Source organism: Lynx canadensis, chromosome B2 (genome assembly GCF_007474595.2).
Source record: "Lynx canadensis isolate LIC74 chromosome B2, mLynCan4.pri.v2, whole genome shotgun sequence".
NCBI lineage: Eukaryota > Metazoa > Chordata > Mammalia > Carnivora > Felidae > Lynx > Lynx canadensis.
Window position 1 is genome coordinate 77,472,104 of NC_044307.1, and position 72,089 is coordinate 77,544,192.

The window sequence follows — 72,089 nt, forward strand, 5'->3', positions numbered from 1 at the left end:
AAATTTTCTGAATGGATAACTGCAGAAGTAGTATCCATGGGCTCTTCAGTACCATTTCCATTAACATGTTCTGTAGCCATGTTTCCAGAGATCTGTTCAAACGCAATAAGCAAAATTAAACTAGGATCTTCAAAAAGGGTAGAGGAAATATAAGAGCCCCAATCTTTACTTTCTCTACCAATTTCTACACCAGCCAGCCTGCGCCTCCCTTTAAAGAAGCCTTACAGTCACTATCGCCTGACAAGCCAGATTTGGAGCGCGGGGCAGAGGAGGACAGATTCACTATGTTTTTCCTTAGCACCACCCCTGACTCACCTGCTAACACTCCCTAGGAAAAACCATATTACAAATGGAGCCCAATCAGCACGAGGACAAGCCAGCGTGCCACATGCAGCTGTGGCAGTACAGAGAATGAGGTGTGTGGAGAAAGCAAAGCTGGGCTTTTCTCTCTCAAAGGTAAACCCCCAAAGTGCGCGCTTTTCCCGCCTGCCGCTTATAGATCTGTAACAACAGCCAGCGAAGAACAAAGCGCTCACACAAGCTACCTTCCTACCACCCAATTTCTCCACCCTTCACCCCCGCACCCAAAGCCCGCCCCCAACTCCGCACCCAAAGCGGCAGCCTCACCGCTGCGGCCACCAGGAGCCCATTAGAAACACGTGCTCTGCGCCTTCAAATGTCCTACAACTTCCTCCAACGGAAACCCACCGAGTCCCAGGCCAAGACGACCATCACCGACTCCCAACGTCAACCTGAAGCCAAGATCGGAGCCCCCAGAAAGCAGCAGCAGCACAACCTCGCCCCTCCACACCGAGGCCGCGGCGGCGCCAGGCCACAGGCTCTCCCCGCCCCCCCCAGCGCCGCCGTCTCCGCCGTGACACATGGCTCTCTCCGCCCCGGGCGCCGGCGACCCCCGGCCGCCCGCCCGCACCGCCGAGACCTGAGCCGCGGCGCATGGTGCAAGCCCCCACCCCTCTCCCGTCCGTGCAGTGACTGCGGCGCCGGAGCCAGCTGTCCCACCCCCAGGCAGAGGCCAGTAACCCGGCGGAGTGAGGGCGTTCCGCGAACTGCCTAACGCCCGCCGGACCGCGAGCACCACCCAAGCTCGCCGCGCGGCTGCGGGACGGGACCAGCTCCTCTCCGCCCACTCCCGCGCCGCGGTGACGGCCACGACAGCACCAACTCCGCCGCCGCTCACGGTCCGCGCGGGCCATGGGGCCGCCTCCTCCCTGGAGCGCCGCAGACAAAGCCCGAACAGCGGCAGCACATGGAGAATAGAAGGAAGTGGCGGCGCGGGCTGCGGCCTACTCTCAAGCAGCCCCAGTCAACGTGCTCCTCTCCCCCTTGGAATCCATTTTCCAGAAAAGCCGGGTTCTCCCCACACCTCCCTCGCCCAGCTCACTCCACAATGTCACGGTGCTCCCCTCCCAGACCCGGGTCCTGGCGGTCGTTACCTCCCCGTTGGGCTGCGGCGGAAGAATCCTGTCCGAGGAGATCGGGTTGCGGGAAACGCGTGCTCGCTGCTCCCTGTGTCCGGCGCGAGTGGAGCTGTTGTAAAATGGCGGCCGAAGCTCACGCCGCTGGCAGCAAACCCGATCCAGTTCCACTCGCCTCCGAGCGCGCTCCCGGTGCGCGCGCGCGCGCCCGCGTGACCCCCCCCCCCTTTCCCTCCCCTCCCTCGCGCGTCCGCTTCTCTCACTCCCTCTGCCCCTGCCCTCCTCCAGCTCCTCCTTCTCCCCCTACCACCACCGCCACCGCCACCGCCACCACCAGCAGCCTCCGTCCGCCTCCTTCTCTCGGTCTTTCTTCTTCCCCTCCCTGCTCCTTTGCCCCACCACTCCCAGTCCCGTCCGCGGCCGCTCAGGCACGAGTGACCGCCTTTCCCCTCCTCGCTCGAACGCTCGCTCACACCCTCCCTCGCTCGCTCTCTCGACTCCGTCCCCCAGTCCCAGCCGAGTCGGCTCCTCTCTTTCTCTCTCCCGCGCTGACGTGACGACGTAGCCTACGCCTCGGGACGCGCGCCCGCGGGCTCCGCCCCCACGCCCCGCCACCTCCCTTGCTCCTCACCTCCCGGGGGAGGGGGACGCAAGACCCCGCCCTTCCGCTCCGGCGGCGACGCAGGGGCCGAGAGTGAATGAAAGGTCCGCCCCTTCCCTTCCCGACACTCCCCCTCCCGCTCTCCTCCAGGCGGGGCGGGCCGGCTCAGCGTGTCCCACTCGTTCTCCTTTGTCAGGAGACAGGCATCTCCCCACCCCGCCCCACCCCACCCCCACCGCAGCACCACGCGCACGCCACCCCCACCGAGCTCCTGCCCGTCCCAACCCCCGCCCCGTCCCGGGCCCGCGAGGCACGGGGCGAGGGGCGCGGAACGCTACCGCAGCTGCTTGAGGACACCCACCGATCCGTGCGCGCCCGGCCCCCGCCCCCGGCGCCGCGGCCGCGTAGCCGTTCGCGGCGGTGTCCACGCCGCCGCCGCCCGGCGCTCTTCTCGCTCGGGAAGCTGCAGGCGCACGTGTCCCCCGGGGCGGGGCGAGGCAGACAATGGGGCGGCGGGGGGAGGGGAGTGGCGCCGAGACCCGCAGACCTCTGGTTAACCTAGCCGGTGGGACTCGAGCACGGGAGTCGCTGCGGGGAGAGCGGTTCTCCCTGGCCGGACAATGGGACCTCCCGGGGCCCCGCGCCCGCGCAGCTTCACTTTCGCGAAAACCTTGGGCGGAGGGAGGGGTTCCCGTGGCTCGGACGAGGAAACCTTGGCTGCTTTTAGGAGGAACGGGGCTCGTTCCAGCGGACCCAGAAGCGACTCCGGCCGTGGGATGATACGAAGGCCAGATTTGGAAGCGAAACCGCCCGGTGGTGAAGAGTTGTGCAATAGTCTGTTTCAGTCCCTGGCCTTTTAAGCAGTTAAGGGCTTCCTCATAGCACAGTTTGAGCAACTTGAAGTAGCACAAAGCTGTGTGGTTAGGGCAACTGTGAGGAACATATCTGTGTTTCTTTTTAAAAATCTTAGCAACTAAATGTTACGTGAAGTGACATTTCCTTTGTAGCCGTTTACTAGTACAAGAAAGACAAGACAAAGACGTTAGAATTTCAGTCGCGGTATGGATACTAACTTTATCCAATTCAACTGTAATCTAATAGTGTCCTTTTTATTGAAAAGCTTTTTAAGAGCTCACTGGTTCCCGAAATAAGCTCTATGCTGTGACAACAAATCAGTGGTTCGAGGAAAAGTTAGATGAATACTCTTCAAAGTAATTAAGCACATAAAATGCTAGATTATTTTCCATAGGTAGCTGGAAATAGGAAATATTTGACCAAAGTACTATCTAGCCTATCTGTTCAGCAAGGATCTGACATCTCCGCTACCTAAAAATCCCTTACTATTAAACATATCTGCTATGGTATGCAGCTAATTCAGCAACAAGGATTTTAGCTCCTAATCCAAAGGTAGATAATCTTATAAATGAAAAACAACCCACATATTTACTACAAAAATAAAAAATGAGTAATCTTAGGAATTAAAGAATGAAAATAATGCATCTGAACCATCCAACGCTTTTTTTAGACCTTCCTGGTGATGGACATTCCTTAAAAAAAAAAAAAAAAAGCCTTTACCTAGGCAATGTGCTCTACCAAATAACCAAGACTCCCAAATTAAACTCTCTAGCTCTTCTCTGACCTCTGATTCCTTTGTCTAACAATCCCTGGACCTTTATGTGGGTTTTCAGGCCCTCCAAAACAACATTTCAAAACTGAGCACATGTTCTCCCCCCAGCCACCCACCCAATCTTCTATCTCCAGAGTTCCCATCTTCATGAACATCGATCATTTGCATCCAGCAGCATTAGCTGGAAACTAAAGAGAAATCCAAGACACCACTTTCTCCCTCTCAAAGCCTTGTCAGTTAACCAAAATCTTGTCAGTTTTGTGTTCTAATGTATCTCCACTTCTCTATATATTGCAGCCAGAGGACAAGTCACCATCAACTACCACCTGGACTAATGATCTATAGCTTCGTGATCCGTTCATCCACCTTGCAGCTCTCCTAATCCATTCGAAGCCCAAGTGTCTTCCCCCACCCTCACTTCTCTTTTCATTGCAAATAAGACCCTGTGGAGCATCTGCTTAAAACCCTTCATTAGTTTCCCATTACACTTAGAACAAAAGCAAAAATCTTTAACTAGATCAACAAAGCCCTCCATGATCTGTTCAACCTGTCTCCTCAGCCACATTTCAGCCACTCTTCCAGCTTTGGCTGGCCTTCTTTCGATTCTGACACTTTTCAGGTTTGTACACACTGAGGACCTACACAGAGAAGTGACTGATCCCCTAACCAGGCCTGAGAAAAAAGCAATCAGCCATGCTCTCCATTTGACACCTTTTTCAGTGAAGCAATAGTGTAATTTTCTTCCTGATCTACAGAACTTACTCCAGGCTTGACTACAAGAATTACTACTACTGAAACATAGGAATCCCTAATAATACTAAATAACACAATAAAACAAAGCAAAACAAAAAAAAAAACCTACTAGATTGATTTGGTATAATAGATACATGGGGCTAGATTAAAATGTATATGAAAGATCTGCCACAAGAAAGTGCTCAATAAGTATGTCTTCCTACTTGCTGAATCTTCTCTAGTACTTAGCACAGAATGTTTACTAAATATTTGCTGAATAAAACCAAAGAACAATAAAAGCTGAGACCCAAACAACCTTGATTCCAATATCAGATCTGCTACTCATGGAGAGTGAGGTTGAATAAATCATTTTACTTCTCAGAATTTCTATTTCCCCATCTATTAAAGAAGTTCATTGAGGGGCACCTGGGTAGCATCAGTTAAGCATCTGACTCTTGATTTAGGCTCAGACCATGATCTCATAAGTTTGTGAGATCCAGCCCCATGTCAGGCTCTGAACTGACAGCACAGAGCCTGCTTGGGATTCTCTGTCTCCCTGTCTCTCTGATCCTCTCCATCTCATGCATGCTTCCTCTCTCTCTCTCTCTCTCTCTCAAAATAAATAAAACATTTAAAAAAATTAAAAGAAGTTCATTGAAACAGATACTTTTTAAGATCTCTTCTAGCTCAAACATTTTATAATGTATAAAAAAAAAAATCTCCAGGACACCTGGGTGGCTCAGTCAGTTGAGTGTCTGACTTAGGCTCAGTTCATGATCTCACAGTTGGTTCATGAGTTCGAGCCCCACATTGGGCTCTGTGCTGACAGTTCACAGCCTGGAAACTGCTTCAGATTCTGTGTCTCAGTCTCTGCCCCACCCCACTCATGCTCTGTCTCTCTCAAAAATAAACATTAAAAAAAATTTTTTTTTAAATTCTCAAACTCTTTCTCTGACTTCTCACTGCTTTAAAAATATTCACATGTCCTATCTGCCATTTAGGATCTTCCCCATTTGAATCCCAACTTCCCTTTATAGCAAAATAGCCTGCTACTCCCCTTATATGGACCCCTTTTCCAAACAAAATAAACAGCAAAGACAACAAAGATTGATAATATCTGATTGGAATATCATCCCTAGTGTAGATGTGGAGAACTCAACACACTCACTGTTAGTGAGAAGACAAATTGATATAACTTATAGAAAGTAATTTGCCTATAATGCTTATTGCACTATTGTTTTTAATCCTGTACATAAGTGTGTGTGTGTGTGTGTGTGTGTGTGTGTATTATTATATATATAACCTAAACATCCAGTAATAGGGGACTGACAGAATAAATTGTAGTGCATTCACATAGTGCATTATTCTGGAGCCACTGAAAATAATGAAATAGCTATGGATGTCCAAACATGTAAAGATATTCAGGTTACATTCTTAAATTAAAAAAAAAAAAAGTCAGGGTGCCTGGGTGGCTCAGTCAGTGAAGCATCTGACTTCCACTCTCCTAGTGATCTCCCCAGTTCGTGAGTTTGAGCGCCACATCAGGCTCTGCACTGATGGTGTGAGCCTGCTTGGGATTCTCTCTCTCCTCTCTCTGCCCCTTCCCCACTTGCATACTCTCTCTCTCTCTTTCAAAATAAATAAACTTAAAAAAAAGTCACCTATAGAATAATGTAGAGTGTGACATTTATTCATTCAATTGAGCACCTTCTGTGTACTAAGCTCCATTGTATGCACGAGGCTTATAATGATGTATGTCAAGATATAGTCATAGGTGATCCCTGACTCATGAAGCTTGCAGGTCTGTATGTATGTGTATAACCAGGTAAGCATGGCTATAAAGATTTTTGTTTCTATAGGAAATAATTACAATTAGAGATAAGGATGGGGTGGAGGGAGACCATCACTTTTTACTTCATACACTTTGGTTATACTTTTTATGATAAATATGTATTTTTATTTATTTTTAATTTTTTTAATGTTTACTTTTTGAGAGAGAGAGAGACAGACAGAGCATGAGCAGGCGAGGGGCAGGGAAAGAGAGGCAGACACAGAATCCAAAGCAGGCTCCAGGCTCTGAGCTGTCAGCACAGAGACTGACACAGGGTTCGAACTCGTGAATTGTGAAATTATGACCTGAGCTGAAGTTGGACGCTTAACTGACTGAGCCACCCAGATGCCCCAAATATGTGCTTTTAAAGAGTTAATCATTGTGCTTGCTTCAGCAGCACATATATTAAACTGGAAAGATACAGGGAAGATTAGCACGGCCCCAGCACAAGGATGACCTGCAAATGTGTGAAGCTCCCATATTTAAAAAAATTTTTTTAATTAAAAAAATTAAAAATTAAAAATTAATTATTTATGTGCCTCATGAGTGTCTTTTTATCCATGAAGTAGTGAAAGGGTTAATTTCACTACAGTTAATGAAATGCAGGCATATAGGCATGCCTGTTTGAATTTTTTGTCATCCAAAATTCTTCCACTTAGTGCCACACTGTTTAGAAAAAAATCATATTTTCTTTTTTCTACATTTTCTAAACTTCTTTCAATTGCCATATATTACTGTGCTAATGGAGAGGGGATCCCAGAATTAACATAGGAAAAATCCACAATACACCATCATTCTTTCCACAGAACCATAAAAACCTAGAACCAAAAGAGACTGGAAGTCATTCAATTCCATCTTCCTAGTAATCAAGAAATTTTTTGGAAAAAAAAGTGGAGCTTTTTTTCCTTAAAATAGATTTTTTCCTTAAAAAGTGGATTTTTCCTTAAAAAAGAATTTTTGCCTTAAAAAAAAGAAAGTATTTTGCAACATCCATGACATCTTATCTTTATGGTAATTAAAGAGTTGATGTGATAAAATTAATTCCTGCTTTGCAAAGACACTGCTAAAAGAATGAAAAGAAAATCTACAGACTGGGAGAAAATCTTTGCAAAGCATGTTATTTGTTAAAGGACTAATATCCAAAGTATGCAAAGAACTCTGGAGTGCCTGGCTGGCTCAGTCAGTGGAGCATGTGACTCTTGATCTCAGGGCTGTGAGTTAGAGCCCCAGACTAGGTGTAGAGATTACTTTAAAAAAATTAAAAATCTTAAAAACATATGTGAAAAGAATATTTAAAACTCAACAATAAGAAAGCAAAGAACTCTATTAAAAGATGAACAAAAGTTCTGAATAAATACCTCACCAAAGAAGCTATACAGATGGCAATTAAACATATGAAAAGATGCTCAACACCACATATCATTAGGGAGTTGCAAATTAAAATAGGGAAATACTACCACACACCTATTAGAGCCAAAATCCAAAATACCGACACTAAATGCTGGCAAGGATGTAGAGCAATAGGAACTTTCAATCATTGCTAGTGAGAATGCAAAATGGTATAGCCACTTTGGAAGACAGTTTGGCAGTTTCTTACAAAATTAAACATACTCTTGCTATATGATTCAGCAGTTGCATTCCTTGGTATTTACTCAAATGAATTGAAAACTTAAGTCCACACCAAAACCAAAAATGTACTGGGTGTTGACAGCAACTTTATTTATAATTGGCAATCTTGAAAGGAACTGAGATGCCCTTCAATAGGTGAATGGATAAACATACTTTGGTATTCATATAATGGAATATTATTCTGTGCTATAAAGAAATAAGCTATGAAGCCATGAAAAGACACAGAGGAATCTTAAATACATTTTGTTAAGTGAAAGAAATCAATCTGAAAGGGCTGCAAACTGTATGATTTCAACTGTATGACATTCCAGAAAATGCAAAGCTATAGAAAAAGGTCAATGGTTGTCAGGAGTTGAGAGGGAGGGAAGGATAGATAAATGGGTAGAACACAGGGAATTTTTAGGGCAGTGAAATGACACTATTATGATACTATAATGGTGAATACATGTCATTATACATTTGTCAAAACTCATAGAATGAACTACCTAAAGAATGAACACTAATGTAAACTGTGGACTTTAGTTAATAATAATGTATCAATATTCACTTGTCAGTTGTAACAAACATACCAACTAACACACAATGTTAATAATAGGGGACACTAGGGTAGAGGAGGCCTGGGGAAAGGAGTATATGGAAACTATATTTTCTGCTCAGTTTTCTTAAACCTAAAAATGCTCTTTAAAAAAATCTATTAATTTAAAAAATGATAATGTATTTAAAAATTTTTTTTCCGTGTTTATTTATTTTTGAGAGAGATACAGAGTGTTAGCAGGGGAAGGGCAGAGAGAGAGGAAGACATAGAATCTGAAGCAGGCTCCAGGCTCTGAGCTGTCAGCACAGAGCCCGACAAGGGGCTCAGACTTACAAGCTGTGAGATGATGATCTGAGTCGAACTTGGCCACTTACCTGACTGAGCCACCTAGGCTCCCCCCAAATGCTAATGTTTTAAATATATTTGAAATGGTAGACATTCCTTCCATTGCTTTTTAAAAATCTTAAAAAAAATCTTTTTAGGAAGAGAGAGAGTGAGAATAGGGGAGAAGGGGTGAAAGAGAGAGAGAGAGAGAGAGAGAGAGAGAGAGAGAGAGAGAGAATCCTAAAAAGGCTCCATGCTTAGCGCCCAACACAGGGCTCAATCTCACAACCTGGGATCATGACCTGAGCTGAAACAAAGAGTTGGACACTCAACTAACTGAATCACCAAGGTGCCCCTCTTTCTATTGCTTTTAGTTTCCTTTTCTTTTTTTCTTGTTTTTAAATTTGAAGTCCAATCTCAGGGGCACTTGGCTGGCTCAGTTGGAAGAACATGCAACACTTGATCTCAGGGGTGTGGGTTCGAGCCCCACATTGGGTATAGATATTACATAAACAAACAAACAAACAAACTTTAAAGAAAAAAAGAGCCCAGTGTCATTTTGGCTGTTTGCATTTAACTTGTACAATGAAAGGTGACTGATTAAACTATAAGAAGTCACAAACTTTATACAGGTAACTACAAAAAGAACAAGGATTATGTAAACATAAACCATAATGGTTTTATCAAAATATTCCCATTCTATTCTGAATGGACTCCCAGAATACAAGCAATCTTTGGTGGCTCAGATTTTCATGATGAATCATGGCACAAAAGAGGAAAATATAGTAATAATCTTATACTGAACATGTCCATCATGGTATGTCTGAAAGCTCTTTCCAAGGGTAACTTTGCCCAAAGTCCCTGCTAAGGGAGCAATCTAGGCTGTCAGAGTTTTACTCTGTATTACCACTCATCCTTGCCTTGCCACAGTTTATTAAACCAGCATCAGGCACCAGACCATTTCTAGAGAAAAACCAAAGATAGAGTCAGAATCTTGAGGAGGAAGTTAGAGCTGAACTATAGGAGATCATGTCAAACTAAAATTATAAGGAAACAGAAACCATAAATAAGCAGAAGGTAGGAGGAATCCACTTACTACATTCATCATTCCACGAACACATTTTGAGCACCAATTATGTGCCAGGCACTAAATTAAGCACTAGGAGAATAAAGCAGAAATATACCTCTTGCCTTCATGGAAATCACAGCTAAGTGAGAAAAATACAGAATAAATAAGGAAACAAAATATTTATAAAATATGATAAATGCAAAGAAGAAATTAACATAATATAGTGTTACAGAATGACAGGAAGGAGGACCTACTTAGGCTGGTCAAGGAAGGCCTTTCAGAGGAAGTGACGTATAAACCAAGATCTGAAAGAGTAAACCAAGGGAAGTGAGGAATAAAAGGGAGCTGGAAGAATATTTCAATGAATAGCATGTGCGAAAACTCTGAGAGAAGAAAGAGCTTGGTCTTTCCTGAAAGGAAGCCAGTGTGGCCAAGCATATTTGGTAAAGAAGATAATGGCTCAAGATGAATTTTGAGAAGTTGATAGGAGCAGAGCTAAATTATGCAGGACTATGTAAGTGCAATGGGACACCATTAAATTTTTTCACATGTTTAGGAACAAAATAGATATTGGGGGATGATGATAGAGGTGGAACCAGCTAAGGATGAAGTTACTTGGACAAAGGTATTGCAGAAGAAGTAGAAAGAGGTGGGACATATTCAACAGTGTATTTTGAACCTAGTTTGCCAAGGACCAAGTAGTGGACTGAAAGTAGGGAGTTAAGGGGAAAATTGATGGATGTTGATGCCATTTCCTGAGTTGAGGAATTCTGAGAGAATAAGATTTCAGGAGAGTATCAGTTAAGAATCAACCAGGGAAGCAGAAGCACTATGAGTATTATGGAGTAAAGAGTTTATTATAGGAATAAGAATTAATATGATGGGAGAAGAATAGGAAGCAATGGTTCAAAAGGGAAAGTTGGAGGATGAGGGCTGAGTCACTAACCAGCCCTCCTGAAGCCTGGGTGAATAAGGGAGACATTGAAGGGGAATATAGGAAGCTGGGCACATCCAGTTGCTGGAGTGGGGTCATGAAGGAGAACTAGTGGAAAGCTATAGGGAAGGATGTTCTGTGGCCTGTGGCAGGCCTGGAGTCACTGTTGGTTAGTAGGATTAACAGTTGGGAAAAAGAGTTGGATGCAGACCAGGGGAGGCAGAGACTAAACTGAAACCAAACAGAACCTTTGCATCTGTTTTTCACTACATTTAACAAAATTCACACATTGCATTTTATTGCTTTTTTATTTCTTTCAACTAAATTTTTTTAAGTAATCTACCCCAAGATCAAGAGTCACATGTTCTACTGACTGAGCCAGCCAAGTGCCCCTCTTTTGTTTCTTTTCACCTAGAACAAAACTGTCCAATACCATAGCTACTAGCCGCATGTGACTATTCAACTTAATTAACATTGAATAAAATCCAAAGTTCAGTTCCTGAGTCACACTAGCCTCCTATCAAGTGCTCAATAGCTACCTGTGGCTGGTGACTATGATATTGGGTAGCACTGATACAGAGCATTTCCATCACTGCAGAAAGTTCTATCAGACAGCACTAATCTATGAGCAATCACTCGCATTTTCAATTATCTTGTTATAAGAGTATTTATTTTCTTTTAATGTTTATTTATTTTTGAGAGAGAGAGAGAAAGCAAGTGGGGGAAGGGCAGAGAGAGAATGGGACAGAGGATCTGAAGCAAGGTCTGCGCTGACAGCAAAGAGCCTGATGTGGAGCTTGATCTCATGAACTGTGAGATCATGACCTGAGCTGAAATCAAGAGTTGGATACTTAACCAACTGAGCCACCCAGGTGCCCTTGCCTTTGTTTGTTTGTTTGCTTTTTAAATGTTTATTTATTTTTGAGAGAGACAGAGACAGAGAGAGTGCGGGAGGGGCAGAGTGAGAGGGAGACAGAAGATCTAAAGTGGGCTCTGTGCTGACACACAGTCTGTGCCACCCAGGTGCCCCTGTTTTGGTTTTTAAGATGGCAGAAGCATATTTACATACCTGTGGATAGAATTCAGTAGAAAGAAAAAGATGGGGGATACAGGAGAGAGAAGAGTTAACAAAGGAGTAAGGTTTTTGAGAAAACAAGAGTGAAAACAGTAGATATAAATAGTAGAAAGGGAGGGATTAGGCCAATGGGAAGCAGGAGGAAAAGAGACCAAAAATTCAGAGATGGACAAAAGATACTCTGAGAAAGAAAGACCATACACAGCAAGAGAGAAGACACAGAGTTGTCAGTCCCTTGAGCCTCCTGGGTCCTGTTGTCTCCCCAGGTCCAATTCTTGTGAGTGCTGACTGGACAATCAGTCTATCACTGAGTCTCAGATTCTTCAGTTCCACCCCGTGCCCCCAATGTTCATTCCCCTCCCATGTATCCTTCATGTAACAATCTATTTGGCTAAACTGAGTTCCTTGATCAAGCACAAAAGGGCCCTATTTGAATACTATCTAAGATTTAACACTTTATATGAATCCGTTGCATTACTTTGTCTATTTCTTCATCATAGCTGGTAAAATATGACATAATTTACTAGTTGTTTTTCTCCTTGTCTATGCATAGTGATTAGTGAAGTGGTAGAAAGGCCAGCAAGAAAAGTGTGAGGAAATATGGAATGCCTGGGTGGGTCAGTCCGTTGAGCATCTGACTGAATTTCAGCTCAGATCATGATCTCATGGTTTGTGAGTTGGAGCCCTGAGTCCAGCTCTGCGCTAATAGTGTGGGGCCTGCGTGGGATTCTCTCTCTCCCTCTCTCTCAAAATAAATAAATAAACATTAAAATAAAAAAGAAGCATGAGGAAATAAAAGTCCTAGGTAACTGGGTCACAGAATCTTCCAATAAGAGAAAGATCATCATATAGTTTATCAGACTACTAACTTGTATATCTTCAGTTTTGTTTGCATTTTAAATATATTTATTATTTTTTTCTTATAAAAAATAATATATGCTCTTAATGAGAATTCAAGCATTAAATAAATACATAAAATAGAACTAAAAATGTCCTAGAACCTCATTTTCAGGGACAATTACTGTATAAAAATACAATTTTCTGATTTTTATCTCTCCAGATACTAATATTATATTCATATATTTGACAATAATTGTCTCATACCATATATGTGTGTGTGTGTGTATATATATATATAAAACTGATATAAAGTGCTTTTTTCACTTAATATGTGTATTTTACCTACTTTTCACATCATCACTAATTATTGCAATATTATACTCTTACAATAATAAATATACTATTATACTTCAGCTGACTGATAGGATTTCCATATATAAAGCATATGGTTTTTTCCTACAGGAACCTCTAAAATGCTTGTCCTATAAACAAATATTAAAAACATATCCAAATGACCCTTGTACACATTACTGATGTACCAAATCTGATTAAAAATCATAGTAATATACATGACCACATGGTCATTAGTTTCACACAAGTTCAGAGCTGCCTTGAATTTTTTTGAAGTCAGCATTTGACAATTTAGTCTTCCACAGGCTAAAGGTCAAATGTAATAGTGTAACAGAAGATTTTAGCCTCATTCCAAAGCCAAAGCCAAATTTCAGTGTAATATTCATAGCAAAATGTGTAGGCTGCAGCCAAAGCTTCACTTATAGGCAAATTTATGATGTTATGTATTTCCACTGTGGGAAAATACAGAACGATAATAAATGAACTAAGCATAACATTCCAATCAGAAATAGAGAACTATGGGGGCACCTAGGTGGCTCAGTTGGTTAAGCATCTCACTCTTGATTTTGGCTTAGGTCACAATCTTACAGTTCATGAGATTGAGCCCCACGTCCAGCTCCATTCTGGCAGCACAGAGCCTGCTTCGTTGGGATTCTTTCTCTCTCTCTCTCTCTCTCTCTCTGCCCTTCCCCTGCTTGCTCTCTCTTGCTGGTGTGCTCTCTCTCAAAATAAATAAAATAAAATAAGAAATAAAGAACTATAAAATAACATAAGGTAAAATTTAAAAAGGAAAAATGAGGGTGATGGGCACTGAGGAGGGCACCTATTGGGATGAGCACTGGGTGTTGTATGGAAACCAATTTGACAATAAATTTCATATTAAAAAAAATAAATACATAAATAAAAATTAAAAAAATAAAAAGCAAAAATGAGGAAAAACAGAAAAAATTCATTGAAAAATAGGAGAAGAATGTAATTCATTTATATACCCCAAAACTATTTTTCCTTCTAAAGAACCAGTAATACAGACTAAAGTCAGGCAGCTTAATTGAGGAAAGAGGGTAAAAACACAATTCAGAAAATTAAGAATGATAATACAATTACATTTACAAGATTTGGTTTTTAATCATGAATACTTTATGTACTACTCCATAATGCTGCGCTGTAAGTCTGGAAATTTGATAAAATTGAACATTTCCTAGGAAAATGTGTTATCAAATAAGTGAAGTAGAAGACAGAAAAGAATTAAAAACTAAGGGAAGGGTGCCTGGGTGGCTCAGTCAGTTGATTTCTGCTCAGGTCATGATTGCACAGTGGACAGATTGAGTCCTGCATCAGGCTCCATGGTGGGCATGGAGCCTGCATGGGATTCTCTCTTTCTCCCCTCCCTGCCTTTCAAGTGTGCATTCGCTCTCTTTCTCAAAACAAATAAACATTAAAAAAAATACAACAGGAGAAATTAAAAAGATAAAGAATTAATTCCTCAAAGGGTTTTGGGCTTAGATAGTTTGAAGAGTGGATTCTTTCATGAAAAATACAATTATATGTTATAGAAATGGTTACATAGAATGGAAAAAGAAAGTCTCTTAGTTCATTTTATAAAATCAGCATAAACTTTGATTTAAAACCTGACAAAGCACACACACACAAATTCAGAACAATTTCCACCATTAAAGAAATGTAAAAATCCTAAATAAAACAAGTACTTGCAAGTTAAATTCTCCAATTGGTTAGAAACATGGTCAAGTTTATCCTCAAACACCTGATCTAATACATCACATCAAGAGGTCAAATAGATCATTGCGACAGATGCCTAAAATGCATATGAAGGGGCACCTGGGTGGCTCAGTTGGTTGAGCATCCAACTTTGGCTCTGGTCGTGATCTCACGGTTTGTAAGTTTGAGCCCTGCATTGGGCTCCATTGCTTCGGATCCTGTCCCCCTTTCTCTGCCCCCCCTCTCAAAATAAATTAACATTTAAAAAAGGCATATGATAAAAATAAAACCTACTTTCGAGTTTTGTTTTGTTTTGTTTGAGCGAGAAAGAGAGAGAGCATGAGCAGGGGAGGAGAAGAGAGAGAGGGGGACAGAATCCCAAGCAGGCTCCACAAAGTCAGTGTGCAGAGCCCCATGTGGGGCTGGAATTGTCCAAACTGTGAGATCATGACCTCAGCTGAAATCAAGAGTTGGACGCTTAACTTACTGAGCCACCCAGGTGCCCCTGAGTCTTTTTAAAAAGTAATCTCTATACCCAGGGTGGGGTTCAGAGTCACAACCCCAAGATCAATAGTTGCACACTCTACCAACTGAGCCAGCCAGGAGCCCCCTATATTTGAGTTTTATTTTTTATTTTTAAATTCTTTTTTTTAAATTTGCTTTAATGTTTATTTTTGAGAGAGAGAGAGAAAGAGAGAGAGAGAGAGAGAGGGACAGAGCATGAGTGGGGAGGGGGGCAGAGAGAGAGGGAGACACAGAAACTGAAGCAGGCTCCAGGCTCTGAGCTGTAAGCACAGAGCCTGATGCAGAGTTCGAACTCACAAGTTGTGAGATCATGACCTGAGCCGAAGTCAGACACTTAACCGAGCCACCCAGATGCTCCTTAAATTCTTTTTAAAGTTTGTTTATTTGAGAGAGAGAGAGAGAGAGAGGGAGGGAGAGAGATGGACCGTGCACAGGGGAGGGACAGACAAGGGAGACAGAGAATCCCAACGGGACTCCACTCTGACAGCATAGAGCCTGATGTGGGGCTCGAACTTATGAACTAGGAGATCATGATCTGAGCCAGTCAGATGCTTAACAAAGTGGGCGCGTTTTGAGTTTTAATAATAATAAACCAGAAAGTGAATAAAAATTCCTTAAGATAATAAAAAATACTTTCATGAAATATAAGAAATATCACAGTTAACACTGAAATACTAGTGTGTCTGTTAAAGTACAGAATACAAAGGGGATCCTGCCCTTACCAGTATTTAACAAGTTTAGGAGGGTTGCCTTGGTGGCTCAGTCGGTTGAGCGTGACTCTTGATCTCAGCTCAGGTCATGATCTCAAGGTTGGTGGGTTTGAGCCCCACATCGGACTTTGTGCTGACAGCCTGCTTGCAGTTCTCTCTCTCCTCTCTCTCTGTCCCTCTCCCTGCTTGTGTGTGCACTTTCAATTTCTCTCTCAAAATAAATAAAGAAAAATTAAAGAAAAAAACAAGTTCTGGAAATTCTAGCAATAAAGTGAGATGTGAAACAAACAAGAAGCATAACTGTAGAAAAGAGAAAATACATACGTTATTATTTACATATAAGGTTGTGTACATCTATAACTAAAAGATCAATACAGCAACCAGATAAGAAAGCCATCACCAATTCTATTAGATTTCCTATATGCCAGCAATACCTGGTAATAAAAATATGGTGGGAAAGACTTCAGATTCACAATAATAAAACTTTACACATGTGTGTGTATTCACACACACATACACAAACATATATAAAATGCATATAAAAAAATAAAACATATAAAAACATATAAACATCCCTTTAAAAACATATAAACATCCCTTTAAAAACATATAAAAATCCCTTTAAAGGGATTGTGAAGATCATATATCAGGAAAATTATAAAACTTATATTCAGTGCTCTAAAAATAAGACTTGTATGAATGGAGAGATATAGAGATATATATTCTAAATGAGGTCGACTGTTGTAAAAATTATCAATAGTTCCTAAATAGATTTGGGACAATAAGCCTCTGGAAATGAAGTTAATATATGTCGAGGATTTTAAAAGGAGTATGTTATTTAATCCAGTAATAATTTTGCTTCTAGGGCTTTATCTGAAGAAAATAATCACAGACCTTGAAAAAGATTTAAGTACAATGAGATGCATATATAATAGTGTAATATATTTTACTTAGAAAATAGAAAATATGTGGGGCACCTGGCTGGCTTAGTCAGTAGAGCATCTGATTTTTTTTTCAAAAAAATTTTTTTTAAATGTTTATTTATTTTTGAGAGAGAGACAGATTATGAACGGGAAAGGGGCAGAGAGAGAAAGAGACAGGAATTGGAAACAGGCTCCAGGCTCTGAGCTGTCAGTACAGAGCCCAATGCGGGGCTCGAACTCACAAACCTCGAGATCATGACCTGAGCCGAAGCCAGACGCTTAACCACCTGAGCCACCCAGGCGCCCCTCAAAATTTTTTATTAAAAATTTTTTTTAATGTTTATTTTATTTTATTTTATTTCATTTTTATTTTTTTTAACATTTATTCATTTTTGAGACAGAGAGAGACAGAGCATGAACGGGGGAGGGGCAGAGAGAGAGGGAGACACAGAATCTGAAACAGGCTCCAGGCTCTGAGCTGTCAGCACAGAGCCCGACGCGGGGCTCGAACTCACAGACCGCGAGATCATGACCTGAGCCGAAGTCGGATGTCCAACCGACTGAGCCACCCAGGCGCCCCTGTTTATTTTATTTTTGAGAGAGAGAGACAGAGCGTGAGCAGGAGAGGGGCAGACACAGAATCTGAAGCAGGCTCCGGTCTGTCAGCACTGGGCCCAACGTGGGGCTCGAACCCATGAACTGTGAGATCATGACCCAAGCCGAAGTTGGACGCTTAACTGACTGAGCCATGCAGGCACCCCCCAAATTTTTTTTTATGTTTACTTATTTACTTTGAGAGAGAGAGAGAGAGCGAGCGCACAAGCTGGGGAAGGGCAGAGAGAAGGAGAGATAGAATCCCAAGCAGGCTCCATGCCATTTGTGCAGAGCTCAATGCAGGGCTCAAACTCACAAACCATGAGATCATGACATGAGCTGAGATCAAGAGTCGGATGCTTAACCAACTCGGCCACCCAGGTGCCCTAGAGCATTTGACTCTTGATCTAGAGGTTGTGAGTATGAGTCTCATGTTGGGTGTAGATATTACTTAAAGGAAAAAAAAAAAAAAAAAAAAAAAAGAAAGGAAAAAAAAGGAAAAGAAAAGAAAAGAAAAGAAAAGAAAAGAAAAGAAAAGAAAAGAAAAGAAAAGAAAGGGAAAGGAAAGGAAACAGGAAATGTGTTTTTAATTCAATGCAACATTATTTATTGAGCACTTCCTATATGCCAGATTCTGTGCTCAACAATAGAGGATCAGATAAATAAAATAGTCATTGTCGCTTCCCTCACAAGACCAAAGTCAGCTAAGCAGTTATACAATATGGTGATGAATTCAATGCTAGGAGAAAGGATTATACTGGAGCCCTTAGAAGAGTGACTCACCTGAACTTAGGGGTCAGAGAAGGATTCCCAAAAAAGTGATGTCTATACTAGATCTTCAAGACTGAGTAGGTGTTATCTAAGTGAAGAGATAAAGAAAGAAGATTACAGGCTGAAAGAAGGCATATGCAAGCACTCAAGGGTAAGGGAAACATGGTGCCTTCTAGAAATTGAGAAAAGTTCATTGCAGTTAGAATGCAAAGTGCTGGGGCACCTGGGGGGCTCAGTCGGTTAAGCGTCTCACTCTTGATTTCAGCTCAAGTCATGATCTCACTGTTCATGAGATCGAGCCCCACATGAGATTGGCAGCCCCAATTGCTGTTTAGATTTTCTCTCTCTGTCTCTCTCTCTGCCCATCCCCTGTTCCAGCTATAAATAAACTAAAAAAAAAAAAAAAAGCAAAGTGCTTAGATAGGCAGAAGGCAGGTCTGGGAAAGGAAAATTAATATTGTAAGATGTGATAGTGAAGAGATAATCCACAACCTGATTATGAAGTCCTTTACCATCTAGAACTGAGGCTTTCACACTTTTTTGACTATGACTTAAAGAAAAAGATAGAGGGGTGCCTGGGTGGCTCATGTGGTTAAGCGTCCGACTTCAGCTCATGATCTCACCATTCGTGGGTTCAAGCCCAGCGTCATGTTCTATGCTGACAGCTCAGAGCCTGGAACCTGCTTCAGATTCTGTGTCTCCCTCTCTCTCTGTCCCTCCCCCACTGAAACTCTGTCTCTCTCTCTCTCTCAAAAATGAATAAACACTAACAAATTAAAAAAAAATAAAATTGTCAGTACTGGAATATTATAAAGAGAAAAAAATTTTTAAAAAGAAAAAGATATAATTCACAATGCCACCAGTTTACAAATTTCATAGATATGTATACATGAATCATATTTCATGATAATATTTTTACTATGTGCAAACACTCCTATATTTTCTATTTCATGCTCAATTTTACTTTTAAAAAATGCTGTTTGCATCCCATGAACTTACACTAAGCCTTTGTGTGAATTAGAAATAAGCATTCACTCTGGGCAGTTGCAACTTGGAGACTCCAGGCCTGGCCTTGGAGAGTGAAAAGGGCAGTGGAGGGTGGATGAAACTGGGTGCAAGCTGGATTTCAGTTTCCTCATGGTGGATGAAACTCCACAGACTTGCCCCTAACATTTGCAGAGCTTAGGGCAAGAGTACAATTAGAGGCCCACATCTTAAAGTTGTAGATCACTCTAATTTACTATTGTGTTGTTCTATTCTAAATGTGTTCTGTTCTTCTAACCTGCCACTTATAACTTCATAATGACCTAAAAGACCAAGTTCAAATTCAAAATTCTTAGAATCAGAGTTCAATGTTGGCATATGACTTCAATCCTGGTCCTCTTCTCTTCCTACTTCCAAGTCCATCCTATACCAAAAAGGGCCTCATTCGTATACATGTGGACTTCTTGATCCACTTGTCTTAGTTCTATTTACTATTCCCCTATCCCCCAGCAAACAGTTAGAAATAATTTCAGAATTGTTTGGACAGGGAATTCTATAGTTCTGGGTATCTGAGCCAAAATGGGATTTTTATATGAAAGTGGCATTGCCTGAGGAGCCCAAGAGTAGGGTTCTCTAAAGCCTTGCTACTCAAAATGTGGTCCATGCACCAGCAGCATGAGTATCACATGAAAGCTTGCAAAAATCCAGAATATTGGTTGGCACCTGGCTGACTCAGTCAGTAGAGTATGTAACTCTTATCTAGGGGTTGTGAGTTTGAGCCCCACATTGAGTGTACAGATTACTTAAATAAAATCTTTGGGGTGCCTGGTGGCTCAGTCTGTTAAGCATCCAACTTAAGCTCAGGCCATGATCTCACGGTTTGTGAGTTAGAGCCCTTTATCAGGGTCTCTGCTGTCAGAGCAGAGCCTGCTTCAGATCCTCAGTCTCTCCCTCTCTCTCTGTCCCTCCCTCACCTGCCCCCCCCCAAGTAAAAATATAAAACTTAAAATAAAAATAAAATAATTTTTTTAAAAAAAAATGCAGAATCTTGGGCCTTATCCTAGACCAACAAAATCAGAATCTGCGGTTTAACAAGACCTCCCATTGATTTGCATGCACTTTAAATTTAACACTACTACAAAGCAAGCAGGCCAGGGTAGGGGCCTCTCCCAGGTCTAAGGTCAGTATCATACCACATGTCAGGGTGTGGTATGCAGGGCAAAGCAGGGCAGGTAGGGTGCAAGCTGGATTTCAGATCCTTTTCTCTTCCTTGAGCATCCTTGTGTAGAGTGCAACTGTAGGGTAAGGTTTTGACAAATTTCGGAAAGGCTTTAAACAAGAAAATGACTTAATAATGTTTATAATTTAGTTCATTAGTTCATACTTGCTGTAGGATGGATTGGTGAAGAGCAACCTGAGCTGGCTACATAATTTGCTGGGTCTAGGACAAAATATATATGTAGGGCTTCTTGTTGAAAAAAGCAGGAGAAATGTGTTATAGGTACTAAAATATAAACCTTTTTTCATTCTTCTGCAGTCTTTTTCTTCATTTGTCATGGTACTTTCTATTTGTTATTTAACATTCTAACTAGAGAAAAATTAAAAATTTAAATTATTAGCATAAATTTTACCATTCATCTTTATATTGTGCAAAGTCAGTTTTAGATGCAAATATAAGAACAGTCAACTCATGAAGAATCATTGAAATTTTATAATTTGTATTTCATAACTGATACATGCATATGTATTTTGTTCTTTCAGAACAGTGGAAACACTGTACAAACAAGCTCAACTTTTTCTTTAACTTTTTGGTAGGTGCATTTTCTACCAATACTCTTTTGCATGCTGTTGTGTCAGGAGGGCCTTGAAGGAAAAGTAAGTATGGGTTTTCCCTCCTTCCTTTCTTTTTCTTTCTTTCTTTCTTTCTTTCTTTCTTTCTTTCTTTCTTTCTTTCTTCTTTTAAATATTTATTTATTTATTTATTTTGAGAGAGAGAGAAAAGGAGTGTGAACAGCGGGAGGGGCAGAGAGAGGGAGAGAGAGAGAATCCCAAGCATTTCTTAGAATACCATTACCTTCTTTTTAACCTCAAAACAAGTTGATTCCCCAGTGGAAACCATGGCTTTCTTCTACTGACATACACTTAACACTCTTGCCTTGTACTCATTTGAGCCTCACTGAATTCCCACACATCGTGGGTCTACTGGAATTCTGTGCTCATGAGGCACTGTGGCCACAATATAGAAAGAGAGTGACAAGAAAAGGCAGACATGTATATTGCCTTTTTCTCCTCTGCTCGCACACATGCTGTATTGTCCCATTGGACTTCACTTATAAAATATAAATTCAAAGATAAAAATATTAAGAATTTCAAGATGGCAGGGCACCTGGGTGGTTCAGTTGGTTGTGTCCAACTTCGGCTTAGGTCATGATCTCACAGTTTGTGAGTTCAAGCCCCCCATCGGGGTTTCTGCTGACAGCATAAAGCCCACATTGGATCCTCTGTTCCTCTCTCTCTCTGCCCCTCCCCCTCTTTCTTTCTTTCTTTCTTTCTTTCTTTCTTTCTTTCTTTCTCTCAAAAATAAATAAACATTAAAAAAAAGAATTTCAAGATGGCAACTTCAGAACATAAAACCAAGTGAAGGGCTCTTTTGAGTGAAGGTTCTGCATGACTGCACAAGTCACCTGCCCCTGACACTGGCCCTAAGAGCAACGACAGAGGAAGGAGACAAATAAAGAGGATGGTGTAATAATTGAGATGAGAGAGGATTGTGGCTGATCCTAAGGAGTAGCCTTGAAAATGAGGGAAAGCAGAGTTTCAAGAAATATTTGGACACCAGACCAGTAGCATGTGTAGATTGCTTGGTGGTAGAGGGATAAAGGAAAGGGAAGTGAGGAATAAGTTCATGGTATGGTTTTGGCAATGGGAAGAATGGAAATGTTGTTTTCTGGGAATGTTAGAGAAAGAACTGGAATGGAGGGATGGGAAGGAGGTTAAAAATGTTAGTCTGAGGTACATGTATCATATGTTAGTGATGTTTATAGACAGGATATTCAGATCTGAATCTCTGGAGAGAGATATGAACCAGAGTTATTGACTTGGAACTATAGTTATTGATTTGCTTAGGAAGAGTGTGCAAAGTAAGAAAAGAAAAGGACCCAGCATACTATCTTGAGGGACATCAACATGTATATATATGGAAGAAACATCTTCAAAAGAATCTGAGAAGGACGAGCCCTGCATTGGGCTCTGTGCCAACAGCTCAAAGCGTGGATCCTGCTTCCCATTCTCTGTCTCCCTCTCTCTCTGCCCCTCCCCCACTTGTGCTCTCTCTTTCTCTCAAAAATAAGTAAACATTAAAAAAAAATTAAAAAAAAGAATCTGAGAAGGAACAGTCACAAAATGTGGAGAAAATATAGGAAAGAATAGCTTTTCAGACACCAAATGAAAAGAGAATTTCAGGAAGATAGAATGGTCAACATGGTCAGATACTGCTGACAAATCAAGCAAGGAGGGATTTAAGGTTCCCTGGCTTTAATGACAAGTTCATCTGGGGACCTTGGCAAAGGGAATTTCAGTGGAATGGGGAGGAGAAAGGTGAGAATACAAAGGGTGAAGTGTGAGTAGAAGATCAATATATAAAGCAAGTATAGATGACTATTTCAAGAAATTTGGCTGTAAACAAGGAGCAAGGAATAACTGGTCAGTTAGAAAGGAACGCGAAGGCCAGGGATATTTTAATTTCTGCATAAAAAGATACTGGACACTTAAAGTTGGGAGGAGCCAGGAGAGAGGGAGAAGTCAAAGATAGAGGAGAAAGAAGGGATTATTTTGATATGCAGGTTTTTAATGTTTATTTCTTTCTGAGACAGAGAGACAGAGCATGAGTGGTGGAGGGGCAGAGAGAGAGGGAGACACAGAATCGGAAGCAGGCTCCAGGATCTGAGCTGTCAGCACAGAGCCCAACGCGGGGCTTGAACTCACAGATGGTGAGATCATGACCTGAGCCGAAGTCGGATGTTCAACCGACTGAGCCACCCAGGTGCCCTAATATACAGGTTGTTAAGAAGGTAGGTAAGCTCCACAAACAGGCCAGGGATTGTTGCTTTGTTCACTGTTCTGTGCCTACGGCAGTATATTTGTTTCCTCGGACTGATGTAACAAAGTACTGCAAGCTGGGTGGCTCAAAACAATAGAAATTTAATGTCTTACAGCTCTGGAGGCTTGAAGTGTGAAATCAAGATATTTTCAGGGTTATGCTCCCTCTGGAACTTTCCTTGCCTCTTCCTAGCTTCTGGTAGTATGCAGATAATCTTTGGCTTTCCTTGGCTTGCAGCTGCAGAACTTAAATCACTGCCTTCATTGCAACATGACATTCACTCTGTGTCTCTGCTTTCACATGATCATCTTCTTATGAGGACACCAGTCATATTGGATCAGGGGGTCTACCCTACTCCAGTATCACCCCATCTTAACTAATTACATCTACAATGACCCTATTTCCAAGTGAGGTCACATTCTGAGGTACTGGGGTTTAGGTCTTCAATGTGTCTCTTTTTTGGGGGGGCAGGGATATAACTTATAACAAATATAGGAAGTGTTGATTCAATATTTATTGCAAGAATGAATGTGATTTGTAGAACTGGAGGCAGAATTTGCCTTAGACCAGAGGGGGACACCATTCCATTATAATGAGATGGAAGGAAAAATTGGCTACATACAGTGCCTGGCATAAGGAAATCGTGTCAGCTGAAGTCTTTAAAATTCTCCATGAAGAGAGGGCTGAAATCTCTGAGGTGAAGGGACAGTTGAGGTAGGGGAGTGAGGAGTTGGGAGGTTTGGAGGAAAAAGTAAGTCTGAAATGGGGGAGAAAACTAACAAGGGAAAGGGTGACTGCCTAGAATCACTGAGGGGCTGGTTGAGAGTAAAGACCATGAATATATAATGGCATAAATCTGCCTGGCTGTATCATTTTTTTAAAAAAATGTTTATTTATTTATTTTGAGAGAGAACATGCGTGAACAGTGGAGTGGGGCAGAGAGAGGGAGAGAGAGAATTTCAAGCAGGCTCTGCACTGTCCTCAGAGTCCTTTGGGACCCCATGAACCGTGAGATCTTGACCTGAGCCAAAATCAAGAGTGAGATGCTTAGTCGACTGAGCCACCCAGGTGCCCTGGGAGAGTCCCCAGCCCTGCTATGCGATTTTTGCAGCAGGGCAAATGGCTGGGGCAAGTCAGCCATTTGGGGCATCAAATACTGTATATTTGATATACTGTAGTTCCCCCTTATCCACAGTTTCACTTTCTGTGGGTTCATTTACAATGCCTACATCATTCACTTCACTTCATCTCACATCATCATGAGAGGGGTGAGTAGAGTACAATAAGATATTTTAAGAAAGAACATGTTCACAGAAATTTTATTATAGTATTTGTTATAATTATTCTATTTCATTATTAGTTATTGTTATTTTTATTTTAAATTTTTAAAAAAGATTTTAGTTTTACTAATCTCTATACCCAATGTGGGGTTCAAACTCACAACCCCAAGATCAAGAGTTGCACGCTTTACTGACTGAACCAGCCAGGCGCCCCTTAGTTATTGTTGTTAATCTCTTAATGCGCCTGGTTCATAAATTAAACCTTATCATAGGTATGTATGTATGAGAAAAGAACATAGCATATATAGGGTTTGGTACTATCCACGGTTTTAGACATCCACTGGGGGTCTTGGAAAGTATCCTCTGCAGATACAGGGAGACTATTGTACAATGAAGAGGTTCTTAATTATTTGTGCCGTGGACTACTTGCCACTCTGGTGAAGCCTATGGACCCCTTTTGAAAAAAATACTTTTAAGGGCATACAACAAACTACATAGGATTACATATAAAGTCTTACATTAAAATACAGTTATAAAGCTATTTAAACAAATTAAATGTATGCTATAGTAATGTAGGTGTGCCATGGCCTGAATGTTAGTGTTCCCCCAGAACCCAAATGTCATAATCGTCACACCAATATGATGGTGTTAGGAGGTTGAACCTTTGGGAGATGATTAGGTCATAAGGGTGGAGCCCCCTCTTATTATTTTTTTTTTATATATATGAAATTTATTGACAAATTGGTTTCCATACAACACCCAGTGCTCATCCCAAAAGGTGCCCTCCTCAATACCCATCACCCACCCTCCCCTCCCTCCCACCCCCCATCAACCCCCAGTTTGTTCTCAGTTTTTAACAGTCTCTTATGCTTTGGCTCTCTCCCACTCTAACGTCCTTTTTTTTTTTTCCTTCCCCTCCCCCATGGGTTCCTGTTAAGTTTCTCAGGATCCACATAAGAGTGAAACCATATGGTATCTGTCTTTCTCTGTATGGCTTATTTCACTTAGCATCACACTCTCCAGTTCCATCCACGTTGCTACAAAAGGCCATATTTCATTTTTTCTCATTGCCACGTAGTATTCCATTGTGTATATAAACCACAATTTCTTTATCCATTCATCAGTTGATGGACATTTAGGCTCTTTCCATAATTTGGCTATTGTTGAGAGTGCTGCTATGAACATTGGGGTACAAGTGCCCCTATGCATCAGTACTCCTGTATCCCTTGGGTAAATTCCTAGCAGTGCTATTGCTGGGTCATAGGGTAGGTCTATTTTTAATTTTCTGAGGAACCTCCACACTGCTTTCCAGAGCGGCTGCACCAATTTGCATTCCCACCAACAGTGGAAGAGGGTTCCCGTTTCTCCACATCCTCTCCAGCATCTATAGTCTCCTGATTTGTTCATTTTGGCCACTCTGACTGGCGTGAGGTGATACCTGAGTGTGGTTTTGATTTGTATTTCCCTGATAAGGAGCGACGCTGAACATCTTTTCATGTGCCTGTTGGCCATCTGGATGTCTTCTTTAGAGAAGTGTCTATTCATGTTTTCTGCCCATTTCTTCACTGGGTTATTTGTTTTTCGGGTGTGGAGTTTGGTGAGCTCTTTATAGATTTTAGATACTAGCCCTTTGTCCGATATGTCATTTGCAAATATCTTTTCCCATTCCGTTGGTTGCCTTTTAGTTTTGTTGGTTGTTTCCTTTGCTGTGCAGAAGCTTTTTATCTTCATAAGGTCCCAGTAATTCACTTTTGCTTTTAATTCCCTTGCCTTTGGGGATGTGTCGAGTAAGAGATTGCTACGGCTGAGGTCAGAGAGGTCTTTTCCTGCTTTCTCCTCTAAGGTTCTGATGGTTTCCTGTCTCACATTTAGGTCCTTTATCCATTTTGAGTTTATTTTTGTAAATGGTGTGAGAAAGTGGTCTAGTTTCAACGTTCTGCATGTTGCTGTCCAGTTCTCCCAGCACCATTGTTAAGAGGCTGTCTTTTTTCCATTGGATGTTCTTTCCTGCTTTGTCAAAGATGAGTTGGCCATACGTTTGTGGGTCTAGTTCTGGGGTTTCTATTCTATTCCATTGGTCTGTGTGTCTGTTTTTGTGCCATGGAATTATTATTTTCATTTTACTCTTAATACCTTCCTTCTTTTTACATTTTTATATATTTTATAATTTTTTCTTTTTATAATTTTTTAATAGGTAAAAAAGAAAAACAAAAATATAACTTTTAGGAAATTAGATACATTTAAATACTCCAGAACCTGTGCCTAAAGTTGAAAATGTATATTTTACTTACTCTGGAAGTTCGTGTTCTGTACATCATTCTTTTTTTTTTCTTCTTTTTTTAGAGAGAGCAAGTGGCATGAGAGCACATACAGGGGAGAAGGGGGAGAGAGGACAGAGGGGGGGGAGAGAGAGAGAGAGAGAGAGAGAGAGAGAGAAAGAACCCCAAGGAGGGTCCTTGCTCAGTGCAGAGCCCAATGTGGTGCTTGATCTCACGACCCTGGGATCATGACCTGAGCCAAAATCCAGAGTCAGATGCTCAACCAACTGAGCCACCCAGGCGCCTCCATTCTTCATTCAAGTTAAAAATTGATAAATAATTTAAATTTCTAGCAAATGGCAAACAGAAAACTGCATAGGAGACAGTTTATTTTTTTTAATTTTTAGATATTTATTTATTTTAATTTTTGAAAGAGAGAATCTTAAGCAGGTTCCATGCTCAGTGCAGAGCCCAATGTGGGGCTCAGTCCCATGACTCCAGGATCATGAACTGAGCTGAAATCAAGTGTCAGATGCTCAACTGACTGAGCCACCCAGGTGCCCCAGGAGATGGTTTCTTATATTTGGATTTCACTGGATCTAAATTTAAGAGGTTGTATTTATTCTATATTAAGAAGAATGTTCAAAGAAATTTGGGGTACTATAATATGAATCATCTATGAAACATTTATCTAGAATAAACATTACCATGGTATTGAGCATATTTCCCTTCCTGAGATATGGCTGTTTATTGAGGTAGACAATGATACTATAGTCAGGACTGTTATCACTAGTTGACAGAAGAGTTTAAAGTGTATGAAACAAACTCATCTCCCCAAGATGCAACTGAAGCTGAAGTGATAAATCTCATGCTATTTTATTCATGTTAATAACTAGTTTTCTAGAGTTTTGTTAGACTCATTCAAGGAACTCTTTTTGGGGAGACTGGTGAGACATCTTGCAGATGTGTGACATTATTGCAAAGAATGGAGAGTGCTAATATCTTAGGGTAAATATATCACTTTTAATGGAAAAAAATATTTAAAGCATATTTCCTGTGGAAAGTGGCTCTTTAAGTATCAGTATATCATTGACATGCCTCAAAACATCCAATCAACTACTTATATTCAGTTTGCTTCTCTTTTTCTTGATGTTAGCAGCCATTGACGATCATCGCTTAGATACATTAACTCATTAGATGTTTGCAAAGTGGTGACATTCTAACTATGTCAATCTTTTTCATTTATTAACTAGAATACATCAATAAAGAGAAACTTTCTTACCTTCTATTTGACTATCTGTTACTAGAGTTGGTGTTGGAAAGTCCCTTTATTTGCCAGTTCTGAAATTGATAAATTGGTTTACCAACATCCTCTAACAGCATCAAAATAAGTTTTGTTTTGTTTTGGTATCATTATGAATTCATAGATTTGAACATATTTTATGTGTTTCTATCTATTGTAGTTATTATCCTTTGTAATAGTCTACATTACATCTTCGGATGGTAGAAGATACTCCAGGTTGGCTCCTTAGTTCTTTTAATACAATCTTAGCAGTCTTTGACAGCTTTCTTGCTCTCTGCTATAGCAAAGGTGTACCAGGTTCATCTTATACATTTCTTGCCTCAGATCTGCAATCAGTCATTTCTCCAATGCGCCTTGTTTCCTTTTAATGGTAAATGATAGAGACTACAATCTGGGCCCTAGGGGGTAGAGTTCACATGTTTTGATGCTATGAATCACCCTTTGAGTTTCTGTTTCCTTTTTTTTTTTTCTTCTTTATTTTAGAGAGAGAGAGCGTGGGGGGGGGGAGGGGAAGGGGCGGAGGGAGAGAGAGAATCTCAAGCAGGCTGCAGGCTCCACGCTCATCACAGGGCTTGATCCCACAACCCTGGATCATGACCTGAGCTGAAATCAAGAGTCAGATGTTTAATTGACTAAGCCACCCAGGCACCCCTCTGTTTTCTTTTGCAGTCGTTCCCAATTTACTCAGAGTAAAATCTTTTTTTTTTTTTTTTAATTTTTAACGTTTATTTATTATTGAGAGACAGAGCATGAGCATGGGAGGGGCAGAGAGAGGAGGAGATACAGAATCCGAAGCAGGCTCCAGGCTCTGAGCTGTCAGCACAGAGCCTGATGCGGGGCTCGAACTCACAAACTGCGAGACCGTGACCTGAGTCAAAGTCAGACACTTAACCGACTGAGCCACCCAGGCGCCCCTAGAGTAAAATCTTTTCAATGATCCATAAGACTCTACATGAGAGGCAGGTCCATTGATTTCAAAACTAGCCTAACATTTCTGGGTATATGATCAGACTCTGAGCAATGTTATTGCATTCATTTTTGAAAAAGAAATGTAATATAAGCTGAAAGTCTTCATCAGTGATGAAACTAAAAGATGAGAATTGAGATGTACCAAAGAATATAGCTTACTATTGCCTCAGAGAAGTTTAGTGAGCTTAATGTCTATGTTCTAATGTAATTAAATTGATCAACTATTGGCAACATTTTTGTAAAAATGGTTTATTAAAGTGACTTGGGGGTGCCTGGATGGCTCAGTTGGTGGAGCATGTCTCTTGATCTCAGGGTCTTAAGTTTGAGCCCGATGATGGGTATAGAGTTTACTTCAAAAGTAAATAAAATCTTTAAAAAAATATGGATTTCAAGGGCGCCTGGGTGGCTCAGTTGTTTAAGTATCTGACTTCAGTTCAGGTCATGATCATGTGGTTTGTGGGTTCGAGCTCCGCATCAGGCTCTGTGCTGACAGCTCACAGCCTGGAGCCTGCTTCGGATTCTGTATCTCCCCCTCTCTGCCTCTCACACTCTTACTCTTTCTTTCTTTCTCAAAACTAAATTAACATTAAATTAAAAAAAAACAATATGGATTTCAGGCTACTATTAATATAGCAGGGTTAAGCTTAATCTGAGATTCAGATTTGTCTGGACTCATGAGGCTGAACCTTCCAGATTCTTAGGATGAATTGCAGGGTGAGAGTCTGCTAAGAAGAGATTAGAGATGTGGCAGAGAAAGATAGGGAAGTTCTAAACCCAAGCCTGACTACAGGCACCAGGTCTTAGTGCCATGGAAAAACATCTAGGATACGTTTTTATTTTTTATTTTGTTTTTTAAAGTAGGCTCTACTCCCAATGTGGGGCTTAAACTCATGACCTCGTGACCAAGAGTTGCATGCTCTACAGACTGAGCCAGCCAGGTGCCCCTCATGGAAAAACATCTATGAAAAAAAGCTGAAGGGACTGTTTTTTGAGGGGCTTTGTGAGACAGAAGGAACAAGAAGAACTGCACAGATTTCTCTTTTATGAGGCATAGCAGTAGGAGAAGGATATGAGAATACAACACCTCTCTGGACCATGATAGTGTCAGCAAGAAAGGAGACTTTGATGCTTAGTGGGAGGCACTGGATGTATGGCGGTACCCAATAAAGGGGCCATAGTAATAGGCAGAATATCAGGAAGAGCATTGGGAGACTTATTTGTGAATACATGTAAGATACTCTAATGGGCCTCTCTGAAGGAATTTTATATGGGCTAGAGGTCCTGTGTTAACAGATGGGCAGTGAGCCAGTACAACATAATGTGATTTTACCCGCTCTCACGGATTAATGAATTTTGAGGAAATTTATATTACCACTGGAAAAAACTGGGACATTACACTTATTGGACTGAATACTGGACTGAAAAAGGGATAGAAGATATTGGTTGTCATTTTGGACATTAAGTAGCTGGGTTACCTTGGGCAAATCAAAAATCTGAACTTAGACTTAGAAGGGTCTTCAAAGTTGATTAGGGCCAGCCTCCTTCCTCCAACTCACACTGACAAGAGACTATGATATGGAGGCTGCACATTCTCATATTGGGAACTCATTTTTAGGCTCGTTTGTGGATGGTCTCTTTTTATTTATTTCATTGATCTCCTTTATGCCTTCTAGAGAAACATTTAACTACTCCTTTGGGGAAGGAATTTAGTGGGGTAAGAACACCATCTCTGGACTTAGACTGCCAGATTTTAAATTCCAATTCCTTCACTTCCTATGCGACCTTCATTAGGTTACCTTTCTAAGTTTCAATTTCCTCATCTGTAAAATGTGCATACTAATAGTACCTACTGATGCCTGGATGGCTCAGTTGGTTAAGCGTCCGACCCTTCATTTCAGCTCAGGTCACAATCTCACAGTTTGTGAGTCTGAGCCCCATATTGGGCTCTGTGCTGATGGCATGGAGCCTGCTTAGGATTCTTTCTCTTCTCTCTCTGCCCCAACTCTGCTCATGTTCTTGTGTGCTCTCCCTCAAAATAAGTAAATAAACTTAAAAAAATTAATAGTACCTATCACATCGGATTATTATTATTACTATTACCCCATCTGATACACTTTCAAATATCTAAAACTAGTCATCGTGTTTTTCATTTTTTTGATGTTTAATTATTTGGGGGGGGGGTGCAGAGCTCAAGCAGTGGAGAGGCAGAGAGAGATGGACACAGAATCTGAAGCAGGCTTCAGGCTCTGAGCTGTCTGCACAGAGCCTGATGCAGGGCTCAAACCCACAATCCATGAGATCATGATCTGAGCCAAAGTCAGATTCTTAACTGACTGAGCCACCCAGGCACCCCTAAAATAGTCATTATGTTTTCCCCTGACTTTCATTTCTTCAGGTTAAATATTTCCAAGATCTTAAAAGATCACCCAAAATGACATGGTTTCTAGAACCTTTGTCTTCTTTTTTTTGATACTTCCTAGTTTGTCACTGTTTTCTTAAATGTGGCACCAAAACTAAAAAACAATACAAAATACATTAGATGATGAAATCATTCCTTCCACTGACCTGGAACTTAACCAGCTTATATTTTAAATATCTCAATCTTAGTTTATCACATATAAAATAAATGAATACTAAATAATGCCTACCTTATCTACCTTCCAGGGTTTCTCTGGGGGAGAACCCAAGATAATATATGTCAAAGTATTGTGAAAAATAAAAAGAGCTATGAAAGTGTCAGTAACTATTTTATATTAAGCATCTTTCATTAAACAGGGAACATATCATGATAGGTGTGACCTATCAGTTATAAAAAATGTTAAGTTAAAACTTATTGTAATCTTTTTTTTTTTAAGTTTATTTCATTTATTTTGAGAGCGGGAGGGGAAGGGAGAGAGAGCGTGAGCAGGGAGGTGCAGAAAGAGGGAGAGAAAATCCTAAGCAGGCTCTGCTCTGTCAGCACAGAGACCTACATGGGGTTTGATTCCACAAACTATGAATCATTGCCTGAGCCAAAACCAAGAGTCAGATGCTTAGCCAACTGAGCCACCTAGGTACCCCAAAACTTACTGCAATCTTAATGTTTCTATAGAAAAAGGAAATTTTAGACTGAAATATTTAGTAAGCCTGAATAATTTGTTATATGAGGTGATTATGAAAGAAGTAATTTCATTTATATTAAAAAGTTTTTCCTGTGACGCATAAGACCTGAGACAACATTCACTTTCTATCCAAGATAGTTTCATTTCAATTTCTGGTTTCTTTACTGATTTATTTTTATTTTTATTTTTTAAGTAAGCTCTATGCCAAACATGGGGCTTGAACTCATGACCCCAGGATCAAGGGTCACATGCTCTACTGACTGAGCCAGCCAGGTGTCCCTCTTCCCTAGTATTTTTTATTGAGAAATTACCTATTTCTCAAATAATTGAACTTGATGATGAAACAAGTGGAGAGGAAGCTTTGTGACTAGCAGCTGTGTTTGCTAATATTCAATAAGAAAGTACATTGTAGATTTAGTTCCAGTGTAATAAATAGAAACCTAAAGGGAAAATGTATAAAGCCAGAGAGATTACATTGCATGGGCTTTTTTTCATAGTTATTACTCATAATTCTTTAGCTAAATATAAACTCCCAAAATTATAGCAGTGGCCATTTATCCTCTGCTTCTTAGTCTGTTAGAGCTGCCATAACAAAATATCACAGACTGGGTGGCTTAAACAATAGAAATGAATTTTCTCTCACAGTTCTGGAGGCTGGAAGTTCAACATTCTGAGGCCTCTTGTCTTGGCTTGTGGGTGGTCACCATCACACTGTGTGCTCATGTGACCTCTTCTTTGTGGGTGTGCTAGGGGAGAGGGAGAGAGTGAGTTCTCTGGTGTCTTTTTTTATAAGGACACTCCTCCTCCCAGATCAGAGCCTTACCCTTATGAGCTTATTTAAACTCAGTTAACTTCTTTTGAGCTCTGTCTACAAATAAAGCCACACTAGGGTTAGGGCTTCAACATATGGATTTGGGGGAACACAAGTATTTGTCCAAAACACCTTCCAACTTTTATTTCTTTTACCCCTTTTGGAGAGGTTAAATCACATCATTGTTGCCCACCTTAGATACACAAATTGAATTCCATTTAGACAATTTCTTATGGGAGTCATTACATTGTTCTAGGCAAAATTTGAGATTAAACGGCACAGTTTATTTTTGTAAAGGATTCACATTCTAGGGCCAGAGAGAGAGAAACCAACTATCAGAATACAACACACTATGGGTCATTTTGTGGTATAACTGGAGAGGGCCTTATTTTACCTAGTTTTCAACAGTAAGTTTTCATGGTACATATGATCTTTGTCTCACTTGGGACCCTCACTTGTTTTGTGTTTTTCCCTAATCAGACTGGATCTCAAGGTTAATAATTTTAATAACACTTTTACCAAATCAATTCTCTTGGCTTGTTATTGTTCTGTTCTTCCTGGCCACTTTATTCCTAATTTTGGATGAATCCACTGATCTGCTTCCTGCTCCCAGGCAGATAAGTCCCATAGGAGAACAGTGAATAATTATGCTGATTAACTATTAAAATCGGTAGTTTTTAGCCTCAGCAGGCACTTTGGCTCTGGAAGACAAACCTCTAACTTGTCTGTAGCTAACTCCACTTCTCTAAGTCTGCAGTGTCTGATGAAAACCCTTATCATACTTCCTAAATTCCTTATCTTATTCTTTCCTGAAGACTACTTTGCCCGATAATTTACAAAGTCTTTCTCAGATATTAACTCCTTCAATTTCTATGCTAAGGCTCTGCATTAAATCAAGGCTATCTCCAGCCCTATAGCCCAATTATTTGCTTAGTTTTCACCCTTGCTCTTATTCCAAAACTCCTTGATTTTCCATCTAGTTCCTTTTCTTGATATAGCAGTTGGACTTGACAATAGATTTCTGCTTCTCAATTTTTGTCCCAGGCACAAAATAATCTCCAGGATTTTAACTAAACCCAGAATCCCCTACTCTTAGAATGTTCCAGGACTCAACTCTTGGACCACTTCTTTTATCTATATTCACTCCTTTGGTGATCTCATGTAATCTTATGGCTTTAAACACACCATCCACATGTGGATGATTCCCAATTTTATTTCTCCAGCTCAGATCTCTTAACTCTGTACTTCTCTAAAACTTATGTTTTCACGGGTGTGTATCAAAGGAAAAACTCATCAAACTGTACATTTAAAAATGTACAATTATACTTTATATAGTTAGGAGGCAAGGATATGTCAAAAGTTTACTGACCTAAGTAACACATTATATGTGTAAATGTTATTTTCCTCAAATGCTAATTTCTGAGTATTCTTAAATGCTTTTTACATTATTAATACTATTTTGAAAAGAATTAGAATCAACTGAATGGGCATAATTAAGTTCCCAAAAAGGTTCGATTATAGTGTACTCAGGGGTTCTGTGACATTAACTCATTTTGTTGTAACTCAGCCACATGGCATGACAGGACTCTAGCAGTGGACTAGTAATAAGGGGAAGAGGCCAGGTCTTGTAAGAATGAGACCAAGGAGTTCGAATGTCATTTTGAAAAGATACCCTCTCCTCCACCCCAAGATGGTCCATAAACCTTCCAGCACCTCATGGCAAACTTGTGCTTTGATCTGATCTTCATACATATCCAAATAAGTAGAATCAGTGAGGTGCACCAAGGCCAGAGGCAGTGGCAATATTCAGTCAGGCAATTATAATTACTATACTATGCTGTGAGTGCTACTTGGATCCAGAACCAAGCTTTTGGGAGGAAAGATAAGAGAGTCCCCACCTAAAGGGAGGAAGGACCAGCAAAAGATAAGCAGACTATCCTAGAAGGCTGGAATTCAAATAAATATTCTAACTGGGAAATTGGGTGTTAAAAACCTGAGCACAACCAAGATTCCACACAGGATGGGTAAACAGTTAAGGATTTATGAAGTGTATTATCAATTCAGAAAGCACTTGATTGGGAAGTGCAGTTGATACTAGATTTCTGGCAACAGAATTTTAGAAAGCACCAAATGGTAGGTTTGAGCCTACTATATTTGAAGAGAACCTGGAAACGTGATGGAAAGCATAAAGCATTCCTATTGGTTAAAGCCACTAAAGCCAGACACATGTAGGTTTTGCTTTCAACTTCTGGTATCAGTCTTAACGAAGCAGATCCCAGTCTATTATAGCCGTAGTCTTTTATTCCTCAGGTCTTGAAGGCTTTGTCTCCATTAAGTTCTCTATTAAATTGCACATATGCTCAGAGGGTTAAGTCCCTTAGCCAGGACTTGAAAGGAATACCTGGTATGTTAACATTCATAAAACAGAAGGCTAGTAGAATGACAGTCCACACCACGTTGTATGAATGAAAAATACCATTTAGGTATATTACAGGTTTGAAACAATTAGTAATTTTAATGCCACCTGACGTCAATTATAACATGTTGAGCTTTCAAGCTTAATTCCACTAAAGCGTACCTTTTTGGACCTGACTTACTTGTTCAAGTGTACACTCTGTATAGAGTCAAAGGGACTAAATGTGATTTTCTGCTATGTGCCTTCCCCCTGAAAATGTTTTAGGGAATTCAAATAACCATAGGTTTTTACTGTCACCCCAAAACATTTCAGCCTATCTTCTACCTTGTTTGTCCTACATCTAACCACACAATTGATACCTAAATTTCAAATTCATCATTCTGAGGTCCTGGAGCATATAATCTTTGCTCCAAGTGTTTATGCCAAAAATGTTATCTTTCTCACATCTCATCTGAGATGGTTTTGACTCAAATCCACTTCTTCAATCTCAAGACATTTTTTCTCTCACTTTCTTTATAGCCTGCCTTTGGTTTTCTTGGCATTTCATGTCGCTATTAACAAAATGAGGACATAGGAAGTGTTTTACTTCTAACCTCCTTAGCAGAGCCCAGTAACACTGCAATCCATAAAATGCACATTATAATAAACTAAAGACATGTGGCATATTACCAGATCAATTGAGAGGGTAAGGAGCAACAATAGAAATTGCAGGAAGAGGTCAGAGTGCTCCAAAGCAAATTTTATCTATTTCACAACTTGTTTTGAAGTGAGGTGCCAGCTTTGTCAAAAAGGGTAGTTTCTTGAAAAGGTTGTACAGACCCCAACCACTTTTCTTTTGTTAATATAGCAAAATCCCATTACACATGTAATCTATTATACCAAGTGGCTTTTCCCTTTGCTGGATTTTAGCAAGCCTTAAGGCCTTTGCATTAAGGGGACCACACCTTGGTGTCTCAGTTTAGGGAACTCTTGCTTCCTATGAATAATCCATGTAAAGCATGGTTATTTCCTGCAGACTTACAGTTCATTCTATATGTTCTCTTGACTGTATGGCCACTGTGGAATTCCTTGCACCTACCATATAAGTGTGTGGAGACCCAGATTATTTGAAGTCTGACAGCATTAATACCTATTTTAATATGGCTTCAATATACATTTTCCAAGGTGCATTTTGTACACCATTGCAATACATGAGCAAATCTACTATGTACCTACCCACTAAATGGCATGGTTGTCACTGAGCCTCTTAAACTACATGGGTCCAACGTATTTTCACTAAGAAAACATTTTAGGAAAAAAGGTAGTTCATAATCATAAGCTGACAAGAATATTCTTTTGACTAACACTGAAGTATAGGCTTAGCAACAATTTATTCATGTAGCTATTTAGGGAAAATGATCATGCATGGGGCCAAACCATCTTGGTTAGATCAGATGCTATTACTGTCTACACTAAATCCATTCTATGCAATGTTTGGTTTTATCAGTGAACTTCCCCCATGACCCGTTGTCATGCTGTGCTCTCTTCATTTTCAGCATTCCACATTTTCCCATCTTTTTTTTTTAAAGTAGGTTTCATGCCCAGCATGGAGGAGCTGAGATGTTTTACCGAGCCACCAAGGTGTCCCTCACATTTTCCATCTTAAGCATCCTTTCAAACTGTAATTCATTAGGACCAAACATTCCAGAATTCAATAATTAGAACCAGTAACGCCTGGTATTTTCCCCTCCCCCAGTAATAGACTCAGTCTTTCCGTTTTGCTCACCACTAATCCGGTAATATTCAGTACGCTACAAAACCCAACATGATCTGTACCGTGTGATACTGCCAAAATGAGTCATCTCTCCATAAAAATCTAAGGACTTTTCCACAATATTCAGTGTAAATTTTCACTCAGCTTTAATTACAATTGTAGATTTTAAATTCAAACAGGTGGCCAAAGGTGAAACATTCACAATAAGCTGATTACAAGTCTGGTTAACTGAAATCAAAGACTTCTCCATTAAAAATATGTACCTTCCTTTGCATTCCTGTATTTAAAATAGAAATAGATCTACAAAGTAATCTACTTAACAGGTTAGGATTCTCTAGGGCAGTATGACATAAAAAGTAATGGCTTAAATCTTACAAATACATTAATCTGAATCTGATGCAGTTTCATAACCTGTTTACAGAAATAAAAAAATATTGTCTTGATTTGTAGGTTTTCTTCCCATGTCAGTTAAATGAAGAGCTTTTCCTTATCGATTTTTCACAAGTAAATCTGGTGGTATTAACCCTAGAAAAGGAAAAACATTTGAGATTTACAAGACTACCAACATCAAAAGAGCCAAAGAATTTTTAAAAATATCATTGTCCTTATAATGGTCTATCTCAGAAGCCAGATCCGTATAAGTTTTCTCAACAGATATTCAGGTTCGGGATAAGATCATCATGGATTAAGACCAAGGACAAAGTACTGATGAACTGTTAAGGGAAAAAATTTCTACTCACAGAAACGGGTTACATCTTAGGAAGGTCACAGCAAACTGGCCTCTTTCAATGGAAAGACAGCGACCCCTCACTGTTGGCAGAGAAAAAAAAAAAAAAAAACCCACAACACATTTTGGGTTAGCAGTTCTCCCCCTACAAGATTTATAACCTAACAGAACCCTCTCAGTTATAAAATCCAGACTATAAAAACTTCAGTCTTATCTCAGAAGCCGAATCCGTATGTTTTTCTTCAGGTGGTCAGCTTCGGGATAGATTTCATCATTGATAAGACCATAAACCACTAAATTATGTTACAGTGAAATCTACTGTAAGCCAAAGCAACTTTAAGAGGTAAGCACTTCATTAGAAACACTACAGTTGATCTTGTAAGTCACACAACTTACTTTAAAAATTACGTTGCTAGCCAGTGACATTTGTAGGTCTGTTAGTATTCATCAACTCCCAGGATGCTGTTCAAGGACAAAAAAAATTTTCATTTTAATCTACATATGGACTAATCGCACTGAATCAAAGTAGCCCAACAGTCAAATTATTAGCCCAACACATACCTGGGTAAAAGGGTCAGGTTCCAACCAAGTAATTTCCCAGCAAATATTCCCTCACGTATTTTCTAGTTTTCCTTTGTATCTAGTGGGAAGCAAATTTCAAATGATGCACCATCTTTTCCTGTAAATCAACAGGTTTATTTCTTCAGTTTAAAAACTAAGCTCAACAGTACTTACGTGAACATCTCCAGGTAACAGCTCCGTTATGCCACTGAGAGCCATTGTTCCTGAAGGGGACCAAAATATTTAAAACTAAGCATTCTTACAGAATGACAGTTGAAGGTTTTCAGTACTAAAATCTTCCCAATCACTAATCTGGTTTGCACACAGCGCCACCTGGGCACAATACAACTCAATCTCAGGCAACGTCAGGGCTGCCCATTTTCAAATGACCTTTTGATCCGCGACGAGAAAACGACACTCTCCTTATCAAAGGCCTCTTGCTCAACGTAAAACTCCCTGCCCCAAATACCGGGAATATGGTTTTCCCGCCGCCGCTCAGGCTTGGCCAGCCGGATGTCGGCGTTTAGCAAGCAGGCCGCGCACAGCGCTCGTGGCCATCAGCACCAGCCTCCACACGCCTAAGCTCGAAGCCTGCCGCCACCACTACCACTCAGGACACGTGGCGGCCCGGCTGCGTGTTTTCCACGTGCAAGTTTTCTACACACAGCATCCTAAACTCAAATCTCTAATCTTCTCACAATACTGCAGCGAACCTCAGTCTATTCCAATACGGCCCGCTCGGGTCCTCGCCCACAGCGCCCACTCACCGAAAACGACACAACGCCTCCCAAATCCAGACGTAAAAGACCGAGCTGCGCTGCCAGCAGTTCCCTTTATAGCCTCCCTGAGTCAGACTGAGGCCGCCCCACCCTCTCGCGTCTATTGGACTCGGGAGATGACGGGGGCGTGGCCGTTTCCTGAGGGGAGAGAGCGGGAGCGCGCGCGGCGGCTCTTTTCTTTCGGGGGCTGCTTCCGGGGCGTGGTGCGCGCGTCGCCCTCCCGCTGCACGCCCGCCCAGTCCCCGGTGCGCGCCCGCTGCGCTCGAAGATCCGTCGCTTCCGAGTATAGCTCTACGTGGCGTGGGAGTGGCGCCAGAATTCAAACTAACAGCCGCAGTTGGAGGCGAGTCTACCGCCTGCCCCGGGCCAAATGCGCCCTGAACAGATTGGCCGGCTTGGGGCCGGGAGTGGGCTTGGGTTTTGTAGCGCAGGACGGCCTCAGCATTTGAGCATCTCGAAAAGTCGGGCTGACTTGGCGCGGCGGGAGTTGACGCCCAGCGGGCGCCGCAGGAGCTGGCGGGCACTGGTCTCCGCACTCACAGAAAGATAAATTGGCGTGCAGAAGTGCTTAGGTGAAAAAAGTATGTGAAAGCACCGCCTTTCTCCTGCGGTCCGTGGCGAGAATACCGCGCCTCTGCGGGACAGCCGGCCCGCCGCGCCGCGCGCGGCCCAGTTGCGCCCCAGTGCGGGCGTCCGCGCCCTACCCGCCCCACCCCATCCCTGTTCTTCATTGTGCCAGGCGCTGCTGTTGCGTTACGTGGTCTGCGCTTAGAGTTCTCCCCGACGCAGCCAACCCGAGAGGTAAATACCCCGTTTGGTGGAGGAGAAAATTGAGTCCTAAAGCAGATAAGTAATTTGTCTAAATTGACACAACTGAAAAGCTTTGCTATTTTTAATTTGTTTGGCCGAGTTCGTTATAATGAATGCAAGAGAAAATTTAGTTTGAGAAATATCCCAGAATACTATATACAAACGACTCTTAAAAAATTCAGTAGCCAAGATTGTATTAATTAATATGTGTAAGTGAATACATGTGTATGCACACACAATCACACATGACATTTGAACATTCTAGCATTTGAAAACTCAGGCCTTCATGGCACTCATTACTAATTATTATTTATGTCTGGGTTTGTTTATTGTCTTCCCCATGTCTAAGGAACACATGATTTTGTGTCCACTTTTTATTATTCGGCCTTAGAACAGTGTTCTGTCCAGCATAAAGTAGGTTGTCTGTAACTATTGGTTGAATGAATAAATGAATATATGTGGTGGCCTTTTAGAAAATTAAAATGAAGACCAAATTGCAGCTTAAAGGATAATAGTGTAAATCAAATTTCTGTAACAGGAACCTAAGTGATGAAATATTTACTTGGCTAGGTATTACATAGATATTTTAACAGTATTTTGTAATGTAAATGTAAATTTACATGTTGGTCATAGTAAAAAAAAACTAAAACAGTACAAAAGGATATAAAAAGCAAAAAGATCCTTTCCATATCACTGGGAATCTCCTGTTAGCAGTAACCACTATTAACAGTTTTTGAAACTTTTGAATTGTATATGCATATACAAATATTTCTATGCAAATACAAATACATATTTTTTAATATTTTATATGTACAGGTAAGATCTGCATACTTTTCTGCAACTTTCTTGCCCCCTCATAAATCTAAACATTTTTTCATACCAGTACTTATAAATGAACTTATTCTTGTTTATAGCCTGCATAGTATTCAGTTGGATATATCATAATTTATTTCCTCAGTTTCCGGTTTTTCACTATTTCAAATTGTGCTGAAGCGAATTACAGATATGTTATAGGGATCTTGTTGGAAGATCTGCAAGATCAATTTCTAAAGGTGAGTCAAAGGTTATGTGCACTTAAGTTTGTGATAGATACTGCTTAATTGTTTGTACCATCCTTCCACTACCACAAAATAGTCATGTTGTGATGATATATTGAAGAGTGTTTTGCTAATTGAAAAACATGCATATTACTTTATGGGATGGCAGTTATTACACAATCAAAATTGAAAACTATTTCTCCGTGTTATCTTTGAATCACTGCTGTGTTGAAGACCATCAAAAGCAGTACAAAACAATAATTCCCTACCATGACTTATCAATTGAATTACTTGGAGAGCTAAAAAAATATCAGATTTTTGGGCCCTAATGTGCAACAACCAAAGCAGAATCTCTAAAAATGGGACCAGGGAACTTTTTTTTTTTAATGAGAGAGACAACTGACAAGTGGGGGAGAGGGAGAGAAGAGGGAGAATCTTAAGCAGTCTCCATGCGGAGCATGAGCTTGATGTGGGGCTCAGTGCAGGGTCTCCATCCCGTCCCTGGAATCATGACCTGAGCCAAAATCAAGAGTTGGATGTTCAACCGACTGAGCCACCCAAGCACCCCAACCCAGGAAACATTTTTAAACAACCATATGAGCCAATGCTGTTCAACAGGAATATAACATGAACCACAAATGAGAATTGCATATGTAACTTTGAATATTATAGTAGCCACATTTTAAAAAATAAAAAGATTTGGATATAATTAATTCTAATGCATTTTATTTAACCCAATATAACTAAAATATTTTCATCTCAACATCTGATCAACACAAGTTATTGAGATATTTTCCATTCCTTTTATGTACTCAGTCCTTGCAATCCAGTGTGTATTTTACAGCCACAGCATATCTCGGTTTGACTGTCCACATTTCAAGTGCCCCTTTGCCATATGGTTAGTGGGTACTTTATTGGATGGCACAGGTCAATGGTGATTCATATACATATAGAAGTTTGAGAATCACTGTTTTAGGGTAAGTGTGGTACAGCATACCTGAAACATATTCCAGTCTTTAAAGAAAAAAAATTTTTTCCATATTAGCTTTTGACTCCAACTAATAACTAATACATGCAATGCAAAATAAAATGAATCCAGAACTTGCTTATTGACAGCACTGCCCTCCAGTGAATATGAGCGATGACTGAAGCTGTTACACAACTCCTTCAAGGTGTTTATCTCTTCAAGAAACAGAAAAACAGTGAGGGATGAAGCCATCAGTCATTGCTCCTACCCCTAAAACAGTCAAGCAAATTGCTACCAAATATTTGAAATGATTAAAGAAAGACCATATAAAGGTCAGAACTGAAATTTAAGTGTCCTTGAAGAAGGGATACAGGTGTGCTCTTTCAAAGGGGCACACGTACCCCAATGTTTATAGCAGCACTATCATCAATAGCCAAAGTATGGAAAGAGCCCAAATGTCCATCGATGGATAATGGATAAAGAAGATGTATATATATACAATGGAGTATTACTCAACAATCATAAAGAATGAAATCTTGCCATTTGCAACTACATGGATAGAACTAGAGGGTATTATGCTAAGTGAAATTAGTCAGAGAAAGACAAATATATGACTTCACTCATGAGGACTTTCAGATACAAAACAGATGAACATAAAGGAAGGGTAGCAAAAATAATATAAAAACAAGGAGGGGGACAAAACATGAGACTCTTAAATACAGAGAACAAACTGAGGGTTGCTGGAGGGATTGTGGGTGGGGGGATTGGCTAAATGGGTAAGAGGCATTAAGGAAGACACTTGTTGGGATGAGCACTGGGTGTTATACAAAGGGGATGAATCACTGGAATCTACTGAAATCATTACTGCATTATATGCTAACTAACTTGGATATAAATTTAAAAATTAAATAAATAAATAAATAAATAAATAAATAAATAAATAAATAAATAAAAGTATCCTTGAAGAACTTAACATGCTAAAAATAGTTCTCATATTCTTAACATACTTTTAGATGAGATCATCATTTTAATAATTTTTTGGAGGAAATATTCATTGAGCTTCTGGTGCATGCCGTGTGCTTCAAGGAAAGCTAATACAAATACACAGAAGTCCTTGTCCTTCCTGAAAGAGTTTATAGTTTAATAAGTCTGTAAACTTAATTTTAGATATCTCTGCTTTAAAAATTAAAATCATTAAAGTCTTTTTGATGAGATCATAATGTGAACCAAATAGTGTTTTAGGAAGTGTTTGGAGGAAATATTAAAAGCACAGTTTAGAAATTAGTGCAGTCATTTAGATGAGATATTGTGAAGGACACCACTATAATGTTGGCAATGGAAATGGAAGGCAGGGAAGAGAAGAACACAGACTTATGTGGTGTCAAGTTCTTATGTGTATTAGATCATGTAATCTTCAAAACAATCCTGGTATGTATTTTTAACCTTGTATTAGAGGTAAAAAAAAAAAAAAAAAGAGGCATAGAGATCTCAGTGAACTCACATTCCCCAAGTCTTTCCCTGAATTCATAATGTCATGAGGGCATGATATTGCTGTGTTAAAGGAAGAAAAAGTAGGATGTGATGATGAAATGTGGGAGAAGAGAGAAAACAATGGAGCCCAGGCAGCCAAGAGAATGACAGCTCCATTGAGAGGAAGAGGTAAGTCAGAAGTTACTGATTTGGGAGAAGTGAAAAGAAGATTCATTTTTGCTTGTGCTAAATATGGGGTAGAACATTGAGTTCCATTTGTCCAGTGGATAATCAGAAATGTAGAAATGAAGCCCAAGAGAAAAGTCAGGGCTGGAGAAGGCTCATTGAGCAAATGAATGTAAAGAGGATCATTGAAGTTTTGTGCACAGACAAGTGTGGGAAGAAAAGAAAAAAAACACCAACAACAGTAGCCTAGAACCAGTACCATAGTGTAATCAGATATACTGCAGTAGACAGCTTTTGAAAACATTTCAATACACACAAAGATCTGGGTAGATAATTCATGAGAATAAAGTTCACTATTATAACTTTTTCTTAAATCATGGTAGAAGTATATATACCATATTAAATAGCGTAAGCATAATTATTCCAAAGCAGAAAAAAAAATCAGACTTCCAATATTAGAATTAAAGAATCTTCTCTTAGTACAATGTTCTTTTGTTTTCCTAGTTTCTAAACTGAACTCGTCAGTAAATTCTAGGTTTGATGGCAGAACAGACAAATGTAATTTGAAGAAAATCTTGTGAAAACTCTGAAATAGTAAAGTGTTAAGTTCATGGAATAAAATTAAAGAACTTAAATTAGAGGAAAAGCCTTGTATATGTGGCAACATCAAGGACAGTTTGATACTTGAGTCCGAAGTTCAGAGGAGAGGTCAAGGCTTGAGTGTCTTTGGCATGAGTAAGATATTTAAAACATGACACTGAGGTCATCAGGGAAAGAGTATAAATAAAGAGGAGAAAGCCCAGGACAGAGCAGAGCCTTGGTGCCCTGCTAACTTTAGGGTTTTAGTAGAGAAGGAAGTGACAGCAAAGGAAACCTGCCTAAGGGGAAAACTGGAAAGTGTGATATCTCTGAAAGAGGTAAACAGGGAGAGAGATTCATTTATTCATTTGGGATGCTCCTGAAAGGACAAGTACGATAATAGAAATAACCTTTGGGTTTGGCAACATGAAGATTACTGGTGATCTTGTAAACATGGTCTCAGTGAAATAGTGATGATGAAGAGATGAAGATGAAGTTAATGCCTTGGGCCTGGAACATTTGCTTTCACAAAGATAAGGAGTCCTGATAGCCTGCTGGGCATATGGACTTATCTGGGATTACCTTTCCTGATTCAGGATTTCATATGTCCCTCTTTGTTCTGCTTAAAGCATGTGCATCATAAGGCACCACACCAGCCCTACTGCAATATCTGTTTCTGGTGGGAAGGGAAGAGTGTTCTTCACCTGCTACATAAGAGGATTGAGTAGAGACTATCTCCCTGTGCCAACTTTGGGGCAAGATGCGCTGTCCATGATGGACTGACACTCATTATTGAAGTGATCTTGCTCTGTCTCTGTGAATAAAGTATTATTCCATCCAGTGCCTGTGTGAGTCTTGTCTTTCTTGGCAGTGCCAATACCTGAAAACTCTTGCAGTAGGTTGACATCTTGCCACTGCTTTTCCTGGTGTTTGGTAACAGGTGTCAATTGCTCAACAGTTTAGTGCAGTGAGCAAGGTCACCAACCATGTTAGTACATGATGCAGATGCATGGCGTTCCTCAGTCCAGCCATCCTAGAGTGATGTCAGCTTCCTGTGGGGAGGAGGGCCTGACTGAGATACTGTGCTGTCTCTGGATGAGTGGGAATAAGTGAAATGTAGGCAGTCTCCCTGTCATCAAGGATAAACTGGTGTGATGGATGAGGGCAGAAATGCAAGAGGTGGGCCCTAAAAATATTGGGAAGTTAACCTGGCTTCTGGCCATCTTCATACTTCTACACTGTCCTCTAACTTCCACATGCCAGGAGCTGCAGATGACACCCAAGGGGGGTCAAAGGCCCCTGTGTAGGAAGCTCCATTTGATCTGAGTTGCTTAAGAGCCCCAAGTAAGACTTGTTTTCATTAAATGCAAACCACCAATGATGTTGCTGAACATGAAACTAATCAAATGAGATCCTTTTTGGAGAGTGAAATACAAAAACTGAAAGATAGATTTGGGCGGAGGCCAGGGAATTCTCATGCAGCTTGGTTGGTGCCCCTGTTTGACGAGAAGGCCTTGCAGACCCAAATGTCCCAGGCTGAATGGTGCAGTCGAAGCTAACCACTGACCTTTTGCTGCAATGCATTTTAAAAATCTACATTGAGTAGGGCAACCAACAGGACGAAGAGTGCATGTCACTCTTTTTTTTTTTTATGTTTATTATTTTTGAGAGAGAGAGAGCGAGCAGGAGAGGGTGAGAGAGAGAGAGGGAGGCAGGATCTAAAGCGGGCCCTGTGCTGACAGCAGAGAGCTCAATGCAGGGCTTGATCTCACAAACTGTGAGATCATGACCTGAGCTGAAGTTGGACATTCAACTGGCTGAGCCACCTAGGTTCCCTTCAGTCCATGTCACTTTTGATCTAGATTGCAAGGAGTATGAGAACAATATTCTTAACTGTGAGGACTTCCCTAGGACTAAGACCCTCTGGAAAGCCATTCATAAAGCCACAACTGCATTTCAGGTAAAAGCCATACCTGATTATGTGACCCTGTGTCTGGGTACATGGATGATGTATTGGAGGTCTTCATGCAACAGGACCATTCCCAGTGGAAGACCCCGCTATCACTGCTGTTGACCCTGAAATGACTGTGAGGGAAGCAATGGAAAAGCTCCACTGAAAAGTCTTGCTTGGGATAAAAACAAAATGATTTCAATGGTTTCCAACAACTTGGGCTGAACAGATAGAAAACAAACAAGGGGAAGCCATGCCCAGAGGGCCAAAAGGTGAATTCAAGAGATTACAAAGGGGGAAAAAGGAAAATAGGGTTGATCCGCAGAGCAATATGGCTTTGATTGGTAAAACTGGATAGATAAACGAAAGTAATGAGATTCCTACAGAAGACTTCCACCCATGCTATGTGGTAGAGAGAAGTCCCTCTAAATTGGGGGTTAAGGCCCTACTTCCATATTCCCATGTGATAGCCTGAGTGGTACAGGTCTCACTCAGACCTCCAAGCCATCCAAAACCAACAAGACTCAACAAACTCACTAGCTAAGGTGGTGATGAATAATTGAATAGCCTTGATTATCTGTTGGCAGAACAGTGAGGCATTTGTATTATTGCCAACTGTTGTAGACTCTGGGTCTGGAGTTCTGTCTTGTCCAGCAAGAAAATGGGATGCAGGATTTAAAAATGCGAGAGGCTAATGTCTGGGAGGAGACAAGAGCCCAGAGTAAGGGTCCTTGCTCCATTTTTATTAGGATAAGAGGGCTTAGAAACATGGTAATGGACGTGCACAAAGAGACAATGAAATCGTGAACATTAATTAACTCATGGGCATGAGGCAAAGGGGGTTTTGAAGATGTGTGGTGTTAGGGGTTTGGGTCAGTACAAAACAAAATCCTGGTTCCTGGTGAAGGTTGTTTACAGAGGACGTGAGGCCCCATGTCTGTTTACCTAAACTGGCCTAGGGGACAAGAAAGACAGCATGCTACCTCAGGGTCAACAAGGCTCTGCTCTGGGCAACCTCCCCCACCGCCCTATTTATGTGTTTACCTAATTTGGTCCTTCCTTCCTGTGAAAGCAGCTTTCTGCTGTTGTACTAAGTTGGGGGGCATTTCTGCCCTGAATACCTAATCTTGTTTACCTCATTTTGGATGTTTTCATCCTGAGATACCCTATTCTTATACCTTTGTCCTTTACTGGGGGTCTTTGCACCATTTACCTAATCTTATTTACCTAGTCTTGTTTACCCAAACTTGGGGGTGTACATCCTGTGGCTTTCTAATTCTTTATGCCTTGTTAACCCATCTGGTGCAAGCTCAGGGAATTCCTAAGCTTATTCCCCACAGCCAACAACTCTTGTGTATATATCAATAATTCAGATAAGGCAAAAACTAAAGAACATCCATGCTCAGATGGGATGATTATTGACTATCTACCTGCAGTACCCCACCAGACTCCTTAGTTGGTTTATTCCAAGCCCTTGGGTCTCCTAATTAGAGACTGTCCTCAAGCGTAGGCTTGATCATCATCCTGGGTCTGGTTCTCCAAATGATCCTGATGAAGTGCTATCTCAAAATGATAGGTCTCTGCAGGCAAACTGCATCTATATACATTGTTCAAGGGCCCCATTAGACCCAGCTCTATCTCTAAATTTGGGGCAAACAGTGGTCCTACCAGATTTTATGCACTTTATCTGCTATTTAAGCAGCTGAACAATGGTTGGTGGACTGTTGAACAATGGTGGACTGTTGGGAAAGGCAGTCATGCACAGTCTGTTGACCCTTGTGTGGCTGCATAACAGTTCTTTGGACCTGGTTCATTTCCTTACATGGAGATAAGGAGCCATCATACCCTGTGTTGGCATATAAAATTGTTTGGAAGTATCTTTCCTTATTCCAGATTTGATATGTACTTCTTTCCTCTGCTTAAAATGTGTGCATCATAGGGCACCTGGACAACCCCACTATTATATCTGTTCCTGGCAGGGAGAGATGGAGATCCTGCACTTGAATCACAGGAGGGGTATAGGTAGATCATCTCCTGGCTATAGTGATTGGTCTGCAGGTAGAAACAATCCAATTTGAGCTAGTGAGAGTCAGATTTGTCTCATCCAATTGTGGAGAAAAAGTCCTATTACATTTGAACATAGAGGATGTGAAATCTGGGAGTGCTACAACCATCTCTCTTATTTTTTAAAAAGTTTATATAAATATATTTTTTGAGATAGAGAACCAGCATGGGAGGGAAAGGGAGAGGGGTTGCAGAAGATCAGAAATGGACTCTGTGTTGACAGCAGTCTGATGTGGGGCTCAAATCCACGAGCCATGAGATCATGACCTGAGTCTATGTCTGACACTTAACTGAATGAGCCACCCAGGAGCCCTGATGATCTCTCTTTAAAAAAAAAAAATTGAAGTATAGCTGACACACAATGTTACATTAATTTGGGTGTACAACATAGTGATTCAACAAGTCTATACATTATACTATGCTCACTACAAATGTAGCTACCATCTGTCATCATACACTATTATAGTAACATTGACTGTAGCCCCTGTGCTGTTACCTTTCATCCTCATGACTTATTCATTCCATAACTGGAAGCCTGTACTTCCCATTCCACCCATTTGCCTGTCTCCCAACTTCCTCCCCTCTGGCAACTGTCACTTTATTCTCTGTATTTATGGTTCTGTTTCTGCTTTTTGTTTGTTCATTTATTTTGTTTTTTAGATTCCATATTATGAGTGAAATTGTGTGGTATTTGTCTTTCTCTGTCTGACTTATTTTACTTAACATAATACCCTGTAGGTCCATCCGTGTTGTCACAAATAGGAAGACCTCATTCTTTTTAACAGTTGAGTAATACTCCATTGTGTGTGTGTGTGTGTGTGTGTGTGTGTGTGTGTGTGTGTGTATCATATTTTCTTTATCCATTAGTCTATTGATGGACACTTGGTTTGCTTCCATATCTTGACTATTGTAAATAATGCTGCAATAAACTGGAGTGCATATATTTTTTTTGATTCAGAGTTTTTGTTTTCTTTGGGTAAATACCTAGTAGTGGAATTACAGGACCGTATGGTATTTCTATTTTTAATTTTTTGAGGATCCGCCACACTGTTTTCCACAGTGGCTGCACCAATTTACATTCTCACTAACAGTGCATGAGTGCTCCTTTTTCTCTACATCCTGCCGCAACCATTTTTTGACCACAAGAGGAGAACCTCTCTGAGAATTAAGTCAACACACAGAAGGGAAAAGAGTAGAGCTGAATTGAGAGGCAGAGAGAATTGGGTTGTAGGAATATCATTTGAACATGATTGATTTCTGTAGCACTGGAGGTTAGCCATTCCTCAGTCAAATCAGGTTGTGTTCATTTATCTATTGCTGCATAATAAACCACCCCAAACTCAGTGCTTACAACAAAAACAATTACTATTTCTCATGATTCTGTGGGTTGACTGGGGAGTTTTTCTGAATGGGCTTACTCATGCTGAGGTGATCTGCTGAGGGCAAGGCTCAGTTGGGACATCCAAGACAGCTGGGCATCTCTTCCCACATGGTATTTCATTCTGGGCATCTTCATGGCCTAGACATATCAGGGCAGTATTCCAAGAATTTGCCTATTAACTTTTTGCTTGTATTATGTATGCTGATGTTTCTCTTGTTCGTATCAAGTCATATGGCCAAGCCCAAGGTCAATATGGAAGGGGTGGTGAACAAGCATGTGGATACTGAGAGATGTGAATACTTAGAGGTGTGATTTGCCGGGGCCATTACTGTAACAATCCATGACAACCTACTTCTACTAATTCTTAAATTCCTTGAAGCTCCTTCATGGACCAAAGAAGATTTTTTTTTATCTCATTAAAAAAAAAAATCTGGGGGCGCCTGGGTGGCTCAGTCGGTTGAGCGTCCTACTTCGGCTCAGGTTGTGATGTCACAGTCCGTGAGTTCGAGCCCCGCGTTGGGCTCTGTGCTGACAGCTCAGAGCCTGGAGCCTATTTCAGATTCTGTGTCTCCCTCTCTCTGACCCTCCCCCGTTCATGCTCTGTCTCTCTCTGTCCCAAAAATAAACTTTAAAAAAAAAATCTGCCAAAAAAATTTTTTTTTGTTATGCAAACTATCTTACATTTCTCACTCTAGAGCCAGCTTCAACCTTCTCCACCTACTTTATGCTCTGGGAAGCTGACCTAAATTGATTGCATCAATGAATCCGTGTCCTCTGGTTTCCCATTGGTTTGGGCCAATAGGGAACGCGAGCAGGAGATCAGAGGGAAGAGAGAGTAGTTGTTAGCCTCCACTAAAGGGATAGCTTCTTTTAAAGTGTCCCACTTCACCGTTCTCTTTCTTCCCTTGTCCCTTCAGACCTAAGGGTAATAAAGCTCAACTAGGCCCAGGATACTGTTCTTTTTGGTTTTCCTACATCTTGCCATCTTGTTAAACTTACTGAACTTTTCTTAGATTTTCCATATGTTTTCTGTTGGGACCCTGAATAATATTTACGTGTAAAATCCTGGTTTAATTAAGTAGGATTAAGTATATTTAAATGTATACATGTACTCATGTGTATAATAAAAGATATTCTAGTCTTGTCAACTTTGCCAGAGTGAATTAATATTTTGGTTTCTGCATATTAGCTTGACTTGGTGGCTAGTCTCTCTCTCTCTCTCTCTTTTACCTTATTCTCCGAGATAATGTAACACTGTTTAAATGAAAGCTGTCTTACAATGCATCTGTGAGAAGCACATTACAACTGCCTATTCTACTATAGTTCCTCACAAATACATTATAGTTAGTATTAAATAAGATGTTCAGATAATTCTTAAGCCCTGTTTATAATGGCTGCAAACAAATGATTGCCTGGAAACTGATTGGAAAATCTTATAATAACTGAATTTCATACCTTGTCAGTAAATGTATACAATTGCTCTTAGTTATCATTTTAGGATAACTTCAGGGACATAAAGTCCTAGAATCATAAATTTTCTAAGTCAGGTTTGTAAGATGTTATATCAACCCTTTTACCCTTTAGCTTTATAATCATAATGTGTTATGTATTTTAAACTCTGGTTTTAGAGAATTTAATGATTCTTTAAATGATAAATAGCTAGGTGGCAAAAAACTAGTATAGATTTCTTAAAGATATATCAGAAGGATGTAATCATAGCTGTGTTTTATATCCTGTTAAATTTCTCAGCACACTACTAAGTTTTGCCAATTGTCTTTTATCATATAACCAATGTGATGATTGACTATATTTTGTAAGTACTTAAACTATTAAATATTAAATATCATGAATATCATAAATGGTTGAGCAATTAGAGTTGGGAATTGGTTACATCATGTGATGTACATGTTTACTTTGCTGTCCTCACACTGTTACTTTCCTGTGATGTTCTGAATGTTCTGTGATGTTCTGTATTTCAGGTGTATGGAGGAACCTGAAATGCATGTACTATTGCAGGGCAAGGCCATGGATCAAAAACCTTTATCTTAGAAACCTTATTTTTTATTTTATTTTTTCATTTAAAAATTTTTAAAAATGTTTTATTTGTTTTTGAGAGAGAGAGAGAGAGAGAGAGAGAGAGAGAGAGAGAGAGGAATGGATGGGGGAGGGGCAGAGAGAGAAGGAGACAGAATCTGAAGCAGGCTCCAAGCTCTAAGCTGTCAGCACAGAACCTGACACAGAGCTCAAACTCAGGAACCGAGATATCATGACCTGAGCGTAACCATTGATCCACCCAGGTGCCCCTCGGAAATCTTATTTAATGGCCTGTCAGAGAAGGAATTTTCCTAACTCATATTGTGTAGGTAATTAGAACTTGTCAACCTTGTAAAATAATTATACAATGAGGGTATTGAATTGGAAGGATACTCAGAGTTTATTTCTGAGAGATATTTATGTATAAGAATAGAAAATGAAAGATAACCTTTGGGAAAGACACTTTGAAAATCAACTTGAAAGAGTTCGATTAAATTCAAAGATTCATTAACCATGATATGCATTACGAATAGACTATGTATATATTGCATGCTCTGAAGATAAAGATCTTCAATGCATACCTATCATTCTGATTAAGAATTAGCAGATATGCTTGAGCAATCTGAAATCTGGATTGAAAAACTGAAGAACAATAATATAAGCTATAACTTTTTGGCAGTTCAAGGAAGCCATGTGGAGACAAATCTGATGGAGATATTTCTTAGAGTATTTCACACAATAAGAGCCAGTTTACTGGCTCAGTCTACAGTCATTCAGTAGAACAAAGATGTGTGATAATGCCAGTGAAGGTCACACTATATATTTTAATATGTCAAATTTTTGCCATATTTCAAGACCTGCACTTGTTGGGGACTTAGTTGAGAGTACTTTGGCTCATGATACCCAACAGAGAATATTTCTAAGGCCCTTGTCAAATATCAGTTGGGGGGCCGCCTTGGTAAAGTACAATGAATTAGTTTCATTTCCTCTGACTCTTAGATTCTAGATGCTGAGAAGGAGAAGAGAGGGCCAAGTTAGCTTTTGGTAAAAGAGTGAGGTGGGAGAGAAATACCTCTATTGTGCTGGTCCCTTGACTCCATTCTTGCCCCTTGTTCTCAGTTTTAGGAAGAATTGAATAATTCACACAAGCTCTTTATATGATACATCCTTTTAAAATCAGCTTTCAGATTTTTCCACTATTTGAAAGTTTTTCATTTTTCATCCTTTAAATTTTTGCATTAGAACCTTAAGTATAGATGTATCTATTGCTTCAAAATATTTGCAATAATCTAACATCTTCTCTTCTGTTTTACATAGCAAGTGATCTCTAAAGTAGATTCTCAAGTATTTACAACTGAAGGTCTCTTACACAGATAAATGGAAATTGCCCTGGCATTCAGGGGATATAATGGTTAATTTTATGTGTCAACTTGGCTGGGCCATAGTGCCGATATGTTTCATCAAACATTCTTCTGGATGTTTCTTTGAAAGTGTTTTTTGGATGAGATTAACATTTACATCAGTGGATTTTGAGTAAAGCAGATTACACTCTATAATGTGGATAAATCTTACCCAATCAGTTGAATGCCTTAATAGAACAAAAACTGACCTCTTCAGAACAAGAATGAATTCTGCTAATTCTGCCAGAAGAACTGCCTTTGGGCTAGAACTACCACTCCCCTGAGTCTCCAACCTACTCGCCCACTCTATAGATCTCTCTCTCCCTCTGTGTGTGTGTGTGTGTGTGTGTGTGTGTGTGTGTGTAGATAGATATACATATAGATATAGACATAGATATAGACATAGACATATCTATCTATCTAATCTATCTATATCCTATATTTCCTATTGGTTTGGTTTTTATGGAGGACCCTAATGCATATGATTTGTCTTATTTCTATTTGTTATTCTTTCTTTTCCATTGCTACTAGTATATTTGCCTTTTATTCTTCTTTCAAAACTATCTCTTGTGCTGTGTTCATAGGAATTCCTCCAGCTTCTTTATTTTTTATTAAAGTTTATTTATTTTGAAAGAGAAGAAGAGCATGAGCAGGGCAGGGGGGGGGGGGGCGCGCAGAGAGAGAGGAGAGAGAGAGAATCCCAAGCAGGCTCTGTGCTGTCAGTGCAGAACCCGACGTGGGGCTCAGTCCCACAAACCGTGAGATCATGACCTGAGCTGAAATCAAGAGTCATTTACTTACCAACTGAGCCACCCAGGCATTCCTAACTTCTTTTTATCTAAATGTGTGTGATGCTTATGAATTTTAGTCCAAAATATTGGCACACAAAGAATGTCACATTCCATAATTTCTCTAAAACTCAAATCTGCTTTAAGCCTCCACCTGTAGCATGGCACTCACCTCTGGGATCTTCTTCCCATTCCTTTAGTTTAGACAAGGATGCCAGTCTTATCATCACACTAGGGGATTGATTGATTAATCCAAAGTGGTTGGCAGTGTCACTGGAATTTCTTCTACTCAATGAAGCTTTTCTTTTTTCTTTTTAAATTTTTTAAATGTTTATTTTTGAGAGAGAGAGAGAGAGAGCGAGCCAGAGTGCAAGCTGGGGAGGGGCAGAGAGAGAGGGAGACACAGAATTTGAAGTAGGATCCAGGCTCTGAGCTGTCAGCACAGAGCCCGATGTGGGGCTCAAACCCACGAGCTGGGAGATCATGACCTAAGCCGAAGTTGGACGCTCAACCGACTGAGCCACCCAGGCGCCCCTCAATGAAGCTTTTCTAAAGGTGGTCCTCTAGTTTAAGTCAAGCATTTTTTGAGATGCATCTCTCAAAAAATGAGAGTCACCTCTCAAAAAGTGAGAGTCACCTCTCACAGTGACCATAGATCTTCTTGAAAAGAACTTTACTTTTGCTCTCAACTTTGTGGTGTTTGGTGTTTATTTTCTTCTGTAAGCATATCATTGGAACAATTTCACATGCAGTCCTTTATCCTTCATCCTTGTGGGACTGACTCTCTTCCATGTTTAATCCTACCTCCAAACCTTATCCCTCCCCTTTGTCTTAGAGAATCTCCTCCAGGCCTTTGGTTTGCCTAATATTGCTTCACTCATTTAAAGGATTTGTCTCCATGTCTCACTCTTAGAGATGACTTAGCTTTTTGGAAAAGTTGGAGTTGAGATGGTTTCCTAGAGGCAAACGCCATAGTTTTTATGGCTACCTGACTAGAATAGAGGAGAGAAAAATACTTTCAGCTGAGAGAGCAAATTAATATACCAATAGATTATGTTGTTATGTGTCTGCACATATTATGTTTCCTCATCGTTTCTGTTTTTGCTTTTGTATAGATCTCTTTGTCATTATTTTCCATGATTTCTTCCTTAGAATCCTATTTCTTCCCTATTGAAGTACATATTTTTGTTAAGTATGAAATTTGACAACTATGACAGTTTGAGGACATGATGCTTCTGATCTTATCTATTCCTCATTTCAGTTTCTGTTTGATACTTAGCATTTCTAATTCTTCAGCAAATTTAAATTGTCACTTCCAATTTCTTCTTTGAGTTCTTCTTTCTATGTGTGCAATACTTTTTCCAACTCTTATCTTTGGTCTTTCCCCTTGGTGATAATAATTATGGAGACATCTGAGAAATTGTTTCTGTGTCATTTACCATACAATTTGATTCTATTTAGTCCATATTCCTGAGGTGCCTCTGGCAGGAATTCCAGGCACAAAGGGCTGTCTCAAGGGTGGAGCCTCAGGGGGTTGGGTTGGATGAGCTTTTCCTAGAGCAGTTGGAAGCTTCTCAATTCAAGAGGTAAGTGGAGCAAGGGGAGACCTAAAGTCAGTACCAGCTGAAGAATATCAAGCCATCAGGTCCAAGGAGCAAGTTTTAAACTATAAGCAGTAAATGATGTAAGGATTCAAGAACCAAATTGACCAGGACACTTTCCTGTCTGGCTTCTGGGACACTTCTTTTCCTTTGTTCAGAAGATTTCTTCACTGCTTTCTCTTTCCCTACTTGTTTCTTAAATGTAGGTGCTCCCCATGGTTTTGTCTTTGGTTTTCTTCTCTTCTCATACTATTTATTCATTCTTTCTAAGTGATTTAATTTATTGAGTATCTGCTATGTGCCAGGCACCATTCTAGGAGCAGGGGCTGTGGCAGTGACCAAGTCAGACAAGTTCTTCCTCTCAAAGAGCTTTTGTTCTAATGGAAGACACAGTCAGAAAAAGGAAATTAAGCAAGGTAATTTCAGATAATGGTCATTACTATAAAGAATATAAAACAAGATGATTTTTGTTTTATGGATTCTACAGAGCAGAAGCACCCTTCATTCAAAATGTAGGGGGAAATTGCTCTAAACAAAGGAAACAGTTGGTGTGAAGTCCCAAGACAGAGGGAAGAGTTAATGTAAAATAAAATTGCATTCTCCACACCCAGCATAGAGCGCAATGCAGGGCTTGATCTCATGACAAAGAGATCATGACCTGAACTGAAATCAAGAATTGGACACTCAGCCGACTGAGCCACCCAGGTGCTCCTATAATTATAGTCACCATGCTGTACATTAGATCCCCAGAACTTATTCATCCTGTAACTGGAAATTTGTATTCTTTGACTATCATCTTCCTATGGTCCCCCACCCCCCAGATCCTGGTAACCACTGTTCTAGTCTTTGTTATATGAATTCATTTTTTTTCAGATTACACATATAAATGCTATCATACAGTGCTTGTCATTCTCTGCCATATTTTACCTAGCTTAATGCCCCCAAGGTCAACTCATATTATCTCAAATGGCAGGATTTCCTTTTTTATCATTGCTGAATAATAGTCTATTGCATATATATACCACATCTTTATCCATTTATCTGTTGATGAACACTTAGGTTGTTTCCATATGTTGGCTTTTGTGGGTAATGCTGCAATGAACATGGAAATGCAGAATATCCTGTTTTCATTTCCTTTGAATATGTACCCAGGAATATATAAATATTTTTGGATCATATGGCATGGTTCCCTTTTCTCCACATCCATGCCAACACTTGTTATATCTTGTCTTTTGATTATATCTTGTCAGAATGTCATCATTCTGACAAATGGGAAGTAATATGGTTTTGATTTGCATCTCTCTGATAATTAGTGATGCTGAGCTGTTAGCCATGTGTATATCTTCTTTGGAAAAATATCTATTCAGATTCTCTGCCCATTTTTTCATCAGATTTTTTTGTTGCTGAGTGGTTCCAGTTCTTTATATTATTATTAGATATATGATTTGCAAATATTTTCTCCCATCAAGCTGCCTTTTCATTTTTCTGGTGGTTTCCTTTGCTATACAAAATCTTTTAGTTTGATGTGGTTGCACTTTTCATTTTTGCTTTTGTTACCTTTGTTTTTGGTGTCAAATCCCAAAAGTCACTGTCAAGATGAATGTCAAGGAGCTTACCCACTATGTTTTCTTCTAGGAGTTTTACAGTCTCAGGTCTTATGTTCAAATATTTAATCCAATTTGAGCTGGTTTGTGTGTATGATGTGAGATAATGGTCCAGTTTCATTCTTTTGCATGTGTCTATCCAGTTTTCTCAGCATCATTAATGAAGGGACTGTCTTTTCCTATTGTATATTCATGTAACCTTCATTATAAGTTAATTGACCATACGTGTGTGGTTTATTTTTGGGCTCTCTGTTCAATTCCATTTATCTATATGTCTGTTTTTATGCCAATACTGTACTATTTTGATTATTGTAGCTTTGTAATATAGCTGGAAATCAGGAAGTGTGATACTTCATCTTTGTTCTTATTTTTCAAGATTTCTTTGGCTATTCAGTGTCTTTTGGTTCTATACAAATTTTAGGATTGTTTATTTTGATTTCTGTGAATAATACCATTGGAATTTTGATAGGCATCGCATTGAATCTGCATAGGTGGACATTTTAACAACATTAGTTCTTCCAATCTATGAGCATAGAGTATCTTTCTATTTATTTGGGTCTTCTTCAATTTCTTTCATTAACATATTACAGTTTTCAGTATACAGATCTTTTACCTCCTTGGTTAAATTTGTTATGAAATATTTTATTCTTTTTTGATATAGTTGTAAATGGAGTTATTTTATTGATTTCTCTTTCTGATATTTTGTTGTTAATGTATAGAAATGCAACTGATTTTTACATATTATTTTATATTCTGAAACTTTCCTGAATTCTTTTATTAGTTCTAAGTTTTCTTTGCAGAGTCTTTATGGTTTTTTATATGTAATATCATTACAAATAGAGACAATTCTACTTTTTCTTTTCTAATTTAGATGACTTTTATTTGTTGTTCTTGACTAATTGCTGTGGCTAGGACTTCCAGTACTGTGTTAAATAGAAGTGGCAAGAGTGGGCATACTTGTCTTGTTCCCATTCCCAGAGGAAAAGCTTTAGCTGTTCAACCCTGAGTTCAGTGATGTTAGCTGTGGGCTTGTCATATATGCCCTTTATTATGTTGAGGTACATTCCCTCTATACCCAGTTTGTTGAGAGTTTTTTTTTTAATCATGAGTGCATGTTGAATGTTGTCAAAAGCTTTTCTGCATTTATTGAGATCATATAATTTTTAATTTTCATTTTGTGTGTGTATCACATCGATTGATTTGTGGATGTTGAAACATACTTGGATCTCTGTAATAAATCCCACTTGGTCATGATGTATGATTCTTTCAATGTATTGCCAAATTTGGTTTGCTAACTTTTTAAATAATCTCTGTGCCCAGTGTGGGGTTTGAACTCACAACCCCAAGATTAAGAGTGGCATATTCTACTGACTGAGCCAGCCAAGTGCCCCTGGTTTGCTAATAGTTTGTTGAGAATTTTTGCATCTGTTTTCATCAAGGATATTGGTCTGTAATTATCTTTTCTGGTAGTGTCCTCATCTTGCTTTGGTATCAGGATTATGCTGGCTTCATAAAATGAGTTTGGAAGTATTCCTTTTTCTTCCATTTTTTGGAAGAGTTTGAGAAGGATTAGTAGAATCCTTAAATGTGGTAGAATTCACTAATGAAGCCATCTGGTCCTGGGCTTTTTTAGGAGGTTTTTGATTACTGATTCAGACTCCCTACTAATAATAAGCCTGTTCAAATTTCCTGTTTCTTCCTGATTTAGTCTTGGTAGGTTGTTTGTTTCTAGGAATTCATCCACTTTTTTCCTAGGTAGTCAAATTTGTTGACCTTTAATTGTTCATGGTAGTCTCTTATGATCATTTGTATTTCTGTGGTATCAATTATGTCTCTATTTTCAGTTTTACTTGTTTGAATCCTCTTTTTTTTTGCCCCCTGGTATGTCCAATTAAATGTTTATTTTTTATTTTTTTAATCTTTTCAGAAAAACTAGCTCTTAGTTCCATTGATTGTCTATTGTCTTTTTTAGTCACGATTTTAATTATTTCTGCTCTGATTTTTTTTGTGTTATTTCCTTTCTTCCTCTTTAACTTAATTGTTCTTTTTCTAGTTCCTCTAGGTATAACTTTAGGTTGTTTATTTGAAGTCCATTTTTTTTTCTTAATGTAGTTTTAGTGCTATAAACTTTCCTATTAGAAATAATTTTGTTGCATCCCTTAAGTTTTGGTATGTAGTAATTTCATCTTCATTTTTCATTTTTAAATATTTTTAAATGTTTATTTATTTTTGAGAGAGAGAGAGCATGAGCAGGGGTGGGTGGGGAAGAGAGGGACAGAGAGAGAATCCAAAGCAGGCTCCCCACTGCAGAGCCAGATGTGGAGCTTGAACCCACGAACCATGAGATCATGACCTGAGTTGAAATCAAGAGTTGGATGCTTAACAGACTGAACCACCCAGGCACCCCATATTTTCATTTTTATTTCTCTTAAAACATTTTCTGATTTCTCTTTTGATTTATTTTTTGACTCATTGGTTGTTCAGGGGACTGCTTTTTAATCTTCACATATTTGTGAATGTTTTAGTTTTCTTCTTGTAATTAATTTTTAGTTGCAAAACATTTAAGTTGGAAAAGATGCTTGATATGATTCCAGCCTTTTTAAATTTATTATGGCTTGTTTTGTATCCTAACATATGATCTATCCTAGAGGATGTTCTGTGGGCTCTTGAGTAGAATTCTGCTGCTTTTGGATTGAATGTTTTGTAAATGTCTGTTAAGTCCATCTGGTCTAATGTGTAGTTTTCTTGTTGATATTCTGTATTATCTATCCATTTTTGAAAATGTGGTATTGCAGTCCCATACTATTGTTGTGTTGCTGTCTATTTTTCCCTTCAGATCTGTCAGCATTTGCTTTATATATTTGGATAAATTCATGTTGGGTGCATAAACACTTACCATTATTATATCCCTCTTGTTGGATTGACCCCTTTATCATTATATAATGAACTTCTTTGTCTCTTCTTACAGTCTTTGGCTTGAAGTGTATTTTATCTGATATAAGTATAGTCAATCCTGCTTTCTTTTGGTTTCCATTAGAATATCTTTTCCATCCCTTTAACTTTGGTCTAAGTGTGTCTTTAAAATTGAAGTGAGTGTCTTATAGGCAGCCTATAGTTGGGTCTTTTTTTTTTTTTTCTTCAACCATATCTTTTGATTGGAGAATTCAATCCATTTACATGGAAAGTAATTATTATTATTAATTTTATTTTACTTTAAAGAGAGAGAGAGCACGCAAGTGGAGGAGAGGGGGAGAGGGAGAGAGTGAGAAAGAGAATCCCAAGCAGACTCCACACTCAGTGTGGAGCCTGACGTGAGGCTTGTTTCCACAACCCTGGGATCATGACTTGAGCGAAAATCAAAAGCTGGGCACTCAACCGATTGAGCCACCCAGGTGCCCTAAAAGTAATTATTGATAGTTATAGACTTACTATTGTTATTTTATTAATTGATTTCTAGGGTTTTTTTTTTTTTTTTTTTTTTTTTTTTTTTTTTAATTAATTTTTTTTTTTTTTTTTTTTTTTTTTTTTTTTTTTTACTAATTCCTTTGGTCCCTTCTTCCTCTTGCACTACTTTTTTGTGATTTGATGATTTTCAGTAGTGATGTGATTTGATTCCTTTCTTTTCATCTTCTGTGTATCTATTGTAGGTGTTTGCTTTTTGGTTACCATGGAACTTACATAAAACATCTTAAATTTACAAGAACTTATTTTAAACTGATAACAAGTTAACTTTGAGCTACACTAAAGTTCTCTATTTTTACGTTCCTGCCCCCCCCCCACTCATTTTATGCTTTTTGTGTCACAATTTACATCTTTTACACTATATATTCATTAACAAACTGTTGTAGTCATAGTTATTTTTAATTAATCAATTTAATTAAAAATGTCTATTTATTTATTTTGAGATAGAGAGAGAGTTTGAGTGGGAGAGGGGCAGAGAGAGAGATCTCTGACCTGAGCTGAGATCAAGAGTCGGATGCTTAACTGACTGAACCGCCCAAGCGCCCCATTTCTTTTTGTTTTAACCTTCATACTGGGGTTATAAATGATTTACCTATCACTATTACAACATTAGGGTATTCTAAATTTAAACTATATATTTACCTTTACCTGTGAATTTTATAGTTTAACATGTTTTCTTGCTACTTATTACCATCCTTTTGTTTCAGTTTGACAAAGTCCCTTTAACATTTCACTTAAGGCTGATCTAATGGTTGGGGCACTTGTGTGGCTCAGCTGGTTAAGTGTCTGACTTCAGCTCAGGTCATGATCTCATGGCTCATGAGATCAAGCCCCACACTGGGCTCTGTGCTGACAGCTTGGAGCCTGCTTGGGATTCTCTCTCTTCCTCTCTCTTCCCCTCTCCCACTCTTTCTTTCTCTTTCTCAAAATAAAAACTTAAAGAAAAAGACTGATCTAATGGTGATGAACTGCTTTAGCCTTTGTTTGTCTGGAAACTCTATCTCTTCTTGAATTTTGAAGGACCCCTGGTTGGGTAGAGTAATTTTGATTGGCAGGTTTTTTCAACTCCTTGAGTATTTCATCTTACTTCTACAAAGTTTCTGTTGAAAAATATGCTGATAGTCTTACAGGGGTTGCCTTGTATGTAACAAGTTGTTTTGCTCTTGCTACTTCTAAGATTTTCTTCTCATCTTAAACTTTTGACAACTTAATTACAATGTGGCTTACTATGGATCTCTTTAGATTATTTTATTTGATACTGTCTGGACTTCCTGGATCTGGATATCTGTTTTTCCCCCCAGGTTTCACCATTATTTCACCATTGTTTTCACCAATAAGCTTTCTACCCTTTTCTCTCTCTTCTCCCGCGACCCCTATAATGTATATATTGGCTTGATTAATGGTATCCCATAAATCCCTTAGCTGTCTTCACTCATTAACATTCTTTCTTCTTTTTGCCCCTCTCATTGGATGAATTTCACTTCCACTTGGTATAGTTTGTTGTTGAAACTTTATATTGAATTTTTCAAATCAGTTAAAATTTTCAGCTCTTTGAATTCTGTTTGATAATTTTTTCTTCAAGATTTTATTTAAATTATAATTAACATACAATATAATATTAGTTTCAGGTATAGAATTTAGGGATTCATCACTTACATACAACACCCAGTGCTCATCACAAGTATACTACTTAATACCCATCATGTATTTAACCCATCCCCCTGCCCGCCTCCCTACAGGAACTCTGTTTTTTCTCTATAGTTTATTTATTTATTTATTTTGTTAATATATGAAATTTATTGTCAAATTGGTTTCCATACAACACCCAGTGCTCATCCCAAAAGGTGCCCTCCTCAATACCCATCACCCACCCTCCCCTCCCTCCCACCTCCCATCAACCCTCAGTTTGTTCTCAGTTTTCAACAGTCTCTTATGTTTTGGCTCTCTCCCACTCTAACCTCTTTTTTTTTTTTTTTCCTTCCCTTCCCCCATGGGTTTCTGTTAAGTTTCTTAGGATCCACATAAGAGTGAAACCATATGGTATCTGTCTTTCTCTGTATGGCTTATTTCACTTAGCATCACACTCTCCAGTTCCATCCACGTTGCTACAAAAGGCCATATTTCATTCTTTCTCATTGCCACGTAGTATTCCATTGTGTATATAAAGCACAATTTCTTTATCCATTCATCAGTTGATGGACATTTAGGCTCTTTCCATAATTTGGCTATTGTTGAGAGTGCTGCTATAAACATTGGGGTACAAGTGCCCCTATGCATCAGCACTCCTGTATCCCTTGGATAAATTCCTAGCAGTGCTATTGCTGGGTCATAGGGTAGGTCTATTTTTAATTTTCTGAGGAACCTCCACACTGCTTTCCAGAGTGGCTGCACCAATTTGCATTCCCACCAACAGTGCAAGAGGGTTCCCGTTTCTCCACATCCTCTCCAGCATCTATAGTCTCCTGATTTGTTCATTTTGGCCACTCTGACTGGCGTGAGGTGATACCTGAGTGTGGTTTTGATTTGTATTTTCCTGATGAGGAGCGACGTTGAACATCTTTTCATGTGCCTGTTGGCCATCCGGATGTCTTCTTTAGAGAAGTGTCTATTCATGTTTTCTGCCCATTTCTTCACTGGGTTATTTGTTTTTCGGGTGTGGAGTGTGGTGAGCTCTTTATAGATTTTGGATACTAGCCCTTTGTCCGATATGTCATTTGCAAATATCTTTTCCCATTCCGTTGGTTGCCTTTTAGTTTTGTTGGTTGTTTCCTTTGCTGTGCAGAAGCTTTTTATCTTCATAAGGTCCCAATAATTCACTTTTGCTTTTAATTCCCTTGCCTTTGGGGATGTGTCAAGTAAGAGATTGCTACGGCTGAGGTCAGAGAGGTCTTTTCCTGCTTTCTCCTCTAGGGTTTTGATGGTTTCCTGTCTCACATTCAGGTCCTTTATCCATTTTGAGTTTATTTTTGTGAATGGTGTGAGAAAGTGGTCTAGTTTCAACCTTCTGCATGTTGCTGTCCAGTTCTCCCAGCACCATTTGTTAAAGAGACTGTCTTTTTTCCATTGGATGTTCTTTCCTGCTTTGTCAAAGATAAGTTGGCCATACGTTTGTGGGTCAAGTTCTGGGGTTTCTATTCTATTCCATTGGCCGATATGTCTGTTTTTGTGCCAATACCATGCTTTCTTGATGATGACAGCTTTGTAGTAGAGGCTAAAGTCTGGGATTGTGATGCCTCCTGCTTTGGTCTTCTTCTTCAAAATTACTTTGGCTATTCGGGGCCTTTTGTGGTTCCATATGAATTTTAGGATTGCTTGTTCTAGTTTCGAGAAGAATGCTGGTGCAATTTTGATTGGGATTGCACTGAATGTGTAGATAGCTTTGGGTAGTATTGACATTTTGACAATATTTATTCTTCCAATCCATGAGCAGGGAATGTCTTTCCATTTCTTTATATCTTCTTCAATTACCTTCATGAGCTTTCTATAGTTTTCAGCATACAGATCTTTTACATCTTTGGTCAGGTTTATTCCTAGGTATTTTATGCTTCTTGGTGCAATTGTGAATGGGATCAGTTTCTTTATTTGTCTTTCTGTTGCTTCATTGTTGGTGTATAAGAATGCAACTGATTTCTGTACATTGATTTTGTATCCTGCAACTTTGCTGAATTCATGTATCAGTTCTAGCAGACTTTTGGTGGAGTCTATCGGATTTTCCATGTATAATATCATGTCATCTGCAAAAAGCGAAAGCTTGACTTCATCTTTGCCAATTTTGATGCCTTTGATTTCCTTTTGTTGTCTGATTGCTGATGCTAGAACTTCCAGCACTATGTTAAACAACAGCGGTGAGAGTGGGCATCCCTGTCGTGTTCCTGATCTCAGGGAAAAAGCTCTCAGTTTTTCCCCGTTGAGGATGATGTTAGCTGTGGGCTTTTCATAAATGGCTTTTATGATCTTTAAGTATGTTCCTTCTATCCCGACTTTCTCAAGGGTTTTTATTAAGAAAGGGTGCTGGATTTTGTCAAAGGCCTTTTCTGCATCGATTGACAGGATCATATGGTTCTTCTCTTTTTTTTTTTGTTAATGTGATGGATCACGTTGATTGATTTGCGAATGTTGAACCAGCCCTGCATCCCAGGAATGAATCCCACTTGATCATGGTGAATAATTCTTTTTATATGCCGTTGAATTCGATTTGCTAGTATCTTATTGAGAATTTTTGCATCCATATTCATCAGGGATATTGGCCTGTAGTTCTCTTTTTTTACTGGGTCTCTGTCTGGTTTAGGAATCAAAGTAATACTGGCTTCATAGAATGAGTCTGGAAGTTTTCCTTCCCTTTCTATTTCTTGGAATAGCTTGAGAAGGATAGGTATTATCTCTGCTTTAAATGTCTGGTAGAACTCCCCTGGGAAGCCATCTGGTCCTGGACTCATTTGTTGGGAGATTTTTGATAACCGATTCAATTTCTTCGCTGGTTATGGGTCTGTTCAAGCTTTCTATTTCCTCCTGATTGAGTTTTGGAAGACTGTGGGTGTTTAGGAATTTGTCCATTTCTTCCAGGTTGTCCAATTTGTTGGCATACAATTTTTCATAGTATTCCCTGATAATTGTTTGTATCTCTGAGGGATTGGTTGTAATAATTCCATTTTCATTCATGATTTTATCTATTTGAGTCATCTCCCTTTTCTTTTTGAGAAGCCTGGCTAGAGGTTTGTCAATTTTGTTTATTTTTTCAAAAAACCAACTCTTGGTTTCGTTGATCTGCTCTACAGTTTTTTTAGATTCTATATTGTTTATTTCTGTTCTGATCTTTACTATTTCTCTTCTTCTGCTGGGTTTAGGCTGCCTTTGCTGTTCTGCTTCTAGTTCCTTTAGGTGTGCTGTTAGATTTTGTATTTGGGATTTTTCTTGTTTCTTGAGATAGGCCTGGATTGCAATGTATTTTCCTCTCAGGACTGCCTTCGCTGCGTCCCAAAGCGTTTGGATTGTTGTATTTTCATTTTCGTTTGTTTCCATATATTTTTTGATTTCTTCTCTAATTGCCTGGTTGACCCACTCATTCGTTAGTAGGGTGTTCTTTAACCTCCATGCTTTTGGAGGCTTTCCAGACTTTTTCCTGTGGTTGATTTCAAGCTTCATAGCATTGTGGTCTGAAAGTATGCATGGTATAATTTCAATTCTTGTAAACTTATGAAGGGCTGTTTTGTGACCCAGTATATGATCTATCTTGGAGAATGTTCCATGTGCACTCAAGAAGAAAGTATATTCTGTTGCTTTGGGATGCAGAGTTCTAAATATATCTGTCAAGTCCATCTGATCCACTGTCTCATTCAGGGCCCTTGTTTCTTTATTGACCGTGTGTCTAGATGATCTATCCATTTCTGTAAGTGGGGTGTTAAAGTCCCCTGCAATTACCACATTCTTATCAATAAGGTTGCTTATGTTTGTGAGTAATTGTTTTATATATTTGGGGGCTCCGGTATTCGGCGCATAGACATTTATAATTGTTAGCTCTTCCTGATGGATAGACCCTGTAACTATTATATAATGTCCTTCTTCATCTCTTGTTACAGCCTTTAATTTAAAGTCTAGTTTGTCTGATATACGTATGGCTACTCCAGCTTTCTTTTGGCTTCCAGTAGCATGATAAATAGTTCTCCATCCCCTCACTCTGAATCTAAAGGTGTCCTCAGGTCTAAAATGAGTCTCTTGTAGACAGCAAATAGATGGGTCTTGTTTTTTTATCCATTCTGATACCCTATGTCTTTTGGTTGGCGCATTTAATCCATTTACATTCAGTGTTATTATAGAAAGATACGGGTTTAGAGTCATTGTGATGTCTGTATGTTTTATGCTTGTAGTGATGTCTCTGGTACTTTGTCTCACAGGGTCCCCCTTAGGATCTCTTGTAGGGCTGGTTTAGTGGTGACAAATTCCTTCAGTTTTTGTTTGTTTGGGAAGACCTTTATCTCTCCTTCTATTCTAAATGACAGACTTGCTGGATTAAGGATTCTCGGCTGCATATTTTTTCTGTCTAGCACACTGAAAATCTCGTGCCAATTCTTTCTGGCCTGCCAAGTTTCAAAAGAGAGATCAGTCACGAGTCTTATAGGTCTCCCTTTATATGTGAGGGCACGTTTACCCCTTGCTGCTTTCAGAATTTTCTCTTTATCCTTGTATTTTGCCAGTTTCACTATGATATGTCGTGCAGAAGATCGATTCAAGTTACGTCTGAAGGGAGTTCTCTGTGCCTCTTGGATTTCAATGCCTTTTTCCTTCCCCAGTTCAGGGAAGTTCTCAGCTATTATTTCTTCAAGTACCCCTTCAGCACCTTTCCCTCTCTCTTCCTCCTCTGGGATACCAATTATGCATATATTATTTTAGTGTATCACTTAGTTCTCTAATTTTCCCCTCATATCCTGGATTTTTTTATCTCTCTTTCCCTCAGCTTCCTCTTTTTCCATAACTTTATCTTCTAGTTCACCTATTCTCTCCTCTGCCTCTTCAATCGGAGTTGTCGTCGTTTCCATTTTGTTTTGCATTTCGTTTAAAGCGTTTTTCAGCTCCTCGTGACTGTTCCTTAGTCCCTTGATCTCTGTAGCAAGAGATTCTCTGCTGTCCTCTATACTGTTTTCAAGCCCAGCGATTAATTTTATGACTATTATTCTAAATTCACTTTCTGTTATATTATTTAAATCCTTTTTGATCAGTTCATTAGCTGTTGTTATTTTCTGGAGATTCTTCTGAGGGGAATTCTTCCGTTTGGCCATTTTGGATAGTCCCTGGAGTGGTGAGGACCTGCAGCGCACTTCCCCTGTGCTGTGGTGTATGACTTGAGTTGGTGGGCGGGGCCGCAGTCCGTCCTGATGTCTGCCCCCAGCCCACCTCTGGGGCCACAGCCAGACTGGTGTGTGCCTTCTCTTCCCCTCTCCTAGGGGGGGGATTCACTGTGGGGTGGCGTGGCCCGTCTGGGCTACTTGCACACTGCCAGGCTTGTGATGCTGGGGATCTGGCGTATTAGCTGGGGTGGGAAGGCAAGGTGCACGGCGGCAGGGGGGGGCAGGCTTAGCTCGCTTCTCCTTAGGTGATCCACTTCAGGAGGGGCCCTGTGGCAGCCGGAGGGAGTCAGATCAGCTGCCGGAGGTTTGGCTCCGCAGAAGCACAGAGTTGGGTGTTTGCGCGGAGCCAGCAAGTTCCCTGGCAGGAACAGGTTCCCTTTGGGATTTTGGCTGGGGGATGGGCGGGGGAGATGGCGCTGGCGAGCGCCTTTGTTCCCCGCCAAACTGAGCTCTGTGGTCCGGGGGCTCCGCAGCTCACCCTCCCTTTGTCCTCCAGCCTTCCTGCTTTCTGAGCAGAGCTGTTAACTTATGACCTCCCAGACGCTAAGTCGCACTTGCTGTCGGAACACAGTCCATCAGGCCCCTCCGCTTTTGCCAACCAGACTTGGGGGCTCTGCTTGGCCGGCGAGCCGCCCCTCCGCCCCTGGCTCCCTCCCGCCAGTCCGTGGAGCGCGCACTGCCTCGCCGCCCTTCCTACCCTCTTCCGTGGGCCTCTCGTCTGCGCTTGGCTCCGGAGACTCTGTTCTGCTAATCCTCTGGCGGTTTTCTGGGTTATTTAGGCAGGTGTAGGTGGAATCTAAGTGATCAGCAGGACGCGCGGTGAGCCCAGCGTCCTCCTATGCCGCCATCTTCTTCCCTCCTTCTCTGTAGTTTAGAGTCCGTTTTGTTGTTTGCATCTCTCTCCACCCCCATCATGTTAATTTGTTTTGTTTCTTAAATTTAACATATGAATGAAATCATATGGTATTTGTCTTTCTCTGACTGACTTATTTTGCTTAGCATATAATACATTTTAGTTCCATTCACATCATTGTAAATGGCAAGATTTCATTGTTTTTGCTGGCATATATATATGTGTATATATATATATATACACGCACATATATATGTATACATATATGTACATATATATGTATATATGTATACATATATGTGTGTGTATATATATATATATATATACACATATATATATGGCACATCTTTTTTATCCATTCAATAGTCAGTTGACATTTGGCCTCTTTCCATAGTGTGGTTCTCGTTGATAATGCTGCTGTAAACATTGAAGTGTATGTATCCCTTTGAATCAGTGTATTTGTATCTACTACTTTGGATAACTACCTAGTAGTGCAACTGCTGTGTTGTAGGATAGTTCTATTTTCAACTTTTTGAGAAGCCTCTGTACTGTTTTCCAGAGTGGCTGCACAAGTTGGAATTCCCACCAACACTGTAAGAGTATTCCTGTTTATCTGCATCCTTGCCAACCTTTATTGTTTCCTGTGTTGTTAATTTTAGACATTCTGACAGGTGTGAGGTGGTGTCATTGTAGTTTTGATTTGTAGTTTCCTGATAATGACTGTTGTTGAGAATCTTTTCATGTGTCTGTTAGCCATCTGGATGTCTTCTTTGGCAAATTGTCTACTCATGTCTTCTGCCCATTTTTTAACTGGGTTATTTGTTTTTTGGGTGTTTAGTTTGATAAGTTCTTTTTAGACTTTGGATGCTAACTCCTATTATAATATATGTCATTTGCAAATATCTTCTCCCATTCTGAAGGTTGTCTTTTGTTTTTGTTGATTGTTTCCTTTGTTGTACAGCAGTTTTATCTTGATGAAGTTCCAATAGTTCACGCTTTTGTTTCACTTGCCTAAGGAGATGTATCTAGTAATCGCTGCAGCTGATATCAAAGAGGTTATTACTTGTGTTCTTCTGTTGGATTTTGATAGTTTCCTGTCTCACACTTAGGTCTTTAATTCATTTGGAATTTATTTTTGTGTATGGTGTAAGACACTGGTCCCGTTTCATTTTTCTGATATTCAGTTTTCCCAAAAGCATTTGTTGAAGAGACTGTCTTTTTTGATATTCTTTCCTGCTTTGTAGAAAATTTAGTTGACCATATAGTTGTGGGTCCATTTCTCAGTTTCCTATTCTATTCCATTGATCTATGCATCTATTTTTGTGCCAGTAACATAATGTCTTGCTAACTACAGCTTTGTAACATAGCTTGAAGCCCAGAATTGTGATGCCTCTACGTTTTTTTTTTCTTTTTCAGGATTGCTTTGGCTATTTGGGTGCCATACAAATTTTAGGATTATTCTAGCTCTGTGAAGAATGCTGGTGTTATTTTGATAGGGATTGCATTAAACGTGTAGATTGCTTTGCGTAGTAGAGACATTTTAACAATATCTGTTCTTCCAATCCATGAGCATGGAATGTTTTCCCATTTCTTTGTGTCCTCTTTAATTTCTTTTCATAAGTGTTCTATGCTTTTCAGAGTACAGATCTTTTACATCTTTGGTTAGGTTTATTCCTAGGTATCTTATGGCTTTTGGTGCAATTGTAAATGGGATCAGTTCCTTGATTACTCTTTCGGCTGCTTCGTTAATGGTGTATAGAAATGCAATCGATATCTGTACATTCATTTTTGTATCCTGCAACTTTGCTGAATTCATGTATTAGTTCTAACAGTTTTTGGTGGAGTCTTTGGGTTTTCTACATAGAGTATCATGTTATTTGAAAATAGGGAAAGTTTGACTTTTTTTTTTCCATTTTGGATGCCTTTTATTTATTTTTGTTGTCTGATTGCCAAGGCTATGAATTCCAGTATTATGTTAAATAACAGTGGTAAGAGTGGACACCCCTGTCTTGTTCCTGACTGTAGAAGATAAGCTCTCAGTTTTTCCCCATTGAGGCTAACGTTAGCTGTGGGTCTTTCGTATATCACCTTTATGATGTTGAGGTTGTTACATCTATCTTACTTTGTTGAGGACTTTCATCAAGAATAGATGCTGTATTTTGTCAAATGCTTTTTCTGCATCTATTGAGAGGATCAGATGTTTATCCTTTCATTTATTGATGTGGTATATCACATTGGTTGATTTGCAAATAGCAAACCAGCTCTGCAGCCCAGGAATAAATCCCACTTGGTCATGGTTTAATGTAGTGTTGGATTTGAGGCTAGTATATCTTGTTGAGAATTTTGCATCCATGTTTATCAGGGATACTGGCTTGTAATTCTCTTTTTTAGTGGTGTCTTTGTCTAGTTTTGGAATCAAGGTAATGCTGGCTTCATAGAATGAGTTTGGAAGTTTTCCTTCCATTTTTATCTTTTAGAACAGTTTGAGAAGAATAGTATTAACTCCCCTTTAATTTTTTTTTTTTACATTTCATTTATTTTTGATAGAGACAGAGCACAATTGGGGTAGGGGCAGAGAGAGAGGGAGACACAGAATCCGAAGCAGGCTCCAGGCTCTGAGCTGTCAGCACAGAGCCTGACGCGGGGCTCAACCTCAGAAACCACAAGATCACGACCTGAGCCGAAGTCGGACGCTTAACCGACTGAGCCACCCAGGCACCCTTAACTCCCCTTTAAATGTCTGGTAGAATTTCCCTGGGAAGCCATCTGGCCTGGACTTTCGTTTGTTGGGAGATTTTTGATTACTGACTCAATTTCTTTATTGGTTATGGTTCTGTTCAAATTTTCTATTTCATCCTGTATGAGTTTTGGTATTTTGTGTATTTCTAAGAATTTATCCATTTATTCCATATTGCCCAGTTTGTTGGCATATAATATTCTTTTATAATTGTTTGTATTTCTGTGGTGTTGGTTGTGATCTCTCTTCATTCATTCATGATTTTATTCATGTGGGTCCTTTCTCTTTCCCTTTGATTAGTCTGGCTAGGGATTTATCAATTTTATTAAGTCTTTCAATGAACAAACTCTTAGTTTTGTTGATCTGTTCTGCTGGTTTTCTATCTGTTTGTTTCTATAGCATTTATTTCTGTTCTAATATTTATTATTTCCCTTTTGTCCTGCCTTTAGGCTTTATTTGCTGTTCCTTTTCTAGCTCCTCTAGGTGTAAAGTTAGGTAGTGTATTGGAGACTTTTCTTGCTTCTTGAGGGAAGCTTGTGTTGTATATACTCCCTCTGAGGACTGCCTTTGCTGTATCCCTAAAGTTTTAGACTGTCATGTTTTCATTGTACTTTTTTTTTCTTCTTTAATTTCCTGCCCATTCATTCTTTAGTAGGATGTTCCTTAACCTCCATGAATTTGTGGTCTTTCCAAATTTTTTCTTGTGGTTGATTTCAAGTTTCATAGCATTGTGGTCTGAAAATCTGCATTGTATGATATTGATCGTTTTGAACTTGTTAAGGCCTGATTTGTGACCCATTGTTTGATCTATTCTGGAGAATGCTCCATGTATACTTGAAAATAATGTGTATTCTGTTGCTTTAGAATGAAATGTTCTGTGTAGGTATGTTAAGTATGTCTGGTCCAGTGTGTTATTCAAAGCCATTTTTTCCTTGTTGATTTTTGGCTTAGTTGATCTGGTCATTGGTGTAAGTTGGGTGTTAAAGTCCCCTACTGTTATTGCATTATTATCAATAGTTTCTTTATGTTTGTGATTAATTGGTTTTATATATCTGGATG

The 72,089-nt window shown here is 39.7% G+C and overlaps 1 protein-coding gene, 1 long non-coding RNA gene, 2 other non-coding genes and 1 pseudogene across 9 annotated transcripts in view; 1 reads left to right on the plus strand and 4 right to left on the minus strand.

The window, feature by feature from the left end:
• LOC115514163 (synaptotagmin binding cytoplasmic RNA interacting protein) overlaps positions 1-1,641 on the minus strand; it is a 30,659-nt gene extending 29,018 nt beyond the window's left edge. For 2 of the 5 annotated variants that reach the window (XM_030315936.2, XM_030315935.2), the window contains exons 1-2: positions 1,455-1,624; positions 1-92 (exon numbers count right to left, since the gene is read on the minus strand). The exon at positions 1-92 is cut by the window's left edge and continues 68 nt beyond it. In XM_030315936.2, the coding sequence (XP_030171796.1) occupies positions 1-80 (80 nt within the window). In that variant the 5' untranslated portion in view covers positions 81-92; positions 1,455-1,624. Of the gene's footprint in view, positions 93-1,454 lie in introns of all 5 variants that reach the window. The other 3 variants (XM_032593206.1, XM_030315938.1, XM_030315937.1) reach the window with 2 other exon arrangements.
• Positions 1,642-6,608: 4,967 nt separating this feature from the next.
• Positions 6,609-6,723, plus strand: LOC115515097 (annotated as a pseudogene).
• A 28,844-nt stretch (positions 6,724-35,567) lies between these two features.
• LOC115514164 lies at positions 35,568-39,294 on the minus strand. 2 transcript variants are annotated; one of them, XR_003968892.1, is made up of 6 exons: positions 39,253-39,294; positions 38,660-38,709; positions 38,486-38,564; positions 38,321-38,386; positions 37,938-38,007; positions 35,568-37,722 (listed from the first exon to the last, which is right to left on the minus strand). It is a non-coding gene; the product is annotated as an uncharacterized LOC115514164 (long non-coding RNA). The 2 variants fall into 2 exon arrangements; XR_003968893.1 differs by lacking the exon at positions 38,660-38,709 and having other exon boundaries at positions 38,486-38,603; positions 39,253-39,291.
• Positions 37,815-37,884, minus strand: LOC115515147. Its single transcript, XR_003969199.1, has one exon. It is a non-coding gene; the product is annotated as a small nucleolar RNA SNORD50 (small nucleolar RNA).
• On the minus strand, positions 38,137-38,204 carry LOC115515148. The gene has a single exon (XR_003969200.1). It is a non-coding gene; the product is annotated as a small nucleolar RNA SNORD50 (small nucleolar RNA).
• Positions 39,295-72,089: the final 32,795 nt, after the last annotated feature.